Raw genomic sequence first — 70,980 nt, forward strand, 5'->3', positions numbered from 1 at the left:
GCAGTGGCAGAAAGAGAACCCGGGTCAACCCTTGAGAATGTCCCTCTGTTTGGGACATAAAAGATAACTATGGTAAATGGTAAATGGACTGCACTTATATAGCGCTTTTCCACCTTAGCGGCACTCAAAGCGCTTTACAATGGCCTCTCATTCACCCATTCACACACCAATGGCGGTAGCTGCCATGCAAGGTGCTAACCTGCTCATTGGGAGCAATTTGGGGTTAGGTGTCTTGCTCAAGGACACTTCGACATGTGGTCAGTCGGAGCTGGGATTCGAACCACTGACCCATCGATCATTGAACGACCCACTCACCAGGCTTATGTTGGAGTCAAAACTCATCTGGATGTACTTCCAGTCAAACTCAATACCTCGGGCCCCGACCCACAGAGGAAGACACCTGGAGGAGAGAGGAGCCAAAAAAACATTACCGATTACCGTGGAGAAGCTATAAGCAGACAGGGAGAAATGTAGAGACAGAAAGAGAGACGAGACGAGACAGAGAGGGAGAGACATGCAACTACCTTGACATGACTAGTTCAGCAGTGGCCCAGCCCATGGCAGCCACCATGATCTTGTACTCTCCCTTCCCGGCGTTCCTGGACATGACCAGGTGTAAGCCAAGAAGGTCTGCCATGTCCACCGTGGCCTTCATAAACTCCTGCGCGCGCAACACACAGGTTAGTGATGCAATAGTAAAGGACTACTCTTATTTCTGAGTAATCCAAAGTTAACTCGCAGATTACGAAGGCCTTTTATACTTGATCATCATTGAGTGTGTTGTGTCCTGTACATGTTTGTGTATTCACCACCTCCATGTCCACGTACCCCAACAAAGTCATAGACGCCAGCCCCTCCCTCCCAGGTGGGGAAGAATGTGGCTAGGAACAGCATCTGGAACACAGGAGGGGGAGGGGGGGGGGCAGGATGGTTATTACATGATGCACACACACCCACACACACAGAAGATATGATGTGCCAATGGGCTGCTCACCTTGCATAGCTGAACAAACAAGTAGGTCGCTCCTGCCTGGACACACCTCCAGAAGGCATTGTATTCTGATCTGTGAGGACAAATAGGCATACAACACATTGTTGACATGACACTTTTATTCAGTGCCTGCAATTGACAATATTTATAGTCTAAACAGTATGTGCAGGTTTTTTATTCCCTACATGACTGTATTTCTGTGTGTTGTGGCCTATTGTATGTCACATCCAGAATGAAGGGATCTGACTCCACCCCCAGGGTCCCTAAGAGGATTGTCAGACCCAGACCCCCCCCCCCCCCCCCCCCAAATTGCTGACATTACAGGGCAGAGGATTATCAAGGCAGATGATATGTTTCAATTCAAACCCTGAAATAAGAGTATATGGTGGTGTAGTAAAGAAGTGGCAATGGACTAAGCAGCCAGCGCTGTCAACCTCAAAATCAAATGGTTGCCACTACCAAGTTGCCAGTACTTACAATCCACTGCACTTGTAGGTGATGAAGTAGGGGAAGTAAGCTAAGGCAAAGCAGTTTCCAAAATGAAAGAGAGTCATGGTGCCAAAGAGTCCAGTATTTAAAGAGTGGTTCCTTGACCCTGCTGGTTAGACAAGATGGTACACAGAATAATCACTCAACAACAGAATAATCACCATGTCCTCATTGGCTATAAGTTAGCTAGCTTGCTGGCGAGTTCTACATACGATAGCTAGCTATGTTTAATAAATAGCATGCAGCTATTCGTAGAATGCAACGTTAACTCATTTATTTTGTGTCAGCAACCATGATGTTTAGTGCCTACTGGCAATGAGCGACAGATAGCTAGATAGATAGCAAAATCTGAATCTACATTATATGAGCTAGCTAACTAGCTATGTCAGCCAGCGAACATTAGCTACGTTGCAACGTGAGCTATCTTGCTAGATTAGCGACCTGTCATCTGTCAGTAGCTCACGTTACTCACTACGATCCGCTCACCGAGACAGACTGGTTAGGCTAGCATGCTAGTGCACTAGCTAGTAGCGTCCCGTTCAGGAAGTCTGACATGTCCCGGACTATGCTAGCTGTTTATCATTGTACACTTGACGCGGTCGTGCAACAAGAATGACCCTGAAATGATAAATACGTACTCAGGTTGAACGGATCGAGGCTGAGGTGACGATGCTAACCATAGAGCTATGCTAACCTGCTCATTAGCAAACTCGTGTACCGGAAGTTGTCAGAATCCCACACTGAAAAGATTCCCGACCGTTTACCCGAGTAGAAGCGTTCCGGTCTCCCCGGCAGAATGTTGGTTCCCTACGTGTCGATGGGGTGTTTCGCTGAGTCCTGCTAAAGTTACCAAAGCGAATTCATGCTAAAATGCTTTACACCCACGATGCAAATAACAAATCTTACACTATCACATCTGACCCATTCGGTAACATCACTATACAACACAAATGGATCCTCTCGAGCTAATTTTTTAAAGACATTGGAGTAATGAATTTAGCGCAATTTAACACTTATTACGTATTTTAAGGACCCGCGGATAGCCACCCTATCAAAAAAACAAACTCCTCTCTGTTTCCAGGGATACATTTTAAGTCTGAAAAAGCTCCACCTGTGCCTGTAAGCTACTAGTGTGCTCATCTCAGATCTTACTGACTGAAAACTGAAAGGTCAGTCAGTCAGTCAGTTCATGAGTTTGCTTTGCCTTGTTCCTTATAGGCAGCCTTGAGGCTTTAAACTTCAATCAGTTCCTTATAGACTGCCTTGAGGCTTTAAACATCAATCAGTTCCTTATAGACTGCCTTGAGGCTTTAAACTTCAATCAGTTCCTTATAGACTGCCTTGAGGCTTTAAACTTCAATCAGTTCCTTATAGACTGCCTTGAGGCTTTAAACATCAATCAGTTCCTTATAGACTGCCTTGAGGCTTTAAACATCAATCAGTTCCTTATAGACTGCCTTGAGGCTTTAAACATCAATCAGTTCCTTATAGACTGCCTTGAGGCTTTAAACATCAATCAGTTCCTTATAGACTGCCTTGAGACATTTGTTTAAATGTATTTGTATTTAAATGTCTGTGTTTCATTTTGCACTGTACATAGTAAACAGTTCTTTTAAGTTTTTTGGGAGACAACAGATCAGCGTTCTCGTCGCGTCTCCTGTCAGTACCTTTTACGAGGGAAGCTAATGATCTGACCAAATATAAACAAGTCAAAAGTATATTTGAAGACCATTGTGTAATAAAAATATCCAAGAAATGTTGTGCTTCTTACATTATACATGTAAAGGTTACTTCTTGATGTATACAATTTCAACAAAAAGTGTAATATCTACACATTGAGGACATACGTCATGTAACTTGGAAGGTCTAAACACTCAACGTGCAGAGAGCTTTGGACATGTAACTCCCTTATCAAGTAGTCGTTAGTCAAACACATTTGAAAAACAGTGATGCTTTCATAACCGTCTCTGAATAATTCCAATGAAGCATTGTGAACCAACATGTGTGTTCCGTTTATGCCCAATTGCAAACTACAATGTCCATTAGGAATGTTATTTTACTCTAATGACTGGTTTTAGGTATAGTGACATTTGTTCTCCTTTGACTGGGAATACATTACAAGGAATGAGACACAGACCAATTTAAGAAAAAAAACATTTAATAAAAAATAAACTACTTCTTCAAAACGGCTTCCAGGAGCAACATTAACCGCTCCTCCCTCTCCTTGAACAATCCTCTTTCCTCCCTCCACTCAGCCTTCATACCTTCTTTCTCTCTCGCCCATTCTGCCTTCATACCTTCTTTCTCTCTCGCCCATTCTGCCTTCATCTGCACCCTTTCTCTCCCCCATTCTGCCTTCTCTCTCATCCATTCTGCCCTCTCCTTTTCCATCCTCTCCTTCTCTGCCCTCCACTCCTCTCTATGTCCAGCCTCCTTCTCCTCTTGCCTCTGTCTGTCCAGTCTCGCTCTCTCCCTATCCTTATTTTCTTCCTCTTTCTTCTCCCTCTCCAGCATCTCCAGCAAATGCTCCAGCTCACTCTCTCTCCTCCTCTTCTGTCCTCTTCCTGGCCTCGCCTCACCGCTGCACTCTGCCGTCACCTGGCTTTCTCTCGGTTGGGTCAGCACCACGGAAGGGGAGGCAACAGCCGGTGGAGGGCACGGGGCGGATGAGGAGATGAGGACCACCGGTGTAAACGCATGGGTGGCCCCCATCGCCTCGTCCAAGGCCCCGTACCACTTCCACGAAGCGGCTGTGGCCTCCCCTCCCTCTGTGCTAACCCCAGTTCTGGGGCTCTTTAGTTCCTATGAAGGGAGGTTAGATAACGATTGCTAGTGTCATGCAAACTGTGAATCCCTATTAATATCTTTGCCATCATGTAGCCTGACCATGTAGCCTGTAGATCAAAATCACCTCGTACTTGGCTACAAGGTTCTCCCACTTCCTCTTGAGCATGGGCCCCTCGATCTTCCCCTGCAGCCCAGCTTCTACGATGTAGGTCCTACATAAATCAATATCCAAAGTAAACAGAAAGGCTACATCACTGGATCGCTTCTGAGCAACAATGCATACATTAGTTAACTTACTCGTAGCCTTTCAGAGCAGCGTTTCTCTTCCCTGTGAACAGGGAAGAGTTGGCCGTCCTCCAGAAGATCAGGTCCCTGGTGTGGTCGTCAGTCCCTGTAATACATCCAGAAGTATTATGGGACAATGAATACTAATATATGAACATAATGATATATGAACAGTTGAACTCGTTTAAATCACGGAATGAACAGACAATTGTTTAAACAACGTCAAGTAACATTAGGCTCGGTGGCTTAGGTTAGCCATTTAACAACTCATCACAATTTCGACATTTCTTATACATTTCTTAAGCAATCATGGAAATGTTACTCTGTTTGTCTTGATTCTAGCTATAATAACATTTAAGCTATGACATTAATACGTTTTGAGCAAGAGCCGTCTGAACACCTGTAACGTTAGCTGCCTATTAACGTTGGCTGGGCTAGCTAGCTAACGTAACGTCCACCACAGAGATCAATGCAAGCAGCTAGCTATCATGACGTTCTTTTTCGAAATGTCATTTCTACCCCACCTATATACACAAAACTGCATTTGTAGCTCTGTGTCGTTATAACTAAGAAAATATAATGAAAAAATATTTTTTTCATCGACAAATTAAGTCAATACTTACATTTGAAAACTCCCGCTGCGGTCCCGGAGACCTCTTCGTTCGCCATCTTTTTTTTATTTTTCTCACAGCCCAGTGACGTATCACGTCTCGACTTCCGGAACAGTATGCTCTGGACTATGCAAGCCCCCAGGAATCGAAATCTAAAGTGAAGGCCTATTGAACCGCGCCATCTTGGCTAGATTTGTAGTCACTTGGCTATTTCCGGTTACTTTTGACTTGCGCAGTTGAGCTTCTCTGGCCGACGCGCGTCCACGCACGTTCCCGGCTCTCCCCGCTTTGATTTAGCAATGAAAACCGGCTTGCATATTAACCTGTTTTTGTCAAATATATCAATTGGAGAAATTATTTTTTGATCCTGGCATCTTAGTTTTAACAGGTTAAATATAATTGAACATGTTTTGTTTGCTAGTAGATGGTATTCATTCCGTTCGCGATAACGTTATTGCAGCCAGGCTAAATTCCTCCAGGGAGTCAGTGACAGGCGAGTTGAAGAGCTTCACTCCCCGCCAGCAGGAGCTCTGGCCGCGGCTACCGGTACCGGTAATGATGTTGTAACATGCATGCAGCACTTCCGATCTGATCTGAACGATTGATTCATTGTTACCATGGATCGGTATTGGGATTGATCAAGGGCGAGTGTGAAATAGCAGCCAGGAACTCAGCGGGTTATCCAAGATGCGGTAGCCGCGGCCAATGCTCCTGCTGGCGGGGAGTGAAGCTCTTCAACTCGCCGGTCACTGGCTCCCTGGAGGAATTTAGCCTGGCTGCAATAACGTTATCGCGAACGGAATGAATACCATCTACTAGCAAACAAAACATGTTAAATTATATTTAACCTGTTAAAACTAAGATGCCAGGATCAAAAAATAATTTCTCCAATTGATATATTTGACAAAAACAGGTTAATATGCAAGCCGGTTTTCATTGCTAAATCAAAGCGGGGAGAGCCGGGAACGCGCGTCTACATTTCAGAGAAATGTGAACTTTTTCGTGGACGCGCGTCGGCCAGAGAAGCTCAACTGCGCAAGTCAAAAGTAACCGGAAGGCCAGAAAAGCACAACTGCGCAAGTCAAAAGTAACCGGAAATAGTCAAATGACTACAAATTTTGCCAAGATGGCGCGGTTCAATAGGGCTTCATTGTTGATAGCGGCCAGTGAATGGAGTGGCTGTATCCAGTTTATATAATACATCCATGGGACTATGCTACATTTTCGGCCATTTTTTCGCCGATTTCGCCTACTATATAGTACCTACTATATAGTAGGCGAAATACAGTATGCACAGTTTTGATGCAGCATGCTGCATCTCGCCTACTATATAGCAAGTAGTATGCAATTCGGACACGGCCATACTCTCTCTGCTGCCCAGTGTCTATTAATGCAGTTCTATTAAAGGTATTATATGTAATATGTGGATTATTTCCCCCATCTAGTGTCTAAAGATAAGAACTGCAACAACACAACGTATTGGTTGCCAAAATGCCAGAGAATGCACCGTTTCAGTCATACTGTGATAAGATCTTCACTCCCAGAGGAACGTAATCAGTAATCACAATCAAGTATTTCAGATGTAATAAGTTACGTTAGATGCTGTAGTGTGGAGATAACGTTAGGTCTGGCTATGCAGATTCCAAGAAAGATAACGATAGCTAGTTAGCTAGCTTACCGGTCTAGTAGAAAAGTAGCCATGTCACCATGTGACTTTATCACATGAAACTCCATAAACTCCGTCCAACGAGCAAAGGCTGGCCCGATATCTATCCGACTTTTGCTCCTTCTTCGGTCACTGAGCTTTTGAGATTCGTATTGCACGGTTAGCCAGGGCTCAGGCGGAGAAGCAGGACGACGAAACTCGGCCATTTTACCAAACGTTCAGCTGAAAAGAGTGGATGGAAAAGCTGCCGTTTTATAGTCGCACACACACTAACCAAAATCTATAATGCTGCTAATTCATGTAAGTATAACGTTAGCTGGCTACTGCTAATCTCACAGTGGTGAAGCTAGAATAGTACCTGGCAACCCAGCGCGCAGTACCAACGCTGTAATACTATTGGCTGGTATGATATCAACAGTGTCATTGTCGGGCCGTCAAAATTTCATAATGTAATAATTTCAGACAAAATATAATTGTTTTATGGAAAAGCAATACTTTTACTCTGCAGCCTTCGCAAAGCTTTATGGATGTGTTATTTTTGAAAAAATGTTTATTTTAATCCACATATTACATATTATACCTTTAATACATCCATGGTCTGCAGTGAGCTGCTGTATCATTGAGATGGATGAGGGTGTGGACTATGGAGGTATTGGTATGGACTCCATCAGTTGTCCCATCTGTTTGGATCTCCCAAAGGATCCTGTGACTACTTCCTGTGGACACTACTGTATGGGGTGTATTAAAGACTGGCTGGGATCAGGATGATCAGAAGGGAATCTACAGCTGCCCCATGTGTAAGGAAAGCTTTATCCCAAGGCCTGTTCTGAGGAAAAACAATCTGCTGGCCGAGTTGGTGGAGAAACTGAAGAAGACTGCAAGCTTCTCATCCTGCTCACTTTTATGCTGGACCAGGAGATGTAGCGTGTGACTTCTGCACTGGTAGGAAGCAGAAAGCCCTCAAGTCCTGTCTGGCGTGCCTGGCCTCTTACTGTGAGACTCACCTAAAGCCTCACTGTATCTCTTGCGTTTGAGAAGAACAAGCTGGTCGAAGCCTCCTCACAACTGCAGGAGAAGATCTGTTCTCATCATGGCAAAGTTCTGGAGGTGTTCTGTCGTACCGACTAGCAGTGTATCTGTTTGGTTGTGCGATGGGTGAACACAAAGGGCATGATACAGTCTCAGCTGCAACAGGAAGGACGGAGAAACAGACTAGACGTGTCCATCTCTGAATCTGATAGGACTGAAGGTTAGCAGTGTGATCTGGTTTGATAGTAACAGTAGAATAAACCTGAAGTTAGAAGACTAATGAACAATATGATTTGTTGAACTTTTAAGTCGGTCAAAGTTCTCTCCTGTTTCCTTGTGTATTAGATAGGCCTACAGCAAATGTGATAGATAGCCTACAGATGAACTCGGGTGTGGGCAATGAGAATCTTGTCAAGCAGGTTTTGAAAGGCAGTAAGGCCATGATTCATAACACAGTATTCTTTCCTGTCTAGGATCTCATGATTATTAATGATTGTCTACATTAATGAAATATAATGTCTACAGCGCTGAGATTAAATAAAGAGATTCATTCTATTATTACAATATAAAAAAATAATCGTGTATGATTCCCCTCCATGGCCCCCTGTCTGTGTCCACAGTGGCTGGGGCTTGGTCAGAGAGTCCAGGAGAGAGAGGGGTAGCTGAAGAAGCTTCCAACAGGCTGTGAAGTCCTTTAAAGTGAGTGTTGACAAGAGGACATACACACACACACACACACACACACACAATAACACACACACACACACAATAACACACACACACACACACACACACACACACAATAGCAGGCGAATCATCTGGGCTTCAAAAGAGAAGGAATAGATTGTAAGTAAGCTTTCAGCGCTCTGCACAGACAGCAGAGATGGAAAGTGAGATGATCTTCACTGAAATGATCCGCTCCATTGAGAGAAGATGCCGATCAGAGCCCAGCAGAGGGCAGCAGTGAGTCAGGCTGAAGGACTCCTGGAGAGACTGGAGCAGGAGATAGTAGAGCTGAGGAGGAGAGACACCGAGCTGGCGAAGCTTTCACACACGGAAGATCACATCCATTTCCTCCAGGTAACTAGTCTCACCAACAATCTGGAATACTGGATGGAACGGTTCATTTAGTGATTTTGTAGTTCTGTCTCTCCCTCTCTCGGTCTCTGTCTATTTCACTCTCTCTTTTTCTATTTCTCTGTCTACTTCACTCTCTCTTTTTCTATTTCTCTGTCTATTTCACAGTAGATACATTTTGTTATAGTACAAAAACAAAAAAATTGTAAAGGGGGCCTATTACCCCACTCTTGGGGAAAATCCCCCCCCCCCTCGGGGCAAAAGGCCCCTTTTAAAAGGCCCCCAAATTAAAAGGTACAGTGTGCAAACCCCCTACCATTGGTTAAAACTTGAACCAATAGCTTTTGATATTAGTAATGTTGTCATGTGACTACTTACAACAGGACAGTGTAACACCAACAGTGTAAAAATGGGTCTTGAAAAGTATGATAACATAAGGCGTCATTGGGCTGGAAAGGGTTCAATAATTATGTAATATTTTAATTTAGTATCTAAAATCAGGAGGCAAAAAGTCTTTAAGGTATTTAACATTTATTATGAATATGATTTAATCCACTTAAATAATGAATGCAAAGAAGCAAACGGGCCTCTGGGGCCTTTTGCCCCAAAAACAGTCCCATGAAAAAAAACGTCTTATTAAAAAACTTTTTTTTTTTTTTTCTCTGAACAAGTGTATTATTTCTTCTAAGCCCTTAATGACATAACAAAAATAAGTGAAGAAGTCTAATTTCATTACATCATGTTAACAGCTTTTTCAGGATGACCAAAAATAAGATCAAATTACCTCAGAATTGTCCCAGTGGAATAATTTGACCTCGAAGTGATGGGACCTTAAAAGAGTGCATTGCGCAAGAGTAGTAGTAGCCAGGGAATGTGTTGAAATTAAATTGGGCACCATATGGTGGTTTTGTGGAGAAATACAGCCGGGAGGCCTTTTACCCCACACTACCCTACCTTTTTTAACCCATAAAATTGTACACTTCCCGTGATTGTTTCAAATGATACCAGAAATGGACCGCTCCAGAGTTCACTTGACAGCGGGCCGAGACCACCTCGTCCAGCCGGACCGCAACAGAGTTCGATTCATGCGTTCACACTGCCCAAACAAACCGCAACAAGGGGTTTGGTTCAGTTCAACCGGACTAAACAAGGTTTACGCCGTGAAATATGTCTTTGGTGGTTATGTACAGTATATAACATTATCTACTTGGAAAAACAAATGTCTGACCATCTGCTGTACAAGAATGGTGTTTTTAAAAATTATTTCATCAATAATGTATTTGCATGTGTGTAATCTATTGGAAGCATGTTAAGAATATATTGGAAAGCATGTTAATTTACTTACCAAACAACACCTGTAAGTGAATTATCTTAGGTTTATTACCTATATGTTCTTGTATATGATAAGTGAGAATTTGACAGCTGAGTTCCTACATTTGGATAAAGCCTCATGCTAACATCTACACTTGGGATAAACGCTTCATACTCACCTCTATATTTGCAGTGAGCATAATCAGGGAAAGCCTAAAATTCATAAATAATGATCTACAGTAGGCTAGGCCTATGTACCAAACTGAAAATTATAGCAACATTACCGTGTCCTTCCTTGTTGACATAAAAATCAAATCAGAGCAAACACATTTGATCCATTTATATAACAAAGTGGTTTATGATGATGTATAGTGGTTTGACTTGTCGTTTCATCTTTAGACTGCATCAAAACAAGGAACCTGGATTTTTAAAGCAAACGTATTTGAATATTGACACTACCTAATTGTATGGTATTTAACAAGTTACAGTGCTAATTCTATTTAATAGTTTGCAGAGTTACTAATATTGGCTCTATTCGTTCATTTCTAGATGTGGGCCACATTTATCGTGCCCTTGGCCCTAGTTATCCAGTAGTCAGCCCCGCGTTCTACAGGTATCGGCCCATCGGCTCTGATGACGTCACCCAACTCCCGACAGTACGCCAGATGTCCCGTGTCTCACCCCTATGTGGCCTAAGAGGACACTGCTACAGTAGCTGGGATAGGCCTACGGCAACCTCATGAGTTGTAATAAATATTACAATTACAGTAGTACTAGTATAGTAGTATCTGGTTTCGCCATAGCCACCTACTAAAGCTATGACCTACACAAGTGTCTGGGGATCCAGGGGCTATGGCGAGGTCACAATTCATGCGAGATGATGTTTGCAGTGATTGTGTGGTGAGCTTACACATAGATAAATTGACTAGGCCTGTAAATAAAGACAGGCCTACTTTCCTCTGGCTTTTCCATCCATGTCATGGGTGACATCAGTTAGTTATACAGTAGGTAGCCCACCTGTTTAGTGCTGCCATTGAGTTCAGTTTGGATTGTCTTTCATACAATATCAAGGCCTATGATCATAGTTCTACCGCATAGTATTACTCTTCATCCTCTCTGGTTCTAGTCTTCGCCTCATATGATAGTAATGCACACACACTACCTACATATAAAACCCCTCATGATATGATAGTAATGCACACACACAACCTACATATAAAACCCCTCATGATATGATAGTAATGCACACAAACAACCTACATATAAAACCCCTCATGATATGATAGTAATGCACACACACAACCTACATATAAAACCCCTCATGATATGATAGTAATGCACACACACAACCTACATATAAAACCCCTCATGATATGATAGTAATGCACACACACAACCTACATATAAAACCCCTCATGATATGATAGTAATGCACACACACAACCTACATATAAAACCCCTCATGATATGATAGTAATGCACACACAACCTACATATAAAACCCCTCATGATATGATAGTAATGCACACACACAACCTACATATAAAACCCCTCATGATATGATAGTAATGCACACACACAACCTACATATAAAACCGTAAACCCCAGAAAACCTCAGAAACAAAAAACACACACCCGCCTTGAAGGTTTTTCAAGTTTACTCATTATTTTAGCTGAGTTACAGTAGTTTGTTTTTCTCTCCTTACTCCAGGACTGTAGTTGTTAAACACCAATAGTACACGGCAACATCCAGTATGAAGACTACCACAACAATGCTCAGGTGGAATACAGACACAAATGCTCTCTTTGTAAAGGAAAAATAAACATTTCCCTCCTACTAACTAGACACTAGAAAGCCTGGTAGAGAGTAGGGGTGTGGGGCAGGTGGTGCTAGGGTGAGACACCTTGGCTTAACTATATGGGTGAGGACAGTTGGGTTGTGTGTGTAAAACAGAATGGGAGTGGTCCCTTTCCAGGTGTCTGCTCTTGCAGCGTGGGCCAGACAAGAAGTTACTCCTTGGAATGCATGTACAGCAACAGGTCAGCTACGCGGTGGCTGTAGCCAAACTCGTTGTCATACCTGGGGAAGAGAACCGTGAGAGAGGAGGGGTCAGTGGTGGGACAAAGATGGAACACTGGGATGCAAGGATGATCTTTTGAAGAGATGGACCAATGAGACTGTAGGAAGGAACTGACCAGGAAATGAGTTTGACGAAGTTGTCGTTGAGGGAGATGCCAGCGCCAGCATCAAAGATGGAGGAGTGGGTGTCTCCAATGAAGTCAGAGGAAACCACCTGGGGGGGGGAAGGGGCAAACGATGAGATCCACCAGATCTGACAGACTGCAGTAAAAACATACTGGTTGTAGGGGTAGGATCTATGTCCATCCCTCCATTACTCTCTGTAAAGCACATTGTGTTGCCTCTGTATATGAAATGTGTTATACAAAAGAAGTTTGATTTGATACCATTATTTTCTTCTTTAAGACTGGGCAGTCCACCGTCATTATGTTCATTTTCTATCTATTATTTCTATATTCTCAGAGGCATCTCGTACTTGAAACGGTTATGGACAGTGAAACTGTCTAGCCTCTTGTCATAGTAACAGGTGGGTCAACTCACAGAGTCCTCTGTGTATCCCAGAATCCCCTTCATTGGTCCATGGGCAGCCTTCTTGACAGCATCTTTGATTGCGGCATAGCTGGCAGGCCGGGACAGGCGGCAGGTCAAGTCTACCACGGAGACGTCGGCCACAGGGACACGGAACGCCATGCCAGTCAGCTTCCTGTCTCACAGGAAGGGAGGTCACATGTGAGCATAACCCAACTGATAACCTAAACTTTCCCCTCAATTAAAGTGACTTTTACCTGTGTGTGTGTGTGTGTGTGTGTGTGTTTGGTACTCAATCCACCCACCCCCCCCATCACATAATCGGACTGTGTGCAACACCTGTATTGGATTTCATTGTGTACTATTCTAAATGGCTGAGCAGTTCTCAGTGCATGCAGGGTACTGACCCGTTGAGCTCGGGGATGACCTTTCCCACTGCCTTGGCAGCGCCGGTGGAGGCAGGGATGATGTTCTGGTGTGCTCCGCGCCCATCACGCCAGGCCTTGGCAGAAGGCCCATCTACTGTCTTCTGGGTGGCCGTGTAGGCATGGACTGTGGTCTGGGGGAGGAGAGGGCAGATGGGTTTAACAGACAGACAGGTTAACCTGCAGGCAGTTAGACAGAGAGACAACAAATAAACATGTAAACAGTCAGGCAGGTGGACAGAAAGACGGATGGTCTTACCATGAGAGCCTCCTCGATGCCAAAGTTGTCATGAATGACCTTGGCCAATGGTGCCAGGCAGTTGGTGGTGCAGGAGGCGTTGCTGTGGGTTACCATAAACAATCACTACAGTACCAACCACTACTGGACTCAATACATCACCATTAAAATACTCCATGGTCCAAAATCCAAAAAGAGTGTGCCAAGTTTTCTTTAGTCGTAAGGTATTGTACTAATCAGTCAGCACCTCATTGTGTTCCAAGTATGCTTTGGAACAGGCAATGAAACATGGATCTGCACAACGGTGGCGAGGGCCATCATACCTGACGATGTTCATGCTGGAGGGGTCATACTTGTCCTCGTTCACGCCCATCACGAACATGGGGGCGTCGGGGGAGGGGGCAGACACCACCACGCGCTTGGCTCCACCCTGGATGTGAGACTGAAACAGAAAGGTAGACAAAAACAATTCGCATTGAGATTTTATGTGATTTCTGTTGATAAAAAAACACACACAAAAACCATCAGATCAGCTCAGATGTTGCATGTAATGCATGTCTAGTTGGGCACACTATTGGTATTTTGAAAATGCGCTGCGGATTTCGGCAGCTTATTTTCCATTCAAAGCTATGGGAAAAGATCAGAATGTGGGCGGATATTGAAATGGGCTTCGCTGTGCGCTGGCCAGAGAGGATTCCTGAAGTTGAAAATAGTTCAACTTTTTGAGAAATCCGCTATGACATGGAGCGTATTTTCATCAGACGACCCATCATGACGGAGGTGGGATAGCAGCACGGAGGATATCGTGAACCCATAATCGAGTCCGACCAACTCTCTCCTCTTCAGCCTCTAAATAGGCTACAGCCAGAGCAATCTTTCTACTTTTTTTTGGACAGTAAAAGCCAAAAAGTTGCGAAGTGCAAGTAAATAATGTAACGGTTGGTTACAAGATAAAACTTAAGGTAGACTACAATGTATCGAACTTGGGTAGAGTCAAGAATGTTGTTATGGAAACGAAATACACTTCTCTTTTTCAACACAAAATCCGCTCTGGGTAACTTATCCGCTAGATAAAATATCTGCAGTGTGCACACAGCCTTGTACTAGAATAGACTCTCGTCTGTACCCGCTTATGTGCATGTCCATCCCTCTGTCGGCCTGCCTGGACATCTGTCTCTGCCAGTCTGCCTGTTAGGTGTGCCCGCCTCCCTGTCTGTCTTTCTGCCAGTCTGCCTGTTAGGTGTGCCCGCCTCCCTGTCTGTCCTTCTGCCAGTCTGCCTGTTAGGTGTACCCGCCTCCCTGTCTGTCTTTCTGCCAGTCTGCCTGTTAGGTGTACCCGCCTCCCTGTCTGTCTTTCTGCCAGTCTGCCTGTTAGGTGTACCCGCCTCCCTGTCTGTCTTTCTGCCAGTCTGCCTGTTAGGTGTGCCCGCCTCCCTGTCTGTCCTTCTGCCAGTCTGCCTGTTAGGTGTACCTGCCTCCCTGTCTGTCTTTCTGCCAGTCTGCCTGTTAGGTGTACCCGCCTCCCTGTCTGTCTTTCTGCCAGTCTGCCTGTTAGGTGTGCCCGCCTCCCTGTCTGTCTTTCTGCCAGTCTGCCTGTTAGGTGTGCCCGCCTCCCTGTCTGTCTTTCTGCCAGTCTGCCTGTTAGGTGTGCCCGCCTCCCTGTCTGTCTTTCTGCCTGCCGGCCTGTTTAGTCTTTGCCTGTTTGTTACTCAGGTCCTTCCAACTTCCTGTCTTTCAGTCTGTCTGCCCATCTCTCTGTCTGCCTGCCTGTCTCTCTGGCTACCTGTCGCCGTGCCTGTAGGCCAGGGTACTTACGGAGGCCTTGTCCACGCTGAGGAAGACTCCGGTGGACTCCACAACATACATGGCCCCAGAATTTCCCCAGGGGATCTCAGCAGGCTTCATACTGGAGAGAGGATGGAGGGAGGAAGAAGAGTTGGGGGTAGGGGGGTGGGGGTAGGACATGATCATTTTATTTCAAAGCATTAGTGATGGTCAAAACGTGCTGGTCCCCCCCTCCCCCTTCTTTTCCTCCCCCTGTCCCTTTCTGTCCGGCCCTAACCATGGAGCCAACAGTGTTTTGACTGTTAGAGTCCTTGCAGCCCCGACAGGCCCCAGCCCTCAATGGACTAAACCAACACTGAGGAGAGAATAGGGGAGGAGGACAGGGGGGTGGAGAGAGTGGTGGCGAGAAGGGGAGGGGGGAAGACAGGAGAGGGGAGAGGTAGAATCAACATGGAGCTCGCTCCCACTCACCACTGGAAGACTGAGATCTCCTGGCTGTCAACGATCAGCTTCCCGTCCTCTTGGCTCACCTCTCCCTTGTAACGGCCGTGGGTGGAGTCATACTTGAACATATAGACCTGGGGGGCAGATGAGAGGTCTAGGGTCAGTATAGAGAAATGGTAGTAGTGATCCAGGGGTCAGTATGATGGTGAGAATTTCGGATTACTGTGTGACTTTACAACTGGTCTAGGGTCAGTTTAATTGTTGGGACGGCCTGGGGGTTGGGCCAGTGTGTTCTCACCATGTACTGTAGGTCAATGAAGGGGTCGTTGATGGCCACGACCTTGATGCCCTTCTCGAGGCACGCCCTGAGAACCAGGCGGCCGATACGGCCAAATCTGCAGGGCGGAGGGGAGAGAAAGCATGGGGTGAGGGGGGTGAGGTGTTGGTAATGGTTAGCTATTGAGTTATTAATTAGTAATGAGTGAGTTTGAGTCTATTCCACAGAGTTTGTTTTCTACATCCTACCTCCAGAGGATATGTGTGCATGTATTTGAGAGAGTGAGAGTATAGTGTGTGTGTGTGTGTGTGTGTGTGTGTGTGTGTGTGTGTGTGTGTGTGTGTGTAAATTCCATGTGCATGACGTTGGTGGAAATGCCTGTGTGTTTACTGTTTGTGCAAGTGAAGAAACATGCGTGGTATTTGAGCATGTTCATGGTGTGTGTGTGTGTGTGTCTGTATAACAGTAATGCTGCTTACCCATTGATTCCAACGCAGAGGTCTGACATAATTGCTGTTGTTGGGGTTGTAGTAGTAAACCTGCAACAGCAAAGAACAACAACATAAGGACAGCGACATTAGGACGAGCATGATGATTGAATTTGAATGCCATCCTGTTCAGAGAGGAAATCAAACTGCAGTCTTACATAACATCATATTGCTGCAATAAGCCGTTACTTCAGCTGCAATGAGTGGTGTCACACTCTATTTCACCTAACATAACGAACAACGCTTCGCCAAGCCACTTACTAGTGCAAGAGGAAGACTGGGGGGCCTGGTGCTAGCTCTAGGAGTGTGACTTGGCTGCAGTGTGTATGTGTGTGTGTGTGTGTGTGTGTGTGTGTGTGTGTGTGTTTGGCTCAGGAGAGCCTGTATTGTGTGCAAGTCTATTCAATAGGCCAGTCAGGAAGGCGGACAACATTAGCCAGCTCTCTGGGTTCCCAGGAGACCACAAAGCTCAAACTAACTGTGCTAGCGCGGCCATGCCCTCCGTCCCCGGCCTCGCTCCACCTGCAGGGACACGCCCTCCTTCTCATAATGTCCTCGGTAAGGAGACATTCATCATGCCTTCCCTGGCTGGGAGGCACAGTGTTCTGTACCTGGGGCTAAGCACACTTTACAGTGTGATAGTGATCACAGAGGAATCATGGAAAACGATTTGTTCAAATCACAATCAATACTGGCTAGGCTCTCAGCCTACTACTGCTGTATACTGAACGCCTCCCCGTCTTGGTTGAAACAGCCTGCATCTACATGAACAAATGTGTACCAATAAACACAGTGTACTGTAGACCCCCAGGGCTTCAGCAGTATAGTACTGGCATTCCTACATCTTTATCCAGAGGGCAAGCTGCAGCATGTGTGCTGCTGTTACAGAGCTAGACTGTTATCATAGTAGAGCCATGTTTGGAGGTTTGCAAAAAAAAAAAAAGATAGAGAGAGAGAGTGCGAAGAGAGTGGGATGTTTATGTAAGAGAGAGAGAGAGAGACGGAGAGTAGAACAAGAATCAGTTGGACAAGAGTCAAGTATGTGACCTGTCCTCCCATATAAGGACAACTCAGGACAGGGGGAGGAAGAGGTTCAGCCGGGACACAGGAAGTAGACCTCTAAGACAGTTAGATATGAGACACTTCCTGTACTTCCTTCCTTGCTACTGGAGAGCAGTGTAGAACAGTTGGAACAATAAGACAGGATAAGTCTAGTTGAACTAGACTTTCATTTTAACTGTGTGAAGTGTGAGACACACAGAAAGGGTCAGTAATCATCATCAAGCCAGATCAGTGATATTATTAGTTATCAATAATTAATATTAGGATAGGCCAATCTTACTGTAGTTATTTTATGTTAGGGGAGGTTGGGTGTGAATGGTGTTCTTGATGCTACACCTACTCAGCTAATAGCTGTACTTCATACTGTTACGGCTCGCATGCCCTCGCCTCCACAACCGTCTCCCTCTCTCCCCTCTGGGTCCGCTGCGCGCTCGGGGCGTCCTACGCGCTCTACCGCACGTCGCATCAGCACGGGCATACAACGCTCTGGCTCTCCGGAGTTTCCCCCCACTGCCGGGCGTTCCCCGTCTCCGGCCAGCTCCGCGGACTCGGCAGTCTCCTCCCTCTCCGGTGACGAAGAATCGGATCCCGACATGCCCAGCACATCGGCCCGTGCGCAAAGACAAGAACGGCGCGCTCGTCTCCGACGATGACGCTGGCGCGGCTCTACTCACCGGTTCCCAATTATCATCACCACACCTGTCCCTCGTTCTGCAATCACCTTCAACCTCTACAAAAACCTGGTCTACACTCCACTCATCGCCAGATCTTACCATAATACTCTTGTGGTAAAGTATAGCCTAAGCCTACAATCTCCTTACCCGTATTTTGTAGTGTTTTTTCCCGTTCCCGTTTGTGATTACTCTCACTCACCCTGCCTCCCCTCCTCATCTCTCCAGTTCCTGCCTGACCCACGTCTGTACGATTACCCCGCTCCTGCCTGACCACCGCCTGTACGACCCCGCTCCTGCCTGACCATCGCCTGTACGACAACCCCGCTCCTGCCTGAACATCGCCTGTACGACAACGCTCCTGCCTGACCATCGCCTGTACGACAACCCCGCTCCTGCCTGAACATCGCCTGTACGACAACCCCGCTCCTGCCTGACCATCGCCTGTACGACAACCCCGCTCCTGCCTGACCATCGCCTGTACGACAACCCCGCTCCTGCCTGACCATCGCCTGTACGACTACCACGCTCCTGCCTGACCATCGGCTGTACGACTACCACATCCCCCTTTTTGATCTCATTAAATCGCCCCTCCGGGCTTTACCGTTCCTTGCCTCCTCCTTTCCTGTTGCGCCTGGGTCCCAAAACCAAACCCTCACACATACTAGGTTATGTGAGAGACTGACCACGTCAAAGCAGACTCCACCCTTACCCAACACACTATAATACTGATGCAACAGTCGGAAATCTCCAGCTTCCTCATCTCACCATGACTGGGCAAGAAGTTCTAGAACTAGTGGCTCCTTGTACACATCAGAACCAAAGTCAAAGTCAGTTTATTCGTCACATACTACTCATATTTGTCATATACTCTCTGTAAAGCGCATTGTCTTGCCTCTGTGTATGAAATGTGCTATACAAATAAAGTTTGATTTGATTTGAAGTGAATCTTGAAAAATTCACACTGAGGGTGTGGCAGCCGAACTATAGATAACAAAATGACTTATCTACTAAACAGTTGTTATCTAATGTTGTGTGTTTAATAATGTGTTTCTATGATATAGCCTACATAGCTAACAACATACTAGTATAGTTGACTTACTAACATTTTCAGGTAACTATATAGATACAGAGATAGTCCATAGTGCCTCCTAGACACAAACATAGCCTAGTGGATTAACCTACACGGGCTGATAGTGACAGGCAATCCACTCTTCTGTCCTCCATTAGCCAACCCAAACAAGCGACCGAGCGAACTGAACTCATCTGATCCATTCCATACAGAGTGCAGGTCCACTGGACTAGTTGTCTGTCTGTCAGCATCAGATGAGGGCAAACCCTCTGGCCTAGAAAACTGCCAAACCTTGCGCCTATCGAAGCAGCACTATGCAGAGTGAACCCTGAATAGAAACACAATGGTTTTATTTTACCAATTTATCAGGTTTGGCTGGCACCCGGTGAATGATTTTTTTCCCTACAGCAGCCAAGAGTGACTCTATTCTTAAGTGACATTTAGGTCTAATATGATTGTTGGGTTCAATCTAACGTCACCTACTGTACATGGGAGGCTGGCAAACTAATTGGATTTCTGTCTGGCAACCAGATCTGAGTTCCGGCCAAGGGTTTTCCTTGTGTGCTCTGGTTCCTCTCTAATGGCAACTGGGGTATTTCACATTACTTTATAGATTAATCCAAACCTTTTATTTTTATTTTTACAGAATTCAGTAATTAGCCTAGCCCTTGGACCCAGAACCTTGGAATTGCCAGCCTAGTGCAATACTCTACTCTTAACCAACTCAACCATCAGAAATCACATCTCTGAGGCGAAGCTGGACACTACATGCAGCCGCCCTAGATATTTTCCTGCCATACGTTCTATCACCTAGACTAGGTACTAGTATGATAAAGTCTAACTGCCACATTCTTCATGTAGAATTAAACGGCAAGTGATGTTACCTTAGTAACTGTTCTAAGTCAGTGGGCTCCTGTTTTCCAGTGTTAGGCCTAGACGTATCTGTTGTGTGCGTGCCGCAGGTACAGTAGCTCACCAGCAGGCTGTTTTAGGACGCCCAGGATTGCCCCTGCAGTTGTTAGGGTGCCGCTGTAGGGTTAGACAACTTGATAATCTCCTAATCTGGGTTGTGTGTGTTGGTACTTGTGTGTGTTGGTACCTGTGTGTGTGTTAGCACTGCTGCTAACCTAGTTGGCTTATCCTAATCTGCCCATTTCCCCAGCCCTGTAGTCTTTTTAAAGGGCCCCACAATGCACTGCGTCGGGATTGAGTGCTCTAATTGAACTGGCAGGCTGAGTCCTCCAGTAACACGCGCGCACGCACGCACGCACACACACGCGCGCACACGCACACACACACACACCTCAGATACAGTCACTGCACCAGTGGGGTCCTGCTGCTCTATACAATTAATCACTCACTACTGAAATATATTCAGAAATGCCAGGGTTTTCATGAAAACTTTGAAATGTCCTTTTCAAGCCAGAGTGGCCATTTTCTACATTCTCCCTGCAGTGGCCAGACAACCATGCAAGGTGACCCTACTGTGGATGATGTTGGCTGCCTGGGAGGGAGGGGGAGAGAGAGAGAGGGAGAGAGAGAGAGAGCTCCATGTCAGCATCATGTTCTCAAATGTCTCCCTCACACTCACCCTCCTTTATATTCTGCTCACATTGTCCCTCCCTCCCACTCACCTCCGGTCCGGACGCCACTACCTCCACGCCATTTTGTTTTTTTGCTAGACCAGACAAGGCTGTTTTTGCAGTCCCGTGATCTTCTGTAGAGAATGTGGCCTGCTTTTGTATTTGTATTCACTAAGTCTGTAATTGGCTGACGGTTCCGCACGCCCCCTCCTGATCACAATCCGGGACACCGTGGGCTGACTGGCCAATAGAATCCTTTGTTCAGGGACCAATCAGTGCATGTCTTGTGCAGATCGTGTATGCAGTGGGTGCGCACACACGCTAATATACTAGCATGCACACACACACACACTGATGCAGCAGATTGAGACATATTAGGTCAGTCAGGGAACAGCATGGTGCTGACTCTTATTAGAGAGCGCCAGAGACAGATGGCTACTGTGTTCAGGCCTGGTTATCCAGCCTACCCCCGTCTGTGATTCTAACTCAATACTCTACTGTACTGCAGTACTGTTCTCAAGCAGAGAATCAAACATGCAGTCAAGTGGTTACACGCTTCCCCAATACTATCCAGCCACATCATTTTGGTAATACATGACATGATGAGTGCTTTTTTCTGATCTGTTTTCTCCATCTACCATTTTTAGCAAGATGCTATTAGACTTGCCAATGCCAATGATAATAACCTAGCTACTAGGTCCAGAGCTAATAGCCTAAAGTCTACCGCAATAGCTAATTTATTACAACTTTATTAGCCAAGGCCTGCCCTAGGGTTGGTTGTTCCAAGGTACTACTGCTTAATCAGAGGAGATCTATGGGGTTCTTCCTCAGTGGGGTGCAGCGACACCCCCACCCCTCCTGAGCCCTGTCCTAGTTACCCCCTCCTCCTTCTACTCCGACCTACCCTACAATACCCAACCGTACACCAGCGATGGGCTGGGCAGCCCAGGGTGCCTGCAGCAGCCTGCACTAACTGGGTCAGCCTCACCCAGGGCCACAGACACCCATTCAGGCAGAAACACTCAGGACAACGGGACTCAAATAGACAGACTGCAGGGTGGCAGCTAAGGGCATTGATCCACCAGTGTTTCTGGTCTTCCATCAGAGTGTTAATAAACGTAATTTTAGAATCGTAACGTCATCGTAACATCGTAATTTTAATCAGAATGACAAATCATAGGCGAATGTCAAGGGCAGTTGTCAACTTTTTTACAGAGTGGAAAAACTGAGCTCAGAGGAGAGTGTGTGTGAGTCTGATCAGCAACAAGCACCAGTCTCAGTGGAGGTCAGTGACTGGCAGCCATTTTGAGGAATGCTGTGTCATGCCCACCATTTGCCACATACAAGAGCACCACGACGACGACACAGGATGGCACTTTTGCAACAGGATGGATGATTAATATGGGAGAATAAAGAATAGGCCGGGCCTAGATTTTGACAATCAGCAGGCTTAGGTGTGTGTACATTTACATGTTTCTGCCTAGATATGAGAGAGTAGATGTGAGAGAGACCAGGGAGACACAGGTAGAGAAAGATAGAAAGTAGAGAGAGAGAGAGACGGCAGAAACGTGCATCGTGACACTCCCTTTTTCTCTTACCAGGTCTACATTCCCGAGCAAGTCATCTGTGGCAGCTCAGTATTTTTCCACTAGGGTGAGCTAATTGGCAAAGACAGAAGGTGTATTTTTTCCGCTCAGGTGCTCTACAGCTGCCACACCCCATCTCTGTACAACAGAGTTCGATCTATGTGCGGCAGACTCTATCGAAACATTTGCAATCTCACTATCAATATGCCAACTGCAGTAGCAGGACAGCCCCTGGCAGGAGAGAATAAGTCTTTGCATCTAGGAGGCTATCATCTAATACACCTCATTGCTCTATGGTCACATGACCACTGTCACATTACTGCAGAGCCAGTCACTCATAGACACACAGCATCTCCCATCAGTAAGCCTAGGCTCAGACTTCACCTGCTGTCTAGGTCTATTAGGCTGCGTTGTCTGGTCTGGAGCAGTGGAACCGGAAGACTCGGCGGGAATCACATTCTTGATTCATCACGATGAGGGTAAAAGAAAGTGGAGACTGCTGTCTCCATGGCAACCTCAAAGGTGAGGGGGAGAGAGCGTACCATAAGGGCATTCGTAGAATGGGCACGCAACTCATTGAGTGAGGAGACTAAACCTTAAAAGAGGAATGGGTTGAGTCACAGGACGAGTTTCCAGCTACACTAACGCAGTCAGAAGGTCTGAATCAAAAGGAAATACACTCATCATCTCGCAACCACCGCAGCAGCATCACCACGCACTTCACTGCAGTTGAATCAGCCGGAAGGTGAATGTGACGCTGGGCACGTAGGCTCTCGGGTTCGGAATGATCTCAGGGACCTATTGAAACATTTTGACTTCCAATTCCACATATGCATGACTATTATCTGACAACTTTAATTCGTTTACAATCGTTTTACAACATATAGTAATACTTCCAACATTATTTTTCTATCAACGGAATTTGTGTCCATCAGTTCTGATATTCTGCGTAGACCAGGCAAATGATGTAACAGTGGAGGATGCTTTACGGTGACGTAACGTTATTCATAATAGTTCGGCCTCGCTGTAAAATGACCTTCTCGGGGGATACGACCTTCATCACGGCGGAATGAAGGCAGCTATAGGACAGATCGCATCTCTTTATCAATTCTATTGCGAGCCGAAACATGTTTCTATTTTTCCGTTTCAAACGAGCCAATTCAACACAATGAGTATGGCCATCACCAGCGCAGTTCCTATCGGCTCTAAAATTGTCATTGGTCACGCATCATCGATCAAAACGAGCAAAAATGGGTTTCTCATTACATGAGTTACATCACTATAACGCTACATTCTAGAATTCCATCTATGACTCAAGACTAGAATTCATCACGAGTGGGTCGTGATCCACGTACTGTACCATGATTTCCTGTAAACGAGCAACACGTTGTCATTTGCAGCTCTTCTGATAAAGCAACATACCAAGCTAACTATAGGTGAAACCATATGCAATCTGTGTTGTATGAGTAGCATTTTTGTTTTGAGTTTCTCACAGCCTCCTCTTCCGCTCACTAGCTGAATGCACCATCTAAAACACCAGCCGAGTGTCACATTACCTCCGTGCTGAACTGCCTCCGAGTCAAGTGAATTATGCACAACGTTAGCGCCCTTACAATTCTTATTGAGGCACGCACGTTAAATTGGGAGTATAATCAAACTAAAGTAATATTTTCATAACTAATGAATAGATGGGCGCAGCTATTACACAACATGTACAAGGCCAAGGCCACGGACATCCTTCCCTTCCTCTCTTCCGCCTTCATAACTAACACTAGTGTAGGGAGAACTGCGTCGTTTCAATAAAGAACACTGCAAAACGTATATATTTTACAAACTGTGTGAACATATAAGAATGTGAATTTAGGAATAGTGTAATGATCCCCAGGTCAGTCGCACCTACCTTGCGGGTGAGATGCTGCAGAGTGTGACCGAGCGGGGGGACCGCCCTCCTCCTTTATACCAGACACGTGACCCGGTCGGCCCGGTCGCCCTGGAGACGTGACGTCACAACTACAGCTGGCCGGGGATCCATTCGGAACGAGCGGACGGTCACGGATGCCATGGAAACCTGGAAACCGGGACACAGCTACTGTGGCTGTAACAGTGTAACACTGTAACACTGTAACACTGTAACAGTGCATACTATCACAAGCAGACGTGCGATAGCCTATGCACTAGACATCTTTTCAAATGTAGGAGTGGTGATTGTGTTTGCTAAAAGCAATGCCATTCATGAAAGCATCTCTTGCATAGCATACTCGTTAGTGTGATGGCTGAAAGCGAGAATTCTGTGTAGTTTGTATCAGGCTATTTAGACAATCTATGGTTAGGCAGGATATAGCCTATGTGATAGGTGGCGACGTGACGCAATTAGATTACATAACAGCAGCCAGGCAACAACAAGAATGTCATGTTTCATTCGAGGTGCTCGAACTTTCAATTCGAACTAGATTGCTTCGGGCTTCTCCCCCAGAGCAGACGAGGCAACACGTTTTATTTCTCATCCCCTCTTCACTTTTTCATTTCGATAGATTTATTTTGTGTCATCAATATATGTGAACAAATCAGACGGAGCACTTACAGGTCTATATCCTACAAAATCCACAGATATCAGAACTGACTACCGCGTTTGAGGAATCGCTCTACATCCTCAGCACGTCAGTCTAGTTGCTGGGCTGGAGGACGTGACCAGATGATGCGTGTTCGTGCAATGCACCCCTATGAGACCAGTGTGACGTAGCCAACCGTATGACGACTCTAATTTCCTTCTTTTTACATTCGGATTATCAAGACGCACTGATTTCTCAACACCAACAAGTAAACTAACCATAGCCTAATATTTCACCATCTAAAATGATATACCGATATTCATTCCAATAGATAACTGCCAAAGACACTTGCTTCACACACAAAAAAATCAGAACAGTCTGTTCTATGTCCATTACGCCACCGCGTGGTAAAGCATTCAAACAGCATAGGCCTACAAGATCACCTGATTGACAAATCTTATAATAAAATCATTGGTGTTGAAAGGACTAAATTGACAATGCAAAATATAGGCCTATCTGGCACAGAAACATGGATATCTAGTCAATGGGAGAGGCGTAGGGGATCTTAAACATGCTCTCACACTAGCTGGAAAGGGTGACTAGGATGACCATAGAATATTGTACTTTTACAAAATATCATCTGCTCGTGTTATTACTTTTATAATTAAGTTGATCATGCCCTCCTCCAAAACCCTGAACTCTCCCAAGGGCTGTCCAACTCTGATCTGGAAGATCTAACGCTATGGTTACAGCATCCTGTGGAACGTTCCATTCCAGAAATATTCTCCTTGACATGCACCCTCACATGTGCCCTAGCACCCCCTTTCATGAATGTCGTAGGACTAGCTTTGTCTAGCTCCTCCTTTTCCATTTTATTGTTTACTCCCAATCCTATCAGCTCCATCAAGGGGAAGGAACAAGTTTCCTGGAGCACTGCCCTGGGGTGTGTCTGCTATTCAATCCAGCTGATTCATTCAGGACTGCAAGGTCACAGTGAGGGAACACATGAGGAGATGTAGCCTGTGTTATCTGCAGTAAATTACATTATTTAAGATACAGTGCATCATATATGACATTATCATTGCTATGCGGATAATATCCTATTGATTTTCTATTTTAAACCTGATAGGATGGGAAATGTAAACGTACTGCATGAGTGTCTGTCCACCATTGAGGAGTGGATGGCAAGCAACTTCCTCCAATTCAATGCGTCTAAAACGGAAGTCTGGATTGTAGCCTCAGACAATGTTGCGTCTAGGGTAGCAAACCATATGGGGTCCCTAAATGGAAATGTACGCCCTAACCTGAGAAATCTTGGTCTTATTTTCGATCAGTCTATGCACCTAGACAGACATGTAAAGTCTCTGACCTGCACCTGCTTTTTCCACCTCAGAAACATTGCAAAACTGAGGTTCATTGTATCTCATGCTGAGCTGGAAATGTCTGTCCATGCATTTATATCCTCCAGGCTGGACTACTGTAACTCACTGTTCACCTGCCTTAACAAATCACCTGTGGACCAGTCCAAAATGCTGCTGCCAGGTTGCTCACCAGGTCAGGCCAAGTCATGCCACATCACCCCCATCCTTGCCTCCCTACATTGGCTCCCAGTGCACCTCAGGATCCAGTTCAAGGTCATGGTGTTCACCTACAGAGCCCTCCATGGTCAAGCCCCCACCTGTATCTACAACCTCATCCACCTATACACATCCAGCCGGTCCCTGAGGTCGTCCGACCAGGGGCTCCTGGTGTTGCCTCAGACCAAGCGAAGGACTAAGGATGACCGAGCTTTTTGGGGTTGGCGGTTGGCGGTGGCCCCTAGGCTCTGGAATGCACTCCCCCAGGACTTGAGAGCCTCAACATCTGAGAACTCTTTTAAGAGTCAGTTGAAGACTCACCTGTTCAGGCAGGCTTTTGGCCATCTGTAGCTCAGCTGATGTTGTTGTGGTTTTTATAGAAGCTGCCTGTATTTTATATGTGTATTTGTATTTTATATCTGTATTTTGTATGTGTGGTTTGTATTTTTAATACACTTGTGAAACACTGTGCACTCATGCTGTGAAGGGCGCTATAGAAATAAAGATTTACTTACCTACTTACTTACTTACTTACTTACACACTTTATTAGTACAAATACAGTGCTTTCAATACCAAGGTTTTTGGCCATGAACTCGATGACAACCATGTTTCACACAAGTGATGTATTTCTTAGAATATAATGTTAGTACATATGGAATAGAATTCAAAACTAACACTACAGTACTACACAAATACAAACATTCACACTAAGGCTGACCAAATCAGGGTTGATTGTTTCTGTGTTGTGAATGCACTTAGTTTGTAGAGTCAGTTATACACAAATCTCAAAGGCATTTGGGATTTAGGAGTTTGAGTTTGAAGGGAGTAGGAGTGGAAGGAACAGAGATGACTGCCAGTCTGAAAACAAAGGAGACAGGTCTCAATCCAAGCCAGAACAAGAGATCCAGCAGACTCCAAAGCTGGTCTTATGGGGCACCATGTTAGCATAAGGAAAAACTATATATGGTGTTGACAGGGAGGACAAGACACTGGGTATCTGTGGTTGTCCACTTGACCTCTCTGGGACCTGTACACAAAATATACTTGGTATCTGTATCTCGTCCTGGGCTCTCAGTAGTACAATTCCTGGTCCCACCAACCTGTGAAAGAGGGAAACGATTAGCACTGACTCCTGTATGCACAGATGGACGGATGGGTGAGCAGGTTAAATTGACAAATGCACGGATAGTACTCACTTCCTGGATATCGCCTGACCCCCAACTTCCTGATCTCATCATAGACAAAGATTAGAATTCCATAAGGGACCGGAATGAACCACCACTGGACCCTGCCGAGGGGGGAGGAGGGTGGGGGTGTGGTCAGATTATTAGGGTCAGGGCAAAGGGTAAAGGTCAGGCTTTGCCTACTAGACTGATCAAGGTGTAAAGTACCTGATAGGCATGAAGTTGAAGATGTTGGGCATTCCTGGGCAGTAGCAGAGCAGGTTACCCAGTAATAGTTGGAACACGATAGCACTCACCAGAACCTTGTTCCTGCCAAAAGCAACAATAACACTGAATATAAGAATTTGCAGAAATCAAAAGCTTTGTAGTTAAAATAGAATAAGTCATTATATTTAGAAGCACTATAAAAGTGTATATATACTGTACAGTACGTCTATGTTTCATGGCTCTACCCACTACTCACAAAAAGTGAACAATCTGTCATTTTGCTCTTTTTAATCCTATGCTTCTCCCTTTCAATTAATCGGAGACAATGAATGCCTTTATTCCAATGATCAAATCCAAATTTCTGTTGACATTCTGATTTGACAGTGGCTGTATGCAGGTGAGCCTGCCGATGGTGTGCTGACCTGAGGAAGCCCTGCTGGAAGACAGACAGACGGCGAGTCTTCCTGATGAGGACGTCTGAGATCTGGCAGATCTCTATACTGACAAAAAAGACAGTGTAGCAGGTGTACTGCTGATAGAGCCGCTGGCTGAAGGTCTGTGGAGGAGGAGGAAGAGCAGGAAGAGGAGGTTAGGAGAGAGGAGGAAGGAGGCAGAGAAGCAGAAGGGGCGGAAAAGGAGGGTTACTCTGTAACAGGTGCACTCCTGATAGAGCCACTGGCTGAAGGTTTGAGGAAGAGGAGGGGAGGAGGAGGGGGTTACCTATAGATGAGTAGAGCAGGAAGAGGAGGACAGAGGAAAAGAACAGAACAGAAATGGACCAAAACCAATCCAAAACAAACTGTGTAGAACACAAGCCAGCCAGTTCCCCCACGTACCCACTCCTGTCCATAGCTGTCCTGCAAATCCTGGAGGTGTGTGTTCTCCCACTGGGGCCGGAGGCCCACACACAGCAGGGGGTACCAGCCTTCCTGGGCCATGGCCGCAAAGTAGTCTGTGAAGCCCGCAAATGACTGGATTGCTCCTGGGAAGCGGAGGAGAAGGGAGAAAGACATGAGGCATTATAGACATGCACAGACTTGTTATGTAGTCTCATCTAATCCCCACTGTTCGTTTCCCCTGGAGCATCAGACTTGGAGCATGTGACATCCAATACTGATAGCTACATCCTGTATGCACATGCACTTTGAGTGTAAGTATGTGCCATGACCTCTGACCTATCTGGAAGTAGGAGTAAGCGGCCAGGGCCTCGTTGACCAGCCTGTCTTTGCGAGGGTTTCTGGGTTTCAGGTGCATGATGTCACTCTCTGCCTTCTCATAGGCCAGCGACACGGAGGGGAACTAGAATGGGGAATGGACAAGGACACCGAAAGGTGTATTAACCAATGAGATGAGAAGTGAGAAGGGGAGGTGTATTACTGTAAGCCAATGATACAGTAAGGTTGATAAGGGGTTGGAGACTCACGATGTCAGTGGCCAGTTCGATCATGAGGATAGTGATGCAGCCAAGAGGAAGAGGAACGCTGACAGTGATATAGATGAGGTAGGGCGTGAGCTCCGGGATGTTCTTGGTCAGGGTGTAGGCAATGGACTTCTTCAGATTGTCAAAGATAAGACGGCCTGGAAGGTGGGGGTGAAGGTTAACGTTACTGCAAGCAGCTGAGGCAGACACACACACACACACACACACACACACTCACCTTGTTCCACTCCGGTGACAATGGAGGCGAAGTTATCGTCCAACAGGATCATGTCGGCTGCGTTCTTGGCGGCGTCAGAGCCGGCTATCCCCATAGCGATGCCGATATCTGCCTTCTTCAACGCCGGCGAGTCGTTTACACCATCCCCAGTTACCGCCACGATGGAGCCCTGGGAGGGAGGGAGGAGCAAGAGAAGTGTTAGAGTGTGCGTGTGCGTGTGTGTGTGTGTGTGTGTGTGTGCTTGTGAGAATGTGTATGTCTATGTGTATGATGTGAGCATGCGTGTGTCTTTGTCTATGGCATGTGTGTAAGTGAGTATGAGCATGTGTGTATGTGTGTGTGTGTAAAGTATGTCACTGTGTTTGTGTGTGTGTGTCCAGGTCTCACCAGGCGTTGACAGCTCTCTACGATGATGAGTTTCTGCTGGGGCGAGGTGCGGGCGAACACCATCTCAGGGTGGCTCCTCAAAGCCTCATCCAGCTCCTCGCTGCTCATGTCTTTCAGCTGGCCCCCATTGATCACGCAAGCCCGCGCGTCTCTGCACACACACACACGCACACACACACACACGCACACGCACACACACACACACACACACACACACGCACGCACACACACACACACACACACACACACACACACGCACACACACACACACACACAGAGGGGAGAGAGAAGGGTGAGGAGAGGCTGCTAGCCCTGCAGCTGCGGTCTAGGAGAGGTAAGGGGAGGATGTGTTATACCCTGACCTCTTATTGACCTGCTCCACAGGGATGCGTTTCCTGGCGGCGATGTCCTCCACCGTCTCGCTGCCCTCCGAGATGATGCCCACATTCGCCGCTATCGCCTTCGCTGTGATTGGGTGATCGCCGGTCACCATGACAACCTGCCAAGTGAAGATACAGTAGTGTTCATTACTACAAGTTCCTGATTGACTGAATTCCTGTCAGGTACCATCACAGAATTCCCTAACCATAACCCCACCATCACAGAATTCATTTTTTCTCCCCCTCCCTCAACCCCTCATCTTTCTCTTTTTTTCCCCCTTTCTCCCTCTCCTCCATTCCATCCCTCCATCTCGTACCCGGATCCCTGCAGTGCGGCACCTCATGACGGCGTCGGGAACGGTGGCGCGGGGCGGGTCGATCATGGAGATGAGGCCGTCGAAGCAGAGGCCCGAGGTGGTGAAGTTCATCTCGTCAGGGTCGAAGCGGTAACCGCGCGGAAACTCCTTCTCATTCAGGTAGATGTGACAGAATCCTTATGGAAGTTGTCGTTATACAGGGGTTAGTTGTTTGTTACATGATTTTCACGTTTTCAGCCATCCCTCCCCCCTCCCTCCCAATTACCCCCACTTCCCCCCAAAGCCTTACCCAGGACTCTCTCTCCTAGGCTCCCAAGGTCCATGTATGCTGTCTGGAAGGCCTCACTCCACTGCTCGTCCAGAGGCAGCTCCTGGCCCTTGATCAGGATGGTGGAGCAGCGCTCCAGGATCCTCTCTGGCGCCCCCTTCATCACCAGCAGGTAGCGCAGGTCCAGGGGGTCATCCAGCTCATGCACCGACAGCTACTCTCCACCGGGTGGGAGGAGAGAGAGGAAGGAGTAGAGAAAGTGACAGATGGGAGAAGAGAGAGAGAGAGAGCGAGAGAGAGAGAGAGAGGCTGATTTGTTCATTCATTCTCATTTTCATATTTTCCTATGATAAACCCTCTGATTGAGTTGACAATAATGCAATGTTGTACCTGAAACTTGTTGGTAGAGTTGAAGGGAACCTCCACCACCTTATTGAAGCGCCCCCTGTAGTCCATGATGTTGCCTATGGTCAGCTCAGTGAACTTCAACAGGGCGGTCTCGGACGCATCGCCTACCACTATTCTCTATAGCACAGGGACGATGGAAAATTGATTGGCGTCATAGGAAAACTGATTGGTATCTAATGGTGTCTAACGGTGTCATAGAGAGATTCCTACTGTATCTATTGCTAGTGATGCATTAGCTCCACTTGAGTGTAGTTTGATGCTTGTATCTCCTCACCCTAGGGATGGGCACGTCATCTTGGCCGTGCTTGAAGATGGCTCGGTTGCACAGACCCGCCACCCTTGCCAGCGCACGCCAAGTCTCTGACGACTGGTCGAAACTCTGTCCTGAGGAGAGATGGTAGTGTGAGAATGTCCTGTATGCATGTGTGTGTGTGTGTGTGTGTGTAATTATATGCGAGTGCACTAACCTGACTGGTCCTCCGTAGTGTCGGCAGCGTGGATCATGTTGTCGAACCACAGGTGGGCCACGGTCATACGGTTCTGGGTCAGGGTTCCTGTCTTGTCGGAGCAGATGACTGAGGTGGAACCCAGGGTCTCCACAGCCTCGAGGTTCTTCACCACACAGTTCTTCCTGGCCAGACGCTTGGCAGTCAGAGACAGACACACCTGGGGAGAGAGACAGGTGTGAGAGACAAACACTCATGCACGCAACAACAGCCAGGACCAGTGCATGTGCTGGAGACTCACAGTAACAGTAGCCAGCAAGCCCTCGGGGACGTAGGCCACCACGATGGCCATGAAGAAGATCGTGGCCTCAAGGAAGGCGTATCCGATGAACATGGCCACCACAAAAAAAGTGAAGCCAAAGAAAATGGCCAGCCCCGCGATGATGTCTACAAAGTGCTCGATCTCTATGGCGATGGGTGTCTTCTCGTTTCCGACACCGGACGCCAAGCTGGCGATGCGACCGATGATGGTGCGGTCTCCCGTGTTGATGACCATGCCAGTGGCTATACCTGGGAGAGCGAGGAGGTTGAGGGATAAACAACGCTGTGTGTGTCTGTGAGCAAGGTGTGTGTGTGTGTACGTGTGTGTAAGTATGTGTGTGTGTGAGTTGCATGCTACCTTCCAGACAGGTGGTGGAGAAGAATGCGATGTTTTTGGTCTCCAAGGGGTTTTCGTGGGTACACTCCGGGGTTTTAGACTGGGGTTCTGACTCTCCTGTCAGGGAGGAGTTATCCACCTAGTAGAAAAACATATATATAATAATATACAAGTACAACATACAATATACAACACAGGATTTGTTGACAATCCCCAAAGAAGGAGGGATTTTCACTTTTCAGTCCTTTCTGGGTCAAAACACAATGGCTTGTGTGTCTGTAGGAACCCAGTAGAGCCACTGCCTTGTGATGAGTCGCCTACCTTGCAGGCCTGTGAGGAGATGATGCGGATGTCAGCTGGCACACGGTCACCACCCTTGATCTCCACCAGGTCTCCCACCACCAGCAGGTTGGCGTTGATCTGGTTCTTCAACCCGTCACGGATAACCAGGGCTTGCTGGAGGGCAAAGACACAGAATTCACACAATTCATTGAAATTCAGTGAATTGAAAAATTCTTGGAGAAAACATACAGTATGGCCATTTTCACACTACACATTTTGATACAGTACAGTATGTCAACCCCATTCTAAATTGCACCTGTCGGTGTCCATTGATGTACTGTATTCTAAATTGCCTCTTGCCTTGCAGTAAAACTGGGAGGAGAAGGCTTGTGCAGGGCTATTTTGTCATGAGAGTGTGCTTCCATACCACCTCCACTACATTATCCATGTTATGATTAGTTACAACAGATCTTTACCTGAGGCACCAGGTTCTTGAAGCTGGCAATTATGTTGGTACTTTTGAATTCCTGGTAGTAACCAAAGCAGCCTGTCACCACGACAACAGCGATAAGGGTGATGGCCAGGTACAGCTGAAGAGAGGGAGAGAAAGGGAGAGAAAGGGAGAGAAAGGGAGAGAAAGAGAGAGAGAGAGAGAGAATAAACTTTTTTAATACAAGGGTCAACAATTCAGCACCATCACTGTGAAATACGCATCCCTTATACGTACAGCTTTCCTCCTCTGACCTTCCCACTCATCCTTTTACCCTCTCCCCTCCCCTCCCCTCCCCTCCCCTCCCCTCCCCTCCCCTCCCCTCCCCTCCCCTCCCCTCCCCTCCCCTCCCCTTCTTCCCCTCTTGCTCCCGTGAGTACCCTCAACCTCCCTCCCACTCCTCACATCGTCAAAGCAGGTGAGGTTTCCCCTGGCCAGCTCGATGCCGAAGGCAATGAAGCAGATGACGGCAGCCACCCACATCAGACACTGAAGCCCCCCGGCCAGCTGGCGGGCAAACTTGATGTACTCGGGTGTACCCTTGGGGGGCTTCAGCTCATTGTGGCCGTCCCTCTCCAGAACCTGAAGGGCCATGCTGGTGGTCAGACCCTATAGGGGGAGGGAGGGAGGCATTTGAGGGGTGATGAGGGAGGAGAGGTAGGGAATATGGGAGGGAGGAAGAAGAGATTAGTTTAAAAAAAAAAAAAAAAAAAAAAGAACAGGTGAAAATGGAGAGCTCTGAATGAGGACAGGAGAGCAGACGGACATGTAGATACTCCTCAAAGGTTGGTTAGTTACCTTGGTAACGCTTGTGGTGTATCTCATCTCCAACTCTTCAATAGTTATCTCATGGTCGTCCTGTACAGGTCATACAGTATGTTATCTCATGGTCGTCCTGTACAGGTCATACAGTATGTTATCTCATGGTTATCTTGTTATCTCATGGTTATCTCATGGTTATCTTGTTATCTCATGGTTATCTTGTTATCTCATGGTTATCTTGTTATCCCATGGTCATCCTGTACAGGTCATATTGGTTACTTTCACATTTTTGGGCCTGTAGTTTCTGAAAATCAACTCTTGGATAACATAATTTAGTAGTAATTAAAATATTGACGGCATGGCTCAATGAATCTACTGTCCATCTATGTTTTTGTTTAAATGTTTTGGTATTGAAACTAATCACACTTTTCACTTCTTTCCTCCACCTACTATGTCCATTTCTTTCTTCATCCCCTCCAGTCTCTCTTTCTTCTTCATCTTCTTGTTTTTCTTGATTTTGACGTCCATCTCTCCACCCGTCTTGTCCATCTCCACAAACATGTCGTACTTGTCCTGCAGACAGATTAAAAAACAGACAGGTAGGCAGGCAGGTAGGCAGGCAGACAAACAGACAGACAGACAGACAGACAGACAGACAGACAGACAGACAGACAGACAGACAGACAGACAGACAGAAAGGCAGGCAGACAGGCAGAAAAACACTATTAAGACATCTTGCAGAAGTAGAAATTGTTTGTTTTAAAATATCACTGCACTATATCTTAAAATAAGTTTATCAATAGTGAATCAAACATCACACATGTTACATAATCTGACTGTAAAACAGATGTATTTAACAAGATTCTAGAGGGACAGCCAAAGCCAAAGCCAAATATTTTTTTTTACATCAATTGAAAGCTGGGACTCCCCTTTACAACATCTGCAAACCTAGCTCCCAGCCCTGGGAACAGTTAAATATATTCTAAACCACTCTTCATATGTAATTTTATGTTAAAAAAAACATAGACATTGGAATTCTGAAAACTTGCTTTTTTGGAGATATACGTTTTTGACCTTACAGCAGTGATATTTTAATGGTAATTGCACCCCTAAAGAATGAATAACTGAAAAATCTACCTTTTTACGAATCAGATTATATTGTAGATGAATCTGAGACGCACAGATGAATCTCACTAGATTAATCTGAGATTGGTAACTTTTGTATTGTAATTAGCTGTAACTTTTGAGCGCATTACAGAGCAGGCAGTAACATTTCACTGTGATTGTACACTGTACGTTTGCATGCAACAAATAAAGATTGAATCTTGAATGTTCAATCCTTTCTTACCCCTTTACTCATGGTTGCTGGCTTTCCAGTGGAGTCTCCGTCTAGATCAATCGTCGTCCAAACCCCACTGCTTCTTCCCCCTGAAATGTTGGAAGCGTTTTCTATCCACACCAGCAGGTTCCTTCCAGCACCTCTATCTCCTGCTCCAAAGATAAGGACGGCTCTGCCAGGCGGGGCTTATATACGACCCCACCCTCTCTATACCTGCTGTCTCCACCCCAACATGGCACTGACGCTTGAGGTGGCACCAATGTCACCCCTGCCCAGGTCACAGACACACACACACACACACACTCACACACACACACACACACACACACACACACACACACTCACAGCAGGGCCTTTACCTGTATAGCTATCTAATCTCTACTAGCACATTTATATTATGGCTGATAAACTGTAGAGCCACTGTGAAGGTAAATGTCAGCACAATGTCAAAGAACACTTCTTAACAGAGCTTCTGGGAAGGTTAATACTGTATCTCCAATGTCACTCCTAAACTCCTCTTAAACCTGCAACACATGTTTATATTTCTCAAATATTCAGCAGGACACTCTCTCTCTTTCTTTCTCTCTCTGGTGAAATCCATCATAGATTTGCAGATTTATGTGCAAAAGGTCTGTGTTGTACTGACTTTTTCTATTCCTACCTTCTACCACCTACGTGGTGACAGAGCTGGACCAGGGTGAGACCTGTTGAAGGACCGGGGAGCGGTGAGCTTATCAGAGGCATTCTGGGTAAATAACTGCCTATGATGGCTTCCTGTACCCTAGCATCACACCTGCGTCATCAACCCATGTCACATTGTTCACACTGGTCAGTGATTACGTTACTGTAAAATGCTTATACACAACACACACATGCACACACGCATGCACACACAGACGCACACACACGGTGGATGTGTGTCTCGATACTTAGTTGTATTTTTACAATTTTGTTTCATATCAGTGTTTATTTAATCAGATTTATTGCAAAGTCGATTTACACATAAAAGGACTTTGCTTTGGTATGTTGGTGCATAACAATAATCAACAGTGCAAGGACAAGACAGGACAGTGCAAAATGTAGCAAATTGGCCAATACAATACTATACAATATACAATACAATCTACAATCATGTACAAAATAAAACAGTGTCAGTGGAGGTCCTATGCCTTGTTGAGGCCAGTTGCAGTCGGGAATAAACTGATTTTGTGCCTTGAGGTTTTGGTCCTGACGACCGCAGCCTCCTGCCAGAGGGGAGTGTTTCAAAGAGTTTGTGACCAAAAGAGATTGTGACCAGGGTGGGAGGGTTCAGCCACAATCTTGCCTGCCCACTTCACGGCCCTGGAGGCGTGCATGTCCTGGTGGGATGCCAATCACCCTCTCAGCAGAGCAGATGGTATGCTGCAATCTGCTCTTGTCCTTGGAAGTGGCAGCTAGAGGTGTGACCGTGTATACAGAAATGAAACCATAAACGTTTTATTCTTTCTCTGCACCGGTCACCAAGCGATTCTGCTCCTCTGTACTTTTTTCACACCACGTGGGCACAGGCGTCCGGGCCTGCAGGAAAATTGCTCAATGCTCACTGCCCACACAACTCTATGGATTTTGTATCAATTATATAAATGAAGCAACCTGGTCTCACCCGGCAGACGTCAGAATTCGACATTTGTCCATCGCCTCCAAACATCATATATAGACGGCATCACATATAAACGTCGGCAGACGGCGTGGGATAGGCCTAAGTTTTTGATAGGTTGTCAGAGTTTTGTGATTGGTTGTTCACATTGGAACACGTGATGGAAGAGGGGTATCAATTTGCGAGCGCTTATGAGGGTGGGGTTGGATGGGTCAAACAACTTTGGAGAGACAACACCAAGTGCTAGACTAGAAACAAAACAACATTGTTTTACAAGCAACTAGCAAACATTCTTACTGTCATTATTATTAACTAGCTCACATTCTTACTGTCATTATTATTAACTAGCTCACATTCTTACTGTCATTAGTATTAGCTAGCATTAGCTACTGTTCTTATAGCTCGTGTTCTAACGTGGACACAGGGATCAGGCAAATTTACGAAACTGGACCCCAGGAGTGGAGCTACTAAGACGGCGCTTAGTGGGCGCGCTCCGCATATCAATCAATCAATCAATCAAAGCTTTATTTGTATAGCGCATTTCATACCCAGTGGCAACACAATGCGCTTTACAGGGAACAAGGGAGGTGGGCATACGATCCACCTCTACATATTCCAGAGGGAAGCAAAAAAACAGTAATCACCCGGAAGTGAAAAGCCGGAAGTGGGCTAGTGTATGTCTGTGTGTACATGTGTGTGTTAACTAAATGCTACGACATCCACAGCAGACACAGGGGTATCTATCGGACTCCGGGAGGTCTGCTGGTGACAGTGGGGCATCCACTGGACCTGGTTAGGAGATAGGAGGGAGAGAGAGAGGCACTAGGGAGAGTAAAGGCAGAACAGGGTTAGTAGCACACAGAGCCATAAAAGCAACACAGATATTAAAACAGGCAACCTGGAGCATGCTCCTGGAATATATTTGTCTAATGGCTAAGAACATTTATAGAGCAATAAATTACATTAAATTACATTTTCAGAGCAATAAAGGCTAAGAGCATCAGGTCCAGGCCTAAGCCGGATGTGGACTGATGTGTGTCTGTGTGTACGTGTGTGTGTGTTAACTAAATACTACGACATCCACAGCTGACACGGGGGTATCTATCGGACTCAGGGTGGTCTGCGGGCGACAGTGGGGCATCCACTGGACCTGGTTAGAAGGTAGGAGGGAGAGAGAGAGGCACTAGGGGAGGCAGAAAATGGTTAGTAGCACGCTGAGCCATTGAAGCAACACAGCTGTCAGAACAGAACAAGCCTGTTTCAGGTTAACCAGCTTCTGTACACTACTTGATATACATACAGTGCATAGCAGGATATACACCAATGTATACAGAGGATTCACAGGTAGGTTTGAGGCTGCCTTTCTGTGTCTCAAGGTCCTGGCTAGTGATTGTAGGCTAGGTCGAAAAGATACGTCTTGAGATCTCGCTTGAAGGCCTCCGTTGTTTCGGCCCTTCTTAGGCACTCCAGCAGGGTGTTCCAGAGGTTGGGGGCATAGAAACTAAAAGCTGCCTCTCCGTGTTTCTTGGTCCTGGCTTTTGGAACTATTAAAAGTTCAGTACTTGAGGATCTGAGTGGTCTGTTGGGCATGTACCTAACAAGCATGTCTGAAATGTATTCTGGTGAGTGACTGTGGAGAGATTTATAGACTAGTAATAGTATTTTAAAGTCTATTCTAGAGTTGTCAGGTAACCAGTGTAGTGATTTTAAGGCTGGTGTGATGTGTGCCCTTCGTCTAGTCTTAGTGAGGACTCGTGCTGCAGCATTCTGTATCATTTGTAGCTTAGAGATTGCTTTCTTTGGTAGGCCTGATAGTAGAGCATTGCAGTAGTCCAGCCTGCTTGTGATGAAAGCATGCATTAATCTTTCGGTGTCAGCCTGAGAGAGAAAGGGTTGCACCTTGGCAATGTTCCTTAGGTGGGTCAGTGAGTGAGTTTTTAAGTGTGCAGATAGTTTCTCTCTTTCAGCTTTTTCTCCAATGATCAGTACTTCTGTTTTGTCCTGGTTTAGTTGGAGGAAATTATGTGACATCCATACATTTATATCCGTAATACACTTTACAAGGCAGTCAACCAAGCTGTAGTTACTGGGTGTTACAGAAATATAGAGTTGGGTATCATCTGCGTAGCTATGGTAGCTAATGTTGTGCCTCCTGATGACACTGCCAAGGGGCAGCATGTACAGGCTGAAGAGTAGAGGTCCTAGGATCGATCCTTGGGGCACCCCACAGGTCATAGGGATCTTTCCTGAGCTATGTTCACCGAGGGCAACGAAGAAATCACGACCGGTTAGATAGGTCCTAAGCCAATTAAGGACTGGACCGGAGAGGCCAACCCACTTCTCCAGTCTTTTGATGAGGATTGCATGATCTATAGTATCAAAGGCTGCACTCAGGTCCAGGAGGACGAGAACAGAGAGCTCTTTAGAGTCAGCATTAATGAGGTCATTTACAACTTTGATATCACAATACCCCTGCGCGGGCACGCACGCCTGGAGGTGTGCGGGCGCGCAGGGGAATTGCTCAATGCTCGCTGCCAGAGCGCCTCCACGCATATAGGCCTACGTTATTTGCATCATTTGTATGATGCCGTCTAGAACCTGGTCTCACCCGGCAGACGTCAGAATTCGACGTTTGGAGGCGATGGACAAACGTCGAATTCTGACGTCTGCCGGGTGAGACCAGGGGTGCGTTCCAATTCAGCGAACATAGCTAACGTTTGCGAACGTTAGCGAACTATTTTCATTTAGCTTTGTGTTCGCCGCAAATGTTTGCTAACAGAAGCTAACAGTCTGGAGAGGTAGTTCGCCAGTAACGGAACGAGGATCACAATGGACCGAGGCTTAGATGTGCTCCCATGGGGATTGTTGCGTTTATGCGAACTATTTGGAACGTTCATTAAAAGCCGTTCAAATTGGAGAAAACATGTTTGCGGCGAACGTTCGCCTCTGTTAGCTGAATTTGAACGTAGCCCAGGTTGCATTATTGGCTTTGGCAGGTTGAACTTCTTCAGCTGCTTCAGTAAGCTGAGCCACTGCTGTGTGGTTTCATGTATGTGTTCACAAGTCTCAAAAGCTTCTTCTCCTCCATCAATAAAGGGTAAATAAAACTTTATCCACTTCGGCTCCAACACTTCCTTCTTTATTTGTTTTTCACGGAGGAACCGTTGTGTAGCACTGGGGATCCCCCATCTTAAACAGAGGTCTGCTGATCTGTTGAAGGTCAGCTGACCCCTCCCTAAAAGCTCTGTTGCTCTGTCTGTAGATATGACCCAGGCTGGAGCTGCTCCTGCTATCTGATCACAGAACCATGCTATCATACAGTATCAACACACACATGCGCACACTCACTCTCTCTCTTACTCTCCTTTTTCCTGACGTTTACACTTCCACTTCATGTACATAGATTTTATAATCATAAGAATAGAGTAAACATACAGTAGGCTCCTGTGTCCTGAAGTCTATCGCCTTTTTCCCATAAACCAGAGTGGCACTGCCATAGACATACATGAGGAAAAAACAGCTGTAAACTCTCTTGGTGGCTTCTAAAAAAAAAAAAAAGGACCCAATGATTTAAAACTTGATAAGTAAGAGAGATGTTTTTGACTTTGACCAGAAAAAATGTAATTTATTTCCCCAGTATGTCTATGGGAAAGAGTCTTTTGGCCCCCGAATTCGTCATGTGACTTGCTACTTACGCTCAAAATGTTTCACAGCCTAGAGCTGTTCCTGGGTTAGGCTGGGAGCCAGGACCAGCCCTCATGTTTTCTCCTACCTTTTTTTCACTTTTATTTATTGTTAGCCTATACCTTGGGCCATCAAGATGATATGAGCACCCCTAACTCGGCTTCGTATCGTCTCAGGGGGCCTAAAAAAACATGTTTGGACATGTTACTGGCAAAATTACAATGGCCTAAATAGTCATACAACTATGAAATTTGGCAGAGATTGTCCTGACACAAAGGAAAGCAGGAAAATAAGATTTTGGGGCTTGCTGCAACTCTATTTTAATGTAAGATATTACCCACAACATCCCCAAAAAGACAAAAAAAGGTACTGTCAAGTGTCCACCTGACAAATTCTCATGAAAATTATTATTTTTCAGCACTTTACGGTAAATATCTATGCCCATATACCACTTTGTGTTTCTGTGTCCTGTTCTTGTGGGTCATCATCATTATTTTCATCATGAAAACGTTTACATTTACAACTAACTACTATTTATTCTCCAGCTAACGTTAACTCCGTTCTGAGTGAGGGAGCGCAGATTAAAGAGTTTCTTTCTTTCATTATTATTATTGCTATTTTATTTTTTTAACTGAAGGCTATAGGCTTTGAGGGAAGTTAAAAATGAGACAAAATACAAGCGGCTCACATTCTCTACGCTACGATCGGCTTGTTGGTGCCTGAAATATTGTGTGCAATATGGCTGAATATTTATCAGATTTTGAGGATATAGAAGATGACTTAGAATATGATGGAAGCCGATCGTAGCGTAGAGAATGTGAGCTGCTGTAGCCTACAGACGGAGAATAGCCAGTCTGCGCGCTGCGCATGCGTGCTGGAGAAAGTGGAGAAGCTTTATTTAGTTTCTAAAGAAGTTTCTAAAGATCATATTACAGAGGCATGTGAAAACCACAACAAGCCCTCGCTCTATGGAAGCACAACTAGCGATTCATAAAAATATATTGATGAAAACAACTGTTTCGCGGCAGAAAATACATTTTTTAGAAGCTGCATTCTCGGTGCCCCGTCCACCGCCATTACATGGATATACTTGGCTCGTGCTGGATTTTAAATTTCTTCTACAGGCCTCCGAATTACACCAAAGTTATCTCGGTGAGTCAAACGTTTTATAATATGCCGTAAATAAGGTTGTCGAAAAAGAGCATTCTCTAACGTATCATCTCAATGCTAAACATGTTTAAAGCTGTCAGCCCCAGTAGCCTAGCAGGGCTCGCCAACCCACACTCAGAGAGCAGGATCCAAATGAGTACAGCCTGGGTTACAAAGCAACGTTTCACCCCCATTTACGGGACTTTCGTTTCCCGTTTGCACCTCGCAGTTACACGGAAATGATGTATAATAACTAGGGATGTAACGATATATCGAAATTCGCGATATCGCGGTAAAATAATGTGTCGACACCGTCGTGGGATTGCTACGATAGCTAGAGTAGGCTAATATTTCTGATTGTTGACATTGGAGTTCTATTTTTGTTTGAACAGCAGGCGGCGCAATCATACTGGTCAAGACCAACTCCCGTCATGCAATTGTGCGCCTGTGAGTTCAGAGATCAAGAAAAAGGTAGCGAGTCAGATGGGAGACGAGATGGCGGCGAGTAGGCCTAATATTGAGGTTGTGGATGCTCCACCAACATTTAGAGCCGATGTGTGGCGGCATTTCGGTTTTCTTGTGTCAAAAAACGAGAAAGGTGAAAAAATAACTGATAAACGCAAAACGGCATGCAAATACTGCCATACGACGATTAGCTACAATACGGGAAACACATCAAACATGAGAAGCCATTTGGCACATCACCACCCAGAAAAGCTCGGACCAGAACAACAACCTGCAGTGAGGAAAAAACTTCAGCCAGGTCAAATGACTCTGAAAGAAGCATGTGGACTTCCACTTCCCCGTAATAGTCAGAGAGCTGAAGCGATAACAAGATGCATTGGTGAATACATAGCAAAAGACATGAGGCCTTTCTCTGTAGTTGAGAACGATGGATTTCGGAAGTTGGTACACGTGCTAGAGCCAAAGTATACGATACCATCGCGGCCATACATAAGTGGCACAGTCATACCTGCTCTGTACAACGAGACAAGAGCGAAAGTGACACAGAGCCTCAAAGAAGCAGAGTGCGTCTCATTAACCACAGACGGGTGGACTTCACGTGCTACTCAGAGTTACATTACAATAACGGCTCATGTTATGACCAGTTCATGGGAAATGAAAAGCTTTGTCCTGCAGACGCGGCCTCTTTTCGAGGCACACACTGGCCTCAACATAGCTGAGGTACTGAGGGCGGCTCTTTTGGAGTGGGAGCTCGACCAGAATAATAACCACGACGACATCCCTATCATCACAGACAACGCACGAAACATGGATGTGGCGGTCAGAGAAGCCGGGCTGTCCCCACACATAAAGTGTTTTGCACACACATTAAACCTCGCATCACAAAAAGGTTTAAAGGTTGGTCGCGCCTAAGGTTGTAATAGAGGAAAATAATATTGACCTATTGAATTATTATCCTATTATTATTAGATTGATTATCCCTTATGTAATATGTTATATCATACCCCTACAGCATAAGCTGTCTCTGTGTGACAGTAATAGGATACCAGTCGTGTTGCAAACCCCGAGTGTTTGTGTTGCAGTATGAGAAGAGCTCAGCTGAGCTGCAGCGTCTCCACGGCTGCCTCAACGAGATCGTGTCTCTGTGGGGCACCGCGTGGATCACGGCGCTGGACTCCTTCCCACTGCTCAGAGTCTGTAACCACACCAAAGTCTTCTCTACATAGAAAGATAATACAATATCAAATCATGTGTGAGTTTGAGACTTAACTACTACTATGTCTAAAGCGTCCCGTGCTCTGCGTCCTCTAAGAGACTGCCCAACCCTCCATTCGCCCGTCTCCTAAAAGAGGTGGCCAGGAGAGATGACATCATAAGAGCACATCTGGATGCATATAAGGTCGGAATGAAAGCCTAATACACTTTCCTGGGTGTTTTAGAATAACGAGCCAAGAAATCAATCCATAATGTAAAGATTATATCAGCTGTTTTGCCGTCAAATTAGATGCGGGAGAGCAAATCGGAGGATACCATCGCAGCGTCTCTCCTCCAGGGTCTTGAACAGCCGCACGCGCACGGGGTGGTGGGTACCGGCCGGCCGCTGCGCTGGTTTTTATCATTGTTGTACTGTGTTTTATCGTTGTTCTGATCAAAGTGAAAGTGTGCGTGCTGTAGATTTGTTGGTGAAGCGCCGTCCGTGTCCTGCTCATGTCCCCGCAGGTCCTGACGGACACCCACGTCCACATGGCCACCGTGGACCTTCTCATCGGGGGGACCGAGACCACGGCGGCCTGGCTGAGCTGGACCGTGGCCTTCCTGCTACACAGGCCCGAGGTACGGTCGGCGGCGTCCCCAGCACCCCCCCCCCGCCACGCTCGTGCCCGTTGAAGTCAGTGGGACGCTGTCGAGCAAACATGGAACCTCTCCTCTGTCTCCAGGTGCAGTGCCGGGTGTATGGCGAGCTGTGCGCGGAGCTGGAGGGGCGCTACCCCCGGTACAGCGACAGACGCCGGCTGCCCGTGCTGTGCGCCGTCATCAACGAAGTGCTGAGGCTGAGACCCGTGGCTCCGCTGGCAGTGCCTCACCGCGCCACCAGAGACAGCAGGTGAACGACAGACGCAGCTCCACTGACGAAAGCGACCGTCGGCGTTAACGCTCAAATCGGGTATCAAAGCGGGTGTTGTGTCTGTGCAGTATCGCAGGTTATTTCATACCCAAGGACACCGTGCTCATCCCAAATCTGTTCGGGGCACACCACGACCCTGCTGTTTGGACCGACCCCTACCGCTTCCAACCAGGTGCTGAGCTGTTCAGTGCATTCCTCTCACCCGGCCCAGCGCAGTTTCAACATCGCTAACAGTAGCCCCTCTTTTTCAGAGCGCTTTCTGGAGGGGGGCGGGGCATCTGAGCGCGCTCTCCTGCCCTTCGGTGGGGGGGCTCGGCTGTGCCTCGGGGAGTCGGTGGCCAAAATGGAGCTCTTTCTGTTCACGGCCTACTTGCTGCGCGATTTCCAGTTTGTCCTTCCTGAGAACGAGGCCTCACTGCCCGATCTGAAGGGAGTCGCGAGCGTGGTTCTCAAAGCCAAGTCCTACAAAGTCATAGCCCGTCCCAGACTATAACACTTCAATCTTGTACTTCTTTTTTTTTTAAATATTATATCAATAAAGGCATTGGTTTGGATTTGGGGGATTTTTTTTGCTTAGCTAGTATATACATTTAAGAATCTAGGTTGCTGTGAGGACCCTGCTGAGGTCTGAGACACAGTGGTAGCGGGTTTCAGGGGGATGACGCTTCATTTTACAAAGTAAAAGTAAAAGTAGTTTTAGAATTTCTCAGAGAATCGTTTGAGATCATTCTGCTCTCTCATTGAGGTACTACTCTTATTTCCGAGGTTTTAACAACAGTTTCCAAATGGATAATTTGATTTGTGTCGACAGCACATTGTAGCAATATATTACATGCTTACACATGTATTATTATTCTACACAATACACTACAGTATATGAACCCATGAGTCTATGCCACACTAAATCCTTAAGTAGTGTTACCATACAGACCACAACAGCTCAGACTTTAGAATGCTGACAGGTTTTAGTACAAGGGAAATGGGATACGGAGCCGAGGAAGAGGAGGATGCTGAGGAAGGGTAGAAAGGATGGGCAGAGACATTACTGGTCCTCCCAGTAGGACTCAGACATTACTGGTCCTCCCAGAAGGACTCAGACTGGCGGTTGGTCTGAGACTGAGGTTGGTCTGCGCAGGATTCTCATCAGGTTTCTGGATGTGAAATAAGGCTTCTGCATAGACCCATCATTCCTCTCTAGATCCTCCACTGTCAAAGGAAGAACACAAGGGTCACTCTACTCCACTCTACTCCACTCTACTCCACTCTACTCCACTCCACTCTACTCCACTCCACTCCACTCTACTCTACTCTACTCCACTCCACTCCACTCCACTTCACTCTACTCCACTCCACTCCACTCCACTCCACTCCACTTCACTCTACTCCACTCCACTCCACTCCACTCCACTCTACTCCACTCCACTCCACTCCACTCTGTCCCTTCCTATTAGTGGCCCTGGTAAGGTGGTACTCACGGAAGCAGAGGAAGAGGGTGTCGACACACATGCTGTACACGCTGAAGAAGCCGTGAGCGATGAAGTACGCTCCCAACACCACCGTCTACACGGGTTCACACAGCACCACAAGGCATCATCAGTCACACCCTCTCAACAACACTATCATGAACGCACTGTACGCATCCCAAGAGAGTCTCCCCTTGACTTCCCCATGGCTGAGAGCACACTCACAACGATGGGAACCCAGTAGTAGTTGAGCATTTCAGCTTGGAAGGCATCGCCGGGAACGCGGATTCGGCCAGAGAAGAAGAAGAAGGCCAGCACCCCTGAGACAATAGACATCAGTTAGAACACACATTCAGTTGTGATCATATGACTCCAAGTATTTCATTCACAGGGAATGATAGTTGTTTGAAGTGAAACTAGAAATTTTGTAATTCTCTTACCAACAGCTCCTGACACCATTAGTTTTCCAAAGAAGAGGAGCATATCTGTCACATTGTCCAATACCACCACCCTGTGGGCAAGGGAGAGACCAGCAACTCAAATGACTGAATACCGTTGAAGCTAAAGGCCAGTATATAAATTGAAACGGACTCTTACCGGTCAAGGTTCCTCATCAACAGATTATAGGCACTTCTGGCAGACACACAAAAGCTCTCTCCATAGATGGCAATCTGTGGTTTATCCAAAATTATACAAGACGTTACTGGAAAGTACTGTATAAGGTTGTAATAGAGGAAAATAATATTGACCTATTGAGCTATAGATCAAGTAGTAATATAATAACCCTCCACACACTGCTTACTACAGCTAATGAAACAGACAAGTCAACTTGATGGAACTGACCATGACAAAGGCGTTTCTGTTGAGGATCTTAATGAAGTAATCCAGAAGCCAGAAGCAGCACCCAAGACAGAAGCTCAGATAACGTGCACACAAGCTTTTAGAACCTAGAGGGGATAGAACATGAGAGAAAACAAGTAATTCTTTGCGCTGATATGACACAATCACACGAGATGAATATTGTGATGTAACTGTACGTGGACAGTGTGTATCATGGCCTTACTGCGGCATTTGTGCTCTAGGTATTCCAGCAGCATTCTGAGTAACTGGAAGAGCATGAGCAGAACTGAACCGAATGCGAGAGAGCCAACGTGGTACCTTTCAGAGCAGAAGGACATAGAATGAAGCAAGTCATAAAACCACTTGAAATGACCTTTCTATCCAAGAATGTAGAAGGAGTTTGCTGGTGTGGAAACTAGACCCAGTCCCTCACAGGCAGTCTCCTGCTGTCTCCCTGCCGTTACCGTAGTGTGCGTATGAAGGCCTGATACAGCGGAAACCGAGGGATGTCTTCAGACTTGCTGAATGCCCAGTAGTAGGAGGCGAAAGCTCCGGCCAGTGTGCACTGGCCCAGGGCGATGACAAAGTTGATGCACCACAGGAAAGCGATGCCGTTGTAGACCTGCAGGTAGACAATGTTCCTCTGGAAGAACCCCTCGTCGCTGTACTTGTAGAACACACATCGCACGGAGGGGCAGTTTGGGTAGGCTGAGGAGTTGAATGTCTGACAGGTAGAGAGAGCAGAGGTGAGAGTTATAGGGGGAGATATGAGGCATGTACACACAACCGAGCACTACGAACCCTGCTGGTATCACCTGTGGGCGACAGTCGTCTGTTCCATAGATGAGGCTGCAGTTAGCCACAGAGGCGTTGCTAAGAGACACCACTCTATAGACTGGCACTCCAGAGGTTGCCAGGTTCAGGGAAGTCATCCCCCAGTAAGCGATACACACCACCAGCAGCACAAAGGTGAACAGAGGGTAAGCCAATGTGGACATCAGATAACCCACAGCCCTGCAGAATCAACAGAGATGTGATTAAACGAAATACGTTAACGGTAAGATTGTTGATATTCAGATATTTAACTATCAGGGAGGTCAAATCCTACGTGCTGGACTCCTCCAAGAGTGACAGAGCAAAGGACAGTCTCTTTCTGATGAAGCCAAGGAACAAAAGCAGAGCGAACTCCACCAGACACAGGATGATCACTAAGGAGAGAGAGAGAGCAACTAGGGTCACTTCCCTGCTTTTCACTGCCGATCACCAGCTGTCAACACATTACACAATGATACAACATACAGTGATGAAACTCACAGAAGGCAAGCCAGGTCTCTTTCACTTGGAGGTAGACTGACACATACGTATTGAAGCTGAGATCACCAAAGGAGGTCACGGGGGAGTTGTTGAAATGGGCATATTCTGAGTAACAGTGATATATCCCTGGGGGCGAAAGAGAAAGTAGAATGAAGCCCATAGCGTATGCAGATGCAGTCATAAAGCACTACATTCGCTTTCCGTGACCTGAGACAACCCAGAATCAGAATCGGTTTTATTTGCCAGGTCGTTTTTACACTAGGAATTTGGTTTGTAACTGCCTGAGACTAACCATAGCCTCCAACGGCCAGCACGCCCACGATAACGACCCACACCAGCACGAAGGCCAGATACCTCAGCAGCAACAGGAAGACCACACTGACTACCATGGCAACCGCCAAGCCACTGAAAGTACAGGACAGGTTTACAGCTAAGAGAAAAAATACAAGCTCACAAAATGTTATCAGTGGATTAGGATTCCTTTGTTAATTTTTCAGACTTACAGTAATATCGAGTACCAAGTAGTGGCAAAGTCTTCAAATATCCTCACTCCTATTGCTTTGGTATTGATGCCTGATATTAGAGAGCTGAAAGGAGTTTTTAGGTCACAGTCATTATTTGTGCATTTTAACATACTGTATACAGTACATGTGCTGTTGTACAGCGAACGTCAGTAGATGCAGTGGTATCTACCCCGTGGCATTCTTGATGCTGTTGACAGTTTCGTTGACAGAGGCCAACCCAGGCAGACTGAGGTTGGACGGAATCGTTGTCAGAGCAGCTAGATTGGGTAAACATCTCCCCAAAGCTGCACAGAATGTGACATCAACATATGGATGAGTTCAATGAATTGTACCTTTCACAGCCAAGATTTGGCATCTGATATTTGCAGTATGAGATTTTGTTAGCACAGGATGAAAACACTTTACCTGGTGTACTTGGCATATAGAAGTATGGACAAAGTTCCTGATCAAGGATGTCCTGAACAGTCTGAAAAAGAGAACGCAAAACGTAGAATTTAAAAGTGAGGAAGCTCAAAATACATGAACGTACTACCGTCTACTTCACTGACTACTGTACTGTCTAAATTCATCTAAATTACATTGCAATACAGTAATTTAGCTGACACTTTTATCCAAAGCGACTTACAATAATACTAATAAATAATAATAATAGTAATAAATCCACCCTAAATCTATGGTAATCATGTCCACAGTGACTCAAATGCCAACCATGCCAAATCAATACAAGGTGCACTGTGTACTGTACCAATGTGGTGTTGGTTAGATTGAGGCTGGGGTCACAGTACTGCTGTTGGAAGAAGTCCTTGGGTTTGGCACCAGATGCATAGGCAGCAGGGGGCAGCATCCAGAACTGTGATGGACACTCACTGACACACACCTGGAGAGAGGAGAGACCGAGTGAGTGAGTGAGTGAGTGAGTGAGTGAGTGAGTGAGTGAGTGAGTGAGTGAGTGAGTGAGTGAGTGAGTGAGTGAGTGAGTGAGTGAGTGAGTGAGTGAGTGAGGGAGGGAGCGAGGGAGCGAGGGAGCGAGGGAGCGAGGGAATGAGAGAGTGATAAATTGACTGACTGACTGACTGACTACATGTGAGTGACAAAGTGAGCCACAGTGACTGAGAGAGCCTCACCTGTGTCGTAGGACACTGTTGACCATTCATAGCTGCAGCCATCACATTGGTGGCCGTGACACACTTCAGTATGTCGAAATAGAACATGCTGGGCTTGTCTCTGACAAGAGAAAGTTCAACACAACTGCATGAGTTACTAAAAAAGTGAATTTCATCTCCTCTATGCAATCTCAATATTCCATATAATGCCACTTACAAGGTCATCATCTGTTCTAGAGAGCTGGTCATTCTGCTGACCTCTTAAACCTCAGCCTAAATAGAAGCTCTGTGTGTGTACTGACAGAATACTCACATGTTCATTCCAGCGCCGCATAACATTCCAGTAGAGTTCCTGGGCAAGAGGACACGGCGAGGATCTCCTGCCAGCCAGGCTGACAGAGAGAGGAGACAGGTGGAGGGGGATATGTTTATGTTTATAAGTTCTCAGTGGTTAGGGCAGATCTTATCACACGAGTGGTAAGAAACCATAGCTGAATGAAATCACACCATGGGCCGCAATGTGCACAGGATGAGCAAGAGACTGACATCAGATGTTGATAATATAGAGGACCTACCCACAACTCCCACAACAATGTAACCAGCAACTCCTGCCAAGAACAGTATGCAACAGAACACATCTGTGCAACTCCTAGAAAGACAGGAAATGAACTGAAATGAACATGTGAGGGTAACTGGTGTGGCTGATATCATAACAACTTCAATTGACTGGTGGTGATGCTGAGTTATGAGAGGCAGAGTGACAGAAGCAAATCTTCACAAACCTCTTGCGAACAGGTCCAGAAAAAAATGGATCATAAGTTGAGATGTACCCTGAAATACACAAATTCAGGTATCAGCATAGATAGATATAATATAATAATAACATAGGCTTAAGTTATCTAAGATAGTAAATATATATATTGGCCAGTTTTTTTCTCCAAACACTATGTTTTCTTATCCAACGCAATTTAAGCAACCCCACTTGTGGCTATAGCTAACGTTAGCTAGAAGACGTTAGATAGAAAGATAGATATCTAGAATCATAGATGGATAGAAAGTTAGCTAAAGTTATCTATCAAATGCCTCTTACAAACATAACACAACTCACCATAATCCGGATCTTTACTTGCTCCCTTCATTTCACCGCTGCTGCGGAGTTAGGAGAAGTCCAGGTCTGTTCTGCCTGGTTGATAAATGTGCAGTCTATATTTAAGGTGATGCTATGACGTAATAAAACTACGTATGCACTGTTGCCAAAGCAACAATATGACGCGTGCTTCCATCCTCTGTCTATGGAACGCCAAATGGGTCATAATTCGCCTTGATTTTTTCGCCGTCACCAGGCTGATTTCAGAAAAGGAATCATATCCTCTAACACTGGAAACAGTGTTAGTCTTCGCATCGGGGGCTTCAGCAGTACCGCGTCTGTGCTTCCCAGTGGAGCCACACCTGGAGTTCCTGCATCATGTCAGCCGTCTCCTTGGCCGAGGCGTATAGCAGCTTTTTTCCACCGCAGCTCAACAGCCACTGCAGTGCTAGCCTCTAAACAAAGATTACTAAACTTGCCCGTACACAAACTAATCATGGATGTGTCCACTCGATGGAACAGCTCACTCGACATGTTGGAGCGATATCTCGAACAACAACAAGCCGTGGCTGCTGCGCTCCTGAGTGAGGATGTGAAGCGCAACGCACGTGAAATCAACACTATGGACACAGCAGACATCGTAGACGCCGAAGACATGGTAAAACTTCTCAAACCGCTGAAAAAAGCAACCACAGTGCTGTGTGAAGAGTCCCGGCCTACAATCTCTCTCATTGTGCCCCTCAAACATATGATAGAGCAGAGCATGGCACAGTGTGACGAGGACTCCGCTACCGTTGCTCAAATGAAGACAGCCATACTGAATGACTTGACATGCCGATACGAAGGGGGACAAAACTTGTTTCTGCAAGAAAGTACTGCGTTGGACCCCCGGTTCCGGAGCTTGCGCCAGCTAAATGACAGAGAGAGGGACGACGTTTTCAACAGGCTGAAGCAGAAAGCAACACAGAGACAGAGCCAGGTAGGCTATTTATTTACATAGTGTGTGTGTGTGTGTGTGTGTGTGTGTGTGTGTGTGTGTGTGTGAGAGAGAGAGCTGTTCATGTAACTTGTAAGTTATGTGAAAGAGGGAGGGAGAAGGGAGCGTGTGTGAGAGAGAGAGAGAGAGAGAGAGAGAGAGAGAGACACCTGTTTGTGTAACTTGTAAGTTGTGTGAAAGAGGGAGGGAGAAAGGGAGCGTGTGTGTGACCGAGTAGGCTAACCTATGTTGTATATGAGAGAGGGAACGGGAGAGTGTGTGTGAGCGTGTTCGTGTGTATGTGCTGGGCTTGTTGCTTTTCTGAGTATAAACAAGATGTGATATTTAGAATTGTTTTTTCTACCTCTGCTTCCCTCTATAGAGCCCAAGTAACGAAACAAAAGCCAAGAGAGTAGTGCCAGGCAGCCTCACACACGACACAGCTAGACAGCCAGGGCCTGGAGCACACACAGCAGGTAGAGCAGAGAAGGATGGATCTCCACTCGCCAAAAAATCTGCTCTCGAAGATCTCCTTGGAGATTCCATCACTGAAGACAGTGCAAAGCTCAATACTGGGATTGAGGCCGAAATTGAACTGTACTGCAAAGAGGCCTCTACTTTACTCTCTGACTGTCCTCTCAAGTGGTGGAGAGACAATGAACGGTATTACCCACTCCTGTCATCCATGGCCAAAGCCTATCTCTCTGTACCAGCAACCTCTGTACCGAGTGAGAGAGTTTTTTCTACAGCGGGGGATATTGTAAGCGCACAAAGATCCCAGATTCAACCTGAAAATGTGGATATGCTCATCTTCCTAAAGAAAAACCTGTCTGCTGAGTGAGGTGTGCGTGTGCGCGCGCGTGTGTGTGTGCGTGTGTGCTTGTGAGTGTGAGTAGACCCACTTTTTAAAAACACCATTAATGTAAAAACTAACATTTCTGCTCAAGTTAAGCCTACCACTGTCACCACTACATCTTTGGCTAGGCCCATCGCCTAGCCAGCGCATTGCTTGAGCAACATTGTTGCCCATTTTGACCAAGTTCATATGTGGTAGGCATGTTGTGTAGTGAGTGAGTGCAGTTAAGATCTGTTCAGGAGGAACTAGACGAGAAGACGGTTGTCTGTAGCTCGTGTATTTATAGTTGGCCACACATAATTTTGTGTGTGTGTGTGTGAGAGAGATTTTGAGTTGCAAGTTTCAGGTTAAAACGTACTATGTTCAACTGTTTTGTTTACAAAATGCACTTACAACTAAGATGTGCTGCGAGATTAAAATAATATTTAATAAAAAAATAAAATCAATCATAATTGTTCTTTTTTTCCCTTTTAAATACCGTGATGTATATCGTACCGTAGACTTTGTATCGTGATACTATCGTATCGTCAGTTTTTGGTATCGTTACATCCCTAATAATAACCATAGAATTACATAGAAACAGGTCATGGAAACTACAATCTCTGTTTCCAGGTAACAAATGGTACCTTAAATAGGGATTGCGGAGTAACTATATGGTAACTACTACTAATAACTACCGATAACTAATAGTAATTACTTGGTAATTTCCTAGTAATTGTGTCGATTATTACAGGGTTTATTAGTTGGTTAACTACATGGTAACTACTCCTGGTAACTACTAGTAATGTGTTGGTAATTCCCCAGTAAAAAAATAGATATTACCAGGGTATTACTATGTTATTACCGTGCTGTAATGTAAAGTGTTACCCTATTGTCCTTCCTTTAAAGCGGTAATAATCAATAAGGCAGTAAGACTTGTTTAGGGCCGTAATTTGGCAACACAGGCAGAAATGCTGGAATAACAAGACATGGAGACTGGTAGGGGTGAGTTATTGAAGTAGGTCACAATTAGGATGCTATGACTCAATCTGATATCAGGTTGTTTTAATTAGTTCTAACAAAATGTGAAGAAAAAAAAACAATTATTGCAGCTTTAAACATTTTAACTCCTGCTTTCTGGTCAGTTTGGCCTTTTGGCACTTTATTTGATACTGTATTGGAATATGTATTGTTTGTTTCATTGTTCACCACAACCAGCGACAATAATGCTGCAAGGAATGAATACAAACATAAATCCTGCTTTTTGCCTTTATAGTGATATTTTTTCTTCAGTTAACACAGATATCATGATATATCGTTGATGAATTGTCTTACAATATTGATTATCATAGAATTGCTGTATCATGATACCTGGGTATCAGGGGCAAAATATCATAAGGTTATCGATCATGAGTTACCCTGTGATTGCCACCACTATTATCGATGCACTAGCTAGTGGTTAATCTAGGACTTAGTGACTAGTGGATAGTCAACTAGTCCTCTATGCACCTCTGACAAGTCCTCTATGCACTACTGGTTAGTTACCAGTTCTGTATGTACTAGTGACTAGTCTACCGGTCCTCTAAGACTAAGTACTAGTGACTAGTCTACCAGTCCTCTATGAACTAGTGACTAGTCTACCGGTCCTCTATGAACTAGTGACTAGACTACCAGTCCTCTATGTACTATTGACTAGACTACCAGTCCTTTATACGTATACATTCTCCATACCCTCCCTCTTTCCTGGCTTTCACCCCTGGTGGTCTGGAGCGACACAGACCATACAAAAACTAGATCAACTCTTTCAGTTAGTGGATAGGCAAACTTGGTAGTTAAGCAAAGACCTCTGTACCATAGTAACCATTCCCCTGACTGACTGGAATATAAGTTGTACCTTAAAGAACAGACAGATGGCAGTGTTGGATCACCAAAGTCACAGCACCACACCCACTGTGAAGATAAAAGCTGTGAGAGGCTGGAAAAGAACAGCGGATGTGCTGCTACTTTGTGAACTGTGGAGAGAGGCAGTTACCTTAAGGTAGTGCTACTGACATACACATTAGAATTCATCATAATCATCATAAACCTTTATTTTACTAGGCAAGTTAATTAAGAGCAACCCTATTTACAATAATGGCCTAGGTGGGGGTAAAAGCCCCCTAGGGGATGGGGATGGGGAAAAAAATAAAAAAAGAGGTAGAACAAGGAACAGGATTAAAAAGACATGACATGCACACAAATATAGGCGTGGCAGGATTAAGACGGACACAGCACATAACATCCATGGCAACAAACAAGCGGCGGCAGAAAAACATGGACAGACCAAACAGAATTACAGCACAACAACATTCATGGAGGAGATACTTACATACAACATGAACAGGGACTGACATATAGCAACAGTTTAGACAACACACATATTCACATACAGCAAAGGAGCAGGACTGACAGGTGACAGCAATTATGAAATAACACATGTAAGCATTAATGGCAGCATACAGCATCAGGAGTTTAGATAGCGGACAGCACAGTTAATGGAACAGTACAGCCAGCGGTTAGGTAGCAGGCAGTTTAAAAGACACAACTCAGGCTGTTAGGACATACAGCACATTTGGGTTAACAAGACAGCAAGGGTGTAGTAACAGGTTATGACAGACAGCACATTTAGCAGGCTTAAAACAAACAGCAGGGGGTGTAGCAAAGGGTATGACATACAGGCAGAGTACAAAACAATCATGGGAGCAGGAGGACAGAGGAGCAGTAATGGTAGCATGAAGTTAACTCAGCTAACAGCTGCAAGAGTGTTCTGTGGTCACCTTCCCCCAGATCACTGCAGGAATTCACTCAAGACCAAACCCAAGCATTTCATGTTCAAGTGTCATGGCAACCCGTTACAGTGTTACAGTACCTGCAACACTGACAGAGAGGAGCTCACACTCAGAGGTGAAGTTATGAGAGAAAACGTAAGCCCTCTTCACACCCGCTGAGAAGTGAGGCCTGTTGGTTTGGTTTGGAAACAGGCCACACTGAAGTCACACCCCATGGATGTATTATTATAAGAGAACGTCTCTCTTGTAGACTAATGGTGCATTCGTTTGTGGTCGGAGCTGGCAAGTCGCAAGTGGCAAAATACCTACCTCCGACCTGTGTGCATTCGAGCTATAGCGAATGATATGATGATGATATGATATTGACGTCAGCCGACAACTGGGGGCTGAGAAACATCCGAATTTGCGACGAGGAAGTGCGAGTTCATGCGCCGTTTTATTTAATCATTCCTAGTAGCAAGTCGCAATTTGCCACCTCCCAGTTATAAAAGTAAGTACTGTAGGGGGAGTCCGTGAAACATTCTTTATACAGCGCAGCACCAATACTGTAAATTCAAAAGATACAATCAATTACTGTTCTTCACTGTTTCTCTCACGCTGCTAGTAAAGTGTTCGACTTGATCCCATTGGTTGGGCAGTAAGACTCAAACATAGGCTACATAACTCCAGGAAAGGTCCTTTATACAATTGAATCCACCTGGGAAACGCACAGGCATCTGGTTTACTGTGTGCATCCTCTTGGTCCTGGCTTACCATACCTTGTTCTTAACATGTTTTTTAAATTATTTTTCACAGTGCCCACCTACCATCCATTGTATGACCAAAACGGTGGTAGAGCAATTATCAGACTTTCTCAAAAGTGCTAGTTTTGTCAACTTTTTGATCTGAACCATTGTATATGATCATAAGTAATAAGAAAGAAAGACACCGCACACTCTGGTCTAGATGCGAAAAAACGATTTAAAAGGACAACGTTTCGGCCGTAGCCTTCATCACAGTCTTGAAGACTGTCAAGACTGTGGCTACGGCCGAAACGTTGTCCTTTTAAATCGTTTTTTCGCATCTAGACCAGAGTGTGCGGTGTCTTTCTTTCTTATCATTTTTGTTCCCCGTCTCCAGCACCTCTCCTAGCTTTCCAGGTGTGCGTTTTCTCCGTTTTTTAAGTAACCTTAAAACCGGGCTAAACATGATTTCCCCTTTACTACTCATTTAAGGTTACAGAACCTTCGCGCAGAAAGCGCTGTAAGGCGCAGAAGGCAGGGCTTTTTCTCAAAAAAAGAAGTCTAGTGTGAACACGGATTATTCGCCCAAAACTGGAAATAGCTATAATTTTGCTTTTATTTAACTTGTAATTTAAGAGTCTAAGCCCATGTTTGTGATGTTCAGACATTCACCTATTACCATAGTCATGCAATATTTCCTCATTAGCATAATTTGCATAGGCCATCTACATTATGTAAAATGTTGGTCAAAATCAGTAAATGTCTACATTTGTAGGCTACTTTTAGTGAACTTAGAAAGGTGATCTAGAATCCAAGTCTGTAGAAATTTATATTTTGCAATAACTATATCATGCAACCTGTCCTCATGAGTATTCTTTGCATAAATTATGTAATCATTAGTCTGAAACCAGACTATATTTCTGCTTTTAGTCAATTTAGAAAAGGTGATCTTGATCTACGTCCATTTAAGAGACATGGTATTAGATAGTACAATGAAAAATAAAAATCAAATCAGTCAGTATAGGCTACTGCTCATTCAATAGTCACTGATGTAGCCTGGACTTGGACAGAAAGATGTAGACCTTTACACGGAGGTTTGAGCAGAGTGGCTCAGCTGGAGTTTTATTTTATTTATTTATGGGTTTTTTGGCAGTTGGCAGTGTCAATACACATCAATCAACATTTTAGTTTACACTTCAATGTAAATGTGTCAGAGTTAGCCAAGAGGCTAATTTATATCTGAGGTCCACAGGTCAACAGCATTACAATAAAATCACCAGGCACAGATCAACAACATAACAATTACAATTAAATCCCCAGGCACAGATCAACAATAACACTTACAATAAAATCACCAGGCACAGGTCAACAACAACAATTACAATGAAATCTCTAGGCACAGATCAACAACATAACAATTACAATGAAATCCCCAGGCACAGGTCAACAATATAACAAATACAATGTAATCCCCAGACACAGGTCAACAATATAACAATTACAATGACATTAAAAACAAAACAAAAAAGCCAGCCTTCTCTGAAAATGCCCCTTCTAGACCACTGACTGTGTTCACCAGAAGATGGAAGCAGGAGCACATGAAGGCATCCTATGTTGAAGACCTCTCGGTCCCTACACAGTGGCAGGTTAATGGTCTAAATGCGCCTGCCTGTTTAGTCAAAAAACAAACACACATACACACAGTAGGCCTACTTATACTTATAGTCAAAAAGCTGAACACAAGCACTCACGCACACACATACACACACACATACACATACACACACACACACAAATGCACACCGCCTCTTAACTTACTAATGTTGACAATATTACAGTATGTTGACTTGCATCTGTAGCTAGTTCAAACATAATTGGGCTCGATGCTTGTGGAGGGAAATGTACGAAATGAGATGTTTTGTACGTACAGTAGTGTGTCGCATCCTTGCTACTCTTTGAACTTTACTCAAGAACAAATTTGGTTTAGATAGGTAGGCTACTTTATTTATTGCCAAGGAGAAACTGTTGTTTACATACAGTATTGTAGATGTATATAGCAGGCCTGTGTCGAAACACAATTTAAAATGATTTAAAATACTAATTTATGCTTGATCAATCTTGCCTGGCAAAAAGGAGCAAATTAAAGTGTTTCAAATGGCATCTGACCCAAGTAAGGTATCTGACTATAAATAAGCAGACATTACACATGACTTATGAACATATTACAGGCCATCTACACATGTGCACATAAAGGGATAGAACTCGACAGGGGATGGAGATGAGGAACGCGTAATATCAAGACATTCTACATTTCAAGACAAGACAATATACATTTCAATTTTACTGTTTGATAATACAACACATATTTGAGTTACATGCAAGTATATTTTGTCTGTGTCATTGAATAAAACTGGCAGTGCCATTGAGTGAGTGTTGAAACATTAAACTCCTGGTGAGTCGATGATTGAGGTGCCAGTTAGCAATTTGTTATTTCATTAATCATGCATTTTCACTACAAATCTCTGACAGGCAACATTACTGTATGACATATTAGTAAGGATGCAAGACATTATTGACATTGATTCACACAACAGGAAGATGATTACATGCTGTATTTTTGGGGGGGCACAGTAGGTGAGCTGTGTGTGTGTGTGTGGGGGGGGGGGGGGGAGGGTGGTGGTTCCAACAGGGTGCTACTGTTGATTACTGTTGCTTGCGATGACGAAACTCAAGACAATCCAGATGATGGCGATGGTGAGGGCGATGCCCACGGCGGCGTGGTTCAGGTTCCTGGCCCGACGAGAGCTCTTCTGGGCCGCCTCCAAGTTCCCTGTGTTGTTAGCATCTCTGGTCTGTGTGTAGAGGACAGGGAGGGAGAGGATAGAGATGGGGGAGGGGAAGGGGGAGAGAGGAGGAAGAGACAGTATCCAGAGACAGAGAGAGAAAGAGAGAGAGGCGGAAGAAAAGAAGGGAGGGGAGAGCAGGGCAGGAGAAATGGAGAGAATGAGTCAGCATATGTTTAAATGTGATTGCAGTTCATGTAGGAGATGTGGGTCGCAAATCTCTGGGACAGAAGCTTGGCAGCAGGCCAGATCCAGAGACCCTCAGATGGGCTAATGTCTCTGCTCCACCCATTCAGTCTAGACAGCTCTCACAACAGCTACAGAACTGACAGGATCAATATTACGGTACCTACTGTACACTGTAGTGTGTGTGTGTGTGTGTGTGTGTGTGTGTGTGTGTGTGTGTGAGAGAGAGAGAGAGAGCAGCACGACTATTGTCAAGGTCCGTCCAGGAAAACATAGAATTGATCTAATTAATGGTGGAGCAAGATAAGAAACGAGCCAGGGATTGACTGGTGATTCACTCGCTAGCCCAGGACCATTGGCTGTAAAACCTGCCACTGGACCAATCTCCATGGAGATGGTAGAAGGTGTGGTTGAGAGTAAGGTGGAAGAAATTGTGGCAAAGTGAGCTGGCCCCGAGCTAATTGAGGAAGACAGAGAGGCAGAGAGTGCCTGTCTTATGGCTTCAAACTGGAGCGGGGAGGTCAACAGCTCTCAGTCATCTGTCGGGAGAAGTTGGCTAATGCTAACATGGTGCCAAGCAAGCTGAACAGGCACATGGAAACCAAACCTTCCCCTACTTCAAAGAAACACAGCATCTGAACCAGAGGCAGCAAGACCGTTTGTTGGATTGTGCGGGAGTCTGATAAGAAGGCAAGTTATATTCAAATGAATTCTTGAATTATTTTGTTAATAAATATATAATGAGTAGGGTCAACTGGGGTAACCCCCCCACCCCACCCCACCATTATTGTATAACAACAACATAACATCTTTATTTATTTTTTTATTATTGTATAACCATACTGTATCATATGTAATAGTATAGTACTGTATAGTATAGTTTGGTCTACTGATGTCAGTGTACAATAATCAGTCAGGGTTTATAGGCAGTTGGACCAATGACACACTAATTGATTTGTTATGAAATAACTATGGTAGGCTGTACATTGGGAAAAAGAGAAGTGATAAAGAGGTGAGTGAAGAGGATACTCTATGTGAAGATTACGTTTAAGATTAAGAGTAAGTTTAGGGATCTGTGCATCTCTGTGAAGCTGGTCGCCCACTGAGTGCGTATTCAGTTTCAGCTGGGCCTGTCTCTGAGAAAGTCAGCTCTAGGGAGTAACATGAAGAGGCCTGGTGTGTGTGAATGTCTGTGTGTGCAAGAGAAAGAGAGAGTGTTTATGTGTATTGTAAAATCATATGACCTGATCCAGTACGGTACCAGGCTTGACCCGACTGGGCTCGGCCTGGTTAGGGTTAGTTATTGGCCACGTAACAGTATCATAGTAAAAAATGATAAGAAAATAATACGATTTTCACACCACAGACATTTTATTTCTCAGCAAGGTGAATAACAAGCTACATAGTAGACAATTAGTAGGAAGACAGGCAGTAGATATAGGAGGGGAGACTGATGACGATATTTGTGAGATCACCTCCAGAGAGAGGAGGACTGGAGGAGGTTGTTGAAGAGCTGATGTCATCGCGGTCGGAGATAGAGTGCTTTCAGACACCAGTCCTATCAATGGCACAGCTCCCAAATCCCATGCATCCTATCTCAATCACACTGACGGACATCTCAAATCCAGCTGCTGATCTCACACAATCCCATTCTCATACGGAATTACGTTTGCCTGGCCAGATAACCATAACAATAATGGGCCTCATACAGCAACCATTCTTATGAAGCAATTTCTTATTAAACCCCACTTATGCAGTTTCCACAAATATTCAGGCATTCACCAATGTTTTCTAATTTGGGATTTGTCCACAGTTAAGAACAGTCTATGACGCACGGAAAAGCAGTCGTAAGTACATTTGAGTGCGGACATGTTTGTGCAAAATCATTGGTGATTGTGTTTACTTCAGTTCTACAGCTGTAATAGGATTGGAATACAATCATATTTGTATTATTCGTAATATCTTTTAATAATTGTTTTCATTATTTTGCAAAGAGAGTCTGTCAAGTCTTTCCAATAATAGCCCCGATGTGCTGGTACAGCTCAACTATTGTGTGCCTTTCTCCGAATACAGCGTTCACTGAATGAGAATGTGGCTACTAGCATCCCATGCATCTTTTTTTGTGTTATTTTGTATCCACTACTGATTCTACTAAATATGACAAGTGGAGTCTGGTGCTCCATGGGTGTGATTTCTCAAACTGAATAAATGCTACAATTGAATGCATTATGCATTATTTATCTTAGGACTATATTTCGATGTGTTACAGTAAATATGAAACTCGACATAAGCCTACTCTTGTATGTGTTATAGTGAATATGAGACAACAGAGGAGTCTTCTGAGGAAGAGGGAAGACGTGGCAGAGGAAGGGCTCCCCCACAACCATCCTGGAAGACCGGGGCAGATGATGTGGCTCCTGTGCCCAAACGGACACCAATTCAAGGCTGCTGACAAATACACTCCATTGGATGTGGAACAAACTTCCAGAAAACTGCAGGTCTGCTGCAACTCTTCTTGTTCTTTTAAAACAAGCCTGAAGACTTTTCTTTTTGCCACTGCTTTCTAAGAGGAGCTATGTTTATCAGTATACTGCACTGTAACTTTTATTCCTGTATTCTATTTGTCCTGCTTTTTGTTTAAATGTCTATAATGACTTGCTTTTTGTTTTAATGCTTTTAATTTGTCCTGCCTTTTGTTTTAAATGTCTATAATGTCTTGCTTTTTGTTTTAATGCTTTTAATGTCTCATGTAAAGCACCTTGAATTGCCCTGTGGCTGAAATGTGCTATATAAATAAACTTGCCTTGCCTTGCCTTGGATCTGTTCAAGCTGTTGGATCTGTTCAAACCATTTCAATACAGATTCAGTGAGCCCTCTGCCAAAATACCAACACACAGGCTGCCAAGAACATCGCCGGTGGGAAGAGGTACACTTGGGTAGATGTCACTACTGGCGCCAGAATAGTATCTTCTCGTGCCATTCTCAGCCACAGTCATGTCAGAGACAGGTTCGCGTGATGTCATGGAACATCCACATGAGTCACCCAGACGAGATCAGGATGTGGTCAACGAGGGAAAGAAGGGGACACCAGAACACGACCGGTTGTTCTGACTGAGACCCCTTCTGGATGTCATCACCTCGCGCTGCAAGGCATTTTACCACCCACGCCAGAACCTGTCAATTGATGAGAGGATGGTCTCTAGGAAGGCCAACACAGGGATGACACAATACATGAAAGCTAAGCCAACCTAATGGGGCTTCAAACTCTTTGTGTTGACTGATGCAAGTAATGGTTACACTGCAGACTTTTCTGTCTACACTGGCAAAATGGAGTTCCCTTCAGGCACGGGGCTGGCATGTCTCTGAGCAAGCCTGGATCTCTTGGGACAGGGTGCAATTTCTACATAGATCATTTCTACTCTTACCCAAGATTGTTCATAGACCTGTATGCCATCAACATCGATACAACAGGGACTTACAGGGACAGATGAGACTGCCCTCACACAAAAGTAAATACACTGATGAAGAAGGATGGCAGAGTATTTATCAGGTGGATCCGAGAGGATCCCCTGGTGGTGTGCATCAAATGGATGGACGCTTGTGAGGTGGCAGTGTGCTCCACAGTCTCGGACCTGATGGGGTTATTTAGATCAATTAAATATGAAAAAATTAATGCGTTAAAGCTCAATGAGATTTGTATTTTATTTTACAGTTCAATATTCACCTTTACTTGCTATTAGTTTATGACTAATAGTAAGTAAAAAAAATCGTTTTCATAACATGAGACTGCATGAGACCCTGTGAATTTATTATTTTAGAATTTTGGTGTATTGGCTAGTACACTGGCAGGAAATCTTGTGGTGGAAGTGGAAGTAACGCGTTTTGCATGTCACAATATCAGGAAGACAACAACACTTCGCCCTGCGAATTTATCTACATGCACATAAAAGATTTACCTGCATTTAAGCTATCCTTCCAGAAAGTCCATTGCAGTAGCTACAATCTTCCAATCCAGTCTGCTCCACGAGTGTTTGTTATCGTATTTTTTCCCATCATTACAGCGAGTGAGTGGGGAATTGTGGGATGTGCGGTTCTTAAAACGCAGTGCCGATTTTATCACGACCAGAGGGACCTCCAAAGTGCCGAGATATCTCATGTAGCTTTAAAGGTGCTCAGTTCTATTTTTTTTTCGGCCACTAGATGGGTCAGTGGTGCAGCGTATCAGATATAAACATGTGGGCGTTTTCACTCCATATGGTGCCGTTCAGGGGGTGGGGCTCAGCGTCGGGCCGTTTGCTCCACATACAATACACCACTACACCATATTTTCTGTACAGATAGTTATGACTCCCCTGGACCTATATATTGGATTTTTTTATTATTATTATTTTTTACAAAAAGTGCAGTAAATCGAACAGGGCACCTTTAAAGAAATTAAAGCGAATTAATCAAAATTCAAAATAGCTAACAAACTAAATAAATAAATAAAACATGTTTTTGCCTAGCGGACCCCATAGGCTACAGAGAGCAGGCAGCACAGAATGAGTAGGCTAAAGGGTGATTTATACTTTGCGTTGCATTTACATGGAGCCTACACCATAGCCTACACTGTAGCCCTATGCCGTTGGGAGCATTTATACTTCTGCACTGATCTGTCTGCGTCCTGCTGCAATTACACCACATCGCTAGTTGGCGGTGGGCTTTCTATGCCACTGTGCTGGGTTTCTTCCAGTTAAGGTAGGTTGAGTTTCCTTCCCTCTGCAATGAAAAGGGCAACTCAAAGGCAGCGGGACCTCATGGAGTTGGAGCTAATATATATTGAACAACAGTTGCTATTACTGACACAAATACAACGCAACAAAATAAGACGTCGGAGGAGATGGTGTGTACGACCATTGAACCAAACGAAGCAGAGGCAGGATGAATTTGATTTGCTTGTCCGGCCACTGAGAGACATGGAGTGAGTAGGCTAAAGAAAGCGGAGTGCCGAATCGCCGGTTTAAAAAAAAAAAAATTGTCCACACCAACAACCATTTTTGGAAAATATCACCGTCCACAAGACAAGGGAAAGGACGGAGATGAAAAGGCTTAATCTTGCATCTGCCGGGCCTGGTCCAGAAGCGACGTTTGTTGCGTAGTCCTACTTTGGACCTCGCAACATTATGGAGAGGTGGAATAGAAACTATTTTCTGCAGTATATTTATTCGCCTCCTCTCGGCGGTGTAGTGGTGGAGTAAAGCTAGGCTGATTTCTAATGCAGAATCAAGCCTAGCAGCATGGACCAAGTATGAAGAGTCCTGTATATAGCCACCATTGTTCTGTTCAGACTGTTCCTGGCGCATGCGCAATAGAGAATGGCACGCAAAGGAGACCCGAAAGCTCTGTTTTACCCTTCCCCACAAATCTACTTAAACCAGAGTTTTTACAGATCTCCACCTTGGAAGGCGTCCTCAAAAATATCAATTTTCAGTGACCAAACTCAGTGTACGTGTGGACGGGAGGCCAAAACGCATAGAAAACAGTATGTTTTCATAAATATCCATGTACGTGTGGACGGGGCCTCAGTCAGTCAATTAGCTAACGTTATGGTGCGTTCCAGGTAACCCATAACCCGTGTTTTTCCAACCTTCTACACGTGAAACTGCACTGAAACTGCAGTCAAACCCGTAACTTCGGACCCATGAACTCGTACCAGATCGATGTACTCCCACAAGGGCGTAGGTTTGGTTTCAACATTGGTAGGGACCATATAACAGTGTAGCTGCATACACAATTTTTGCTGGGGACGAGAGGTTAAACCTCTTAAATATACATATACTTATGAAATTGAATAATACTAATACAATGTTCTTAGTGTATCACATCCTGCCTGCTGCTGCTGCTGCGTCCCTCCACTCTCTCTCTCTCTTGGTTGCTGCTGTGTCCCTCCACTCTCTCTCTCTCTCGACTGCTGCTGTGTTTCATATATAAAAATGATTTGATAAAAATTGAGATTTTCATTGGATTTTTACACTGACATTCAACTCATAAATTGATATATCTGTCCATTACGGGAGTCACAAAATACCAGATATTTAGTAGGCAACACTAATTGAGAAATTCCACAATCCTGGATACCCAGTTCGATACCATAGTTGGAAAAAATAAATCCCATGTACTTCAACATACACTACTTTATTTAAAACACCCTCCGGCCAATATAGTGAGAGCGAAATTATGAGATTCCAGTTAGTAAGTATACGTTAGCTAATAACTGTAAGAAAACAGGAGTCTGAGTCCTCATAAAAGTAACGTTAACGGCTCTCACGGGCTGGATAACCTCTAGATAACGTTACCTTATGAGTATTCAGTTTCCCCAATAATTCTAACAAGAACCCCAGTCAGGCTAAAACAATGTATTTATTTTTAAATTAAAACTTACGACTTTAATATCACTGACGTTTTTTAGCATAAGTTAATGGGAATTTAAAATTAGAAAATTAGCATCCCGTCTAGCACAGACTGGGTTTGACAAAGCTATAGCTAATAGCCCATCGGCTAGTATGCTGACACTAACGGTCGTTAGTTGTGAGGACGCTGTGATGTCCCATTCAATTAAATCTCTGGTGGGCAGCTAATGTATAATAATGTATTAGCTGCTGCTATCCTAATGTTACAGGATGATAGAAGCCATCTTAACAGTTTGCTAGCTAGCCAGCTTATATCAGCAGTTGATAATTTGCCACAATGGAAAGACAAGTGATGTGAGTTTAGGTAACGTTAGCTAGCACCAACCTAGCTGGTTTTCATGTTGCTAATGCCTAACGTTAGCTACTTAGTTTACCAGTAACTAGCTAACCTAGCTAACGCTAACGTTACTTACAGTTGCGGAGAAAAAGCTCCTGATATCCCTCATCCTCTTCAGAGGGCCTGTTCTATTTCGTGGAGCTCCGCCCCACAGGGCTAGCTCCTATTGGCTAGCGAAACCCAGCTAGCTACATTGACTGAAGAAAAAAACATACACGCACCTGTGTCCAACCAGGTCCGGTGCACCACTGTATAAGCGGGCTACGCCCGCACATCTGCTCCTTCGAAATTTTCAGCTCACATTGCTACTGAAGAAGATAAGAAGATGTCTACTCAGCGGACCCAAGCGGAGCTGGCGGCGTCCCTAGATGACCCCCTGCCGGCGCCGATTGATCCGCCGGATCGTTTCTGTGTCTGCGGCTCCCGCTACAGCGACGTGGAACACCACCTCTGCTTCCGCTGTCTGGGGCCGCAGCACGCCAGAGCGGGTCTGGCTCCGTCCCCCGCCTGCGAGATCTGCGCCCTCCTGGACCCCATGGAGAGGATGCTCCGGGCGCATTTCTTCGCTCCGCCGCCGCTGGAGACTGAAGGTCTGGTCCAGCTGGTCGGCGAGGACATCGGCGCGCCCCCGCAACAACCGGCGGCCCCGATTACCTCCCTCGCGCCTACGGATGATGAGGAAGAGCTCTCCGAGGCAGACGAGGGTCTCTCTGCGTCGGAAGCCACTACGGCTAGTGGCGCCTCCTTCCCGGGGCGGGGTTCCTTCGATCGCGACCTGCCCCGGCTGCTGGAGAGAGCCGCGCATCACCTCGGTATCTCCGTCCCGGAGGTTGCTGCGACTACGGGGCTCCCACTGTGGAGCTCCGTCTGCTACGGGCGTCCCTCTCAGCCTACTCCTCGTCTCCTGCCGGCTATGCCTGACCTGGAGGCGTTCGTCGAGGCTGAATGGGAGCGGCCGTTGGCCATCAGAGGTCCGCTTCGCCAGTTCAGCAGAGCTACGAGGGTAACCGGCTGGACTGACGTAGCAGCTATCGGCTCTCCTCCTCTGGAACCCGACATTGCAGCGGTCCTGGTGCCTGGTTCCTCCGCCTGGGGCTCGGCCAGGAAGCCTCTCATGCCGGACGTCAAGGACAAGACAACCCTGTCCTTGGCCGACAAAGGTTTTTCTCTGGCCGCGCAGGCCGTGGCTGCCTCCTCCTCCATTGCTATGCTGGCCATTTACATCGGCCAGCTAGCTACGGAACAAACCCCCCCCTCTATGGATGAAGACAGGAGAGCGGAGATGGCCGAAGCCGCCGGAGCCGTTGCTCAGCTTGTGAGAATCTCCGCCTCCTGTCTGGGTGGAGTGATGGCCACGTCGGTGGTGCAGCAGCGCCACCTATGGCTCTCCCTGACTCGTCTGCGCGAGGAAAACAAGGGTGTCCTCCTCAACTCACCGGTCAGTAGGGAGGGGTTGTTTGGGGCGGCTGTGTCTAACATCCTGGAGCAGTGTCGCAGCCAGGAGCAGGACCGGCTCCTCCTCGCTCGCCACCTCGCTGCTCCGGGGGAGCGCAGTGTGCCGGCACGTCCGCGTGCTCCGGCTGATGCTGCCGCGACTGGGAGCAAGCGCCGGCGAACACACAAGGCTAAACAACCTGCCACGGGGTCCCGCCCCGCTACGGCCCATGGACCGGCTCGCCCGGGCTCCTGGACTGCGCACGCGGCTCCTCCCCCGCGACCTCCCCCTGCCTACCCCGCCCAGGGTGCCGGGACCGGTCCGGCGTCTTCAAGCGCACCCACCGCTCCGCCTCCGGCTTGGGGTAGGAAGAGGCTCGAGCCGCGGAGTCTTTTCTTGCTAAAGCAGACGTGACTCACGCGGGGCTCGCCGGCTCAGCTGATGTGATGTATTCGGCTAGAGCCACCGGGTCTTCCGTGAAAAAGTCGGAATTGACCGTGGCAGGTCTCGCCGCAGCTGGAAAACCGACTCGAGCCGCGGAGTCTTTTCCTGCAAAGAGAGCAGACGTGACGCGCGCAGCTCTCGCCGGTTCAGCGAATGTAATATATTCGGCTAGAGCCGCCTGGTCCTCTGTGAGAAAGTCAGATTTGACCACGGCAGGTCTCGCCGCCCCTGTTCTAAACAGACCGTTTGGGTTTTTAACAGAGGGGATGTGTGCGCCCAGGCCAAGTGCTATGGCTGTACTGCCCTGTTCGGAGTTTTCTCGGGACCGACCGCTGGCGGGGTTTAGCGGCGAAAAAGATGCGCTAGACCCCCAGACGGCGTTCGTTCATTCGGGCCGAGCGTTCGAGCCTCTCCCTGTGTGTTCGACAGGTAGAGAGTTTTCACGCTCACCGGTCAGTGAGAATACTTCCATGTTTACTGCCTCAGCTGGCTATTTTCATGAGCAGCCGAGGCGTCGCTCCGTCAGTGTGTGTGATACCAACACTCGTCCTTTAGCTAAAAGGAGCAGGCCTATGGTGTCTGATATCCACACTTCATCTCACAACGTGCACCAGTCGCATGGTTTTCGCCTGGCCGCTTTGTGTGATGTTGGCGCGAGATCACTGCCCGCCTCTCATGTCCCGTCTAGTCGGTCTGCGAAAGACGGCACCTTGACAGATCATGCAAATGAGAAGGCGGGGCTTCCCGCATTGCAACACTCCGCCGTTTTCTCTCAATGGGATGAGCAACGGCGGCTTGTTAGCAATGCGGACGGTGTCGGCTCACTTCCTCTTTTTGTGAATGAAGTGCTTCTTGACAGGAATGCCATTCATCCTCGCGCTGTTCAGGGACATGGAACTCCCAATGGGGATTTTTCATCTCCCTTTCGAGGGTGGCCCGCCTTGGGCCAGGACAGCAGAGTTTCTCAGCTGTCCGGTGGCGGTCAGGGCCAAATTGAACTATGGCAGGTTCCTCGATCTGTTCCCGCGATCTCCGGCACAACCTCTTTCCAACCGCTTCACAGTCTGGCAGGAGAGATGTCTCCTGGACAGCTGGTTGCAGCGTGTTCTACGGGAAGGGTATCTCATTCAGTTTTGTTGCCCCCCACCGCCCTTCACGGGCGTAGTGGAGACAGTGATACCGCGTCCCGCTCAGGCTGCCGCTCTGTCAGCAGAGATTGCAGAACTGATGGCGAAGGGAGCGGTAACTGTGGTCCCGTCAGACCAGAGGGACGAGGGATTTTATTCCCGCTACTTCCTCGTGCCAAAGAAGACGGGGGGCGTGAGGCCAATTTTGGACCTCCGCCTTTTCAACAAAACGGTGGCGAATCTGAAGTTCCATATGCTTACGGTGCGACAAATGCTGGAGGCATTCCTTCCCGGCGATTTTTGCACCAGCATAGACCTCAAGGACGCTTACTTCCACATACCGATAGCTCATCGGCATCGGAAGGTTTTGCGTTTCGCCTACCTGGGTGTGGCGTACGAATATACCAGACTCCCGTTTGGATATGCGCTCGCCCCCAGAACCTTCTCCAATTGTGTGGAGGCGGCGTTGAGGCCACTGCGCCGGCAGGGCATCAGGATCCTGGCGTACCTGGACGACCTGCTGGTACTGGCTCCGTCGCCTTTGTTGGCTCTGATGCATACCGCCATGGTGGTGCGGCATCTCACCGACCTAGGGTTTGCAATCAACTGGGAGAAGAGTGCTCTGTGGCCGGCCCGTCAGATTGTTTACCTAGGTATCAATCTGGACACGAGCGCCATGCCCTACTAACACAGTACGTAAAACTGACGGGACACATTGGTGTAATTGTGGTAACTTTGCGACGTCACCAGCAGCGGACCTAGCTGACACCTAGCTGACACTTGCCTTTTCAGTCGCAAAATAACCAAAATAGCCGTCCTCCAGTACACTGTAAGGGAACGTAGCCGCCACTGCTGCTTAAATCCGTAACTACGATGTAATTAAATAACGTGACAATGTGGTTAGATCACAGTCCCAATCTGACTTTATTGGAAATGTGTCACAGTGGGTCAGAACATTTGTAAATTACTTAGGTTTTAAAATAAATTTTGAAGTCATACAGTTACAGAATTGTAATAATGAGGAGAAATCCTGCATGTCTGTTTTGTGTGTAATTTCTCATTTACAGTTAATATTAACACTAAAGATTTGCAGTCTAGGCCTAATAAAAAGAATGATAAAAAATATGCCTATGAATAAAGTCCTAATTTTGCAACCTAAATGTGAGCAATGAACGCTGAGCAGTGAACGTAGAATGCAAGGCATTGGGCTACTTTCTTAGGTAAAACAATTCCAAGAACTAGACAAACAAGTTACACACTCTGTGCCAGTAGGTGGCGGTATGCACATTAAAGTTTGCGATCCGCCACTAAACCTAGCGAAGGAGAAGAAGAACGGTAAACTTCCGCCCCGTTTCAAACAGAAGTGATTGAGAAAGACCAACACGCTGTCTCCCCGCGACAACACAGATGTAAGTATCTAAATTTCAATGTATACATTAGTATGTATACATACATACTATGTATTTTGGTATCGTCCCAGATAAAACACCAACGTTATGTGCAAGCTACCCTTTTGTAATGATTATCTATATGCAGATGCTTTCCAATGTTGGCTAACTAGCTAGCCAGCTAACGTGATTAGCCTTTTTCGGGCATGGTGGAGTCTTGAGAAGAAGACTCGCGCGAGCTCCTGCACGTTCGTACTGTTTCATCGCTTGGAATAAAATGTGATAATTAGCTTACTCATTGATTTCGCATTAACCCACGACACCGTTAGTATGTGTTTGTTTTTAGGCATTCATTTTTCCGAAGTTAACGTTAACAATACTAGAAGCCCCAACAACGGAGCTAGGCTAGCTAGCAGGATTTGTTATAGCAGCCATCTTGGCTCATTTGGTTACAGCAGCCATCCTGGTGGATTTCATGTTACTCTTAACTGTTGAAATGGTTGCTCATTCTGTCAAACGGGTAAAGAATTGTGTACTACGTTTTCACTCACATACAAATCCAAATTTTGCATAATAGGTACTCATGATGTGGACTACTAATAGAGGCGCTAAGACGGCCCCA

General features: G+C 45.9%; 5 protein-coding genes and 1 pseudogene across 7 annotated transcripts in view; 2 read left to right on the forward strand and 4 right to left on the reverse strand.

Annotated features, from left to right (window-relative positions):
* Positions 1-2,211, reverse strand: part of tmem147 (transmembrane protein 147) — a 5,339-nt gene extending 3,128 nt beyond the window's left edge. The window contains exons 1-6 of one of the 2 annotated variants that reach the window (XM_084444792.1): positions 2,119-2,211; positions 1,469-1,589; positions 995-1,064; positions 829-894; positions 525-661; positions 316-400 (exon numbers count right to left, since the gene is read on the reverse strand). In XM_084444792.1, coding sequence (XP_084300918.1) covers positions 316-400; positions 525-661; positions 829-894; positions 995-1,064; positions 1,469-1,545 — 435 coding nt within the window. In that variant the 5' untranslated portion in view covers positions 1,546-1,589; positions 2,119-2,211. The remainder of the gene's footprint in view (positions 1-315; positions 401-524; positions 662-828; positions 895-994; positions 1,065-1,468; positions 1,590-2,118) is intronic. The other variant, XM_084444793.1, reaches the window with a different exon arrangement.
* A 5,261-nt stretch (positions 2,212-7,472) lies between these two features.
* On the forward strand, positions 7,473-8,989 carry LOC311314299 (E3 ubiquitin/ISG15 ligase TRIM25-like; annotated as a pseudogene). The gene is made up of 4 exons: positions 7,473-7,478; positions 7,593-7,936; positions 8,479-8,491; positions 8,787-8,989. The product of its transcript is annotated as an E3 ubiquitin/ISG15 ligase TRIM25-like (transcript).
* A 2,940-nt stretch (positions 8,990-11,929) lies between these two features.
* On the reverse strand, positions 11,930-24,426 carry gapdhs (glyceraldehyde-3-phosphate dehydrogenase, spermatogenic). Its single transcript, XM_084443784.1, has 11 exons — positions 24,386-24,426; positions 16,503-16,562; positions 16,045-16,141; positions 15,774-15,880; positions 15,333-15,423; positions 13,841-13,959; positions 13,539-13,620; positions 13,262-13,413; positions 12,867-13,029; positions 12,443-12,540; positions 11,930-12,326 (listed from the first exon to the last, which is right to left on the reverse strand). Exons 2-11 carry the CDS (start codon positions 16,529-16,531, stop codon positions 12,257-12,259), a joined length of 1,008 nt encoding a protein of 335 aa, XP_084299910.1. The 5' UTR covers positions 16,532-16,562; positions 24,386-24,426; the 3' UTR covers positions 11,930-12,256.
* A 3,257-nt stretch (positions 24,427-27,683) lies between these two features.
* On the reverse strand, positions 27,684-34,620 carry LOC311313597 (potassium-transporting ATPase alpha chain 1; the record flags this gene model as incomplete). Its single annotated transcript, XM_084443763.1, has 22 exons — positions 27,684-27,712; positions 27,809-27,900; positions 28,004-28,105; positions 28,426-28,559; positions 28,840-28,985; positions 29,179-29,302; positions 29,427-29,581; positions 29,662-29,830; positions 30,049-30,199; positions 30,411-30,547; positions 30,746-30,921; positions 31,035-31,227; positions 31,404-31,538; positions 31,696-31,805; positions 31,889-32,087; positions 32,169-32,437; positions 32,547-32,664; positions 32,847-32,981; positions 33,284-33,397; positions 33,703-33,906; positions 34,096-34,155; positions 34,510-34,620. 22 exons carry the CDS (start codon positions 34,618-34,620, stop codon positions 27,684-27,686), a joined length of 3,063 nt encoding a protein of 1,020 aa, XP_084299889.1.
* An 8,366-nt stretch (positions 34,621-42,986) lies between these two features.
* Positions 42,987-44,950, forward strand: LOC311314300 (steroid 21-hydroxylase-like; the record flags this gene model as incomplete). Its single annotated transcript, XM_084444639.1, has 7 exons — positions 42,987-43,151; positions 43,415-43,525; positions 43,645-43,731; positions 44,052-44,165; positions 44,270-44,436; positions 44,526-44,629; positions 44,709-44,950. 7 exons carry the CDS (start codon positions 42,987-42,989, stop codon positions 44,948-44,950), a joined length of 990 nt encoding a protein of 329 aa, XP_084300765.1.
* A 156-nt stretch (positions 44,951-45,106) lies between these two features.
* Positions 45,107-51,168, reverse strand: LOC311314301 (choline transporter-like protein 4; the record flags this gene model as incomplete). Its single annotated transcript, XM_084444640.1, has 16 exons — positions 45,107-45,663; positions 45,933-46,017; positions 46,146-46,240; positions 46,361-46,431; positions 46,518-46,591; positions 46,764-46,867; positions 46,984-47,078; positions 47,225-47,484; positions 47,576-47,774; positions 47,869-47,968; positions 48,075-48,200; positions 48,367-48,504; positions 49,013-49,064; positions 49,344-49,448; positions 49,723-49,822; positions 51,122-51,168. The coding sequence occupies 16 exons, from the start codon at positions 51,166-51,168 to the stop codon at positions 45,551-45,553; spliced, it is 1,764 nt and encodes a 587-aa protein (XP_084300766.1). The 3' UTR covers positions 45,107-45,550.
* Positions 51,169-70,980: the final 19,812 nt, after the last annotated feature.

The sequence above is a fragment of the Borostomias antarcticus genome (genome assembly GCF_949987555.1).
Source record: "Borostomias antarcticus genome assembly, chromosome: 10".
Taxonomy (NCBI): Eukaryota; Metazoa; Chordata; class Actinopteri; order Stomiiformes; family Stomiidae; genus Borostomias; species Borostomias antarcticus.

Coding starts and splice junctions, on each gene's coding strand:
- gapdhs (XM_084443784.1), bottom strand. CDS start 16,531: ATGTCAGACCTCTGCGTTGGAATCAATGG. Junction 15,424..15,773: donor GAGATCTCAGTCTTCCAGTG/GTGAGTGGGAGC, acceptor TCCTCTCTCCAG/TATGAAGCCTGCTGAGATCC. Junction 13,414..13,538: donor GCATCGAGGAGGCTCTCATG/GTAAGACCATCC, acceptor CTCCTCCCCCAG/ACCACAGTCCATGCCTACAC.